At 40.2% G+C, this 71,481-nt stretch overlaps 5 protein-coding genes and 1 long non-coding RNA gene across 6 annotated transcripts in view; 3 read left to right on the forward strand and 3 right to left on the reverse strand.

Moving 5' to 3' along the window:
* Window positions 1-6,425: 6,425 nt before the first annotated feature.
* On the forward strand, window positions 6,426-9,400 carry LOC136665992 (rhamnose-binding lectin-like). Its single transcript, XM_066643917.1, has 9 exons — window positions 6,426-6,473; window positions 7,163-7,225; window positions 7,682-7,717; window positions 7,880-7,924; window positions 8,196-8,331; window positions 8,408-8,517; window positions 8,881-8,925; window positions 9,037-9,172; window positions 9,267-9,400. The coding sequence occupies exons 2-9, from the start codon at window positions 7,198-7,200 to the stop codon at window positions 9,373-9,375; spliced, it is 645 nt and encodes a 214-aa protein (XP_066500014.1). The 5' UTR covers window positions 6,426-6,473; window positions 7,163-7,197; the 3' UTR covers window positions 9,376-9,400.
* LOC136665995 (uncharacterized) lies at window positions 6,449-34,839 on the forward strand. The gene is made up of 4 exons (XR_010795330.1): window positions 6,449-6,490; window positions 34,132-34,260; window positions 34,421-34,465; window positions 34,729-34,839. It is a non-coding gene; the product is annotated as an uncharacterized lncRNA (long non-coding RNA).
* Window positions 26,306-30,801, reverse strand: LOC136665984 (rhamnose-binding lectin-like). The gene is made up of 11 exons (XM_066643904.1): window positions 30,715-30,801; window positions 30,421-30,459; window positions 29,981-30,025; window positions 29,752-29,881; window positions 29,218-29,327; window positions 29,072-29,116; window positions 28,583-28,718; window positions 28,382-28,491; window positions 27,564-27,608; window positions 26,894-27,029; window positions 26,306-26,795 (listed from the first exon to the last, which is right to left on the reverse strand). Exons 1-11 carry the CDS (start codon window positions 30,743-30,745, stop codon window positions 26,687-26,689), a joined length of 936 nt encoding a protein of 311 aa, XP_066500001.1. The 5' UTR covers window positions 30,746-30,801; the 3' UTR covers window positions 26,306-26,686.
* A 5,042-nt stretch (window positions 34,840-39,881) lies between the features above and the next one.
* Window positions 39,882-41,728, reverse strand: LOC136666242 (rhamnose-binding lectin-like). The gene is made up of 6 exons (XM_066644329.1): window positions 41,559-41,728; window positions 41,282-41,317; window positions 40,830-40,874; window positions 40,601-40,730; window positions 40,055-40,164; window positions 39,882-39,955 (listed from the first exon to the last, which is right to left on the reverse strand). Exons 1-6 carry the CDS (start codon window positions 41,587-41,589, stop codon window positions 39,882-39,884), a joined length of 426 nt encoding a protein of 141 aa, XP_066500426.1. The 5' UTR covers window positions 41,590-41,728.
* A 14,032-nt stretch (window positions 41,729-55,760) lies between these two features.
* Window positions 55,761-60,126, forward strand: LOC136665982 (gastricsin-like). The gene is made up of 9 exons (XM_066643902.1): window positions 55,761-55,816; window positions 56,297-56,438; window positions 56,746-56,863; window positions 57,000-57,118; window positions 57,455-57,654; window positions 57,902-58,018; window positions 58,352-58,505; window positions 58,850-58,942; window positions 59,971-60,126. Exons 1-9 carry the CDS (start codon window positions 55,761-55,763, stop codon window positions 60,124-60,126), a joined length of 1,155 nt encoding a protein of 384 aa, XP_066499999.1.
* A 9,553-nt stretch (window positions 60,127-69,679) lies between these two features.
* The window catches only part of LOC136666243 (rhamnose-binding lectin-like), a 6,683-nt gene continuing 4,881 nt past the window's right edge, over window positions 69,680-71,481 (reverse strand). Inside the window, exons 6-10 of the mRNA XM_066644330.1 lie at window positions 71,305-71,440; window positions 71,102-71,208; window positions 70,441-70,485; window positions 69,859-69,915; window positions 69,680-69,696 (exon numbers count right to left, since the gene is read on the reverse strand). Coding sequence (XP_066500427.1) covers window positions 69,680-69,696; window positions 69,859-69,915; window positions 70,441-70,485; window positions 71,102-71,208; window positions 71,305-71,440 — 362 coding nt within the window. The remainder of the gene's footprint in view (window positions 69,697-69,858; window positions 69,916-70,440; window positions 70,486-71,101; window positions 71,209-71,304; window positions 71,441-71,481) is intronic.

The following is a 71,481-nucleotide window of genomic DNA, read 5'->3' on the forward strand; positions in this document are numbered from 1 at the left end:
CATCGCAGGTGCAGTGACGTCATGTCGCGATGGCGTAGGTTGAGCGGGAAAGACCCCATCCTCTGGGGTAGAAGCCGAAAACAGGGAAAAACGGGGTCCTCTTGTTGGCTGAACGAGCGAAGGGGATACCGCGCTCTCGGAGCACTCTCTGGAGGCCCGCCACGGTCCAGTCGGAGATGGACGGAGAAGCGGGAGAAGCCGGATCGGGCCGTACTCGTCCGATGGTGAAGGAGGGCTGCCGAGCGCGATGGTCGCGGCGATGAGGTCGCTGGGGAGGAGGAGAAATCGGAGAGGAGCGGCGTTCTCGCGCAGAACCCGCGAGTGTGGAGCGGGAATGACGAGAGCGTGTGGAGGAGCAGCTGAAGTGGCAGGTGAGGCAGGCACGACGACTGCCGAACGCAGTCTCTTAGTGCTGATGACAGGGGTGGCGTTGGGCGATCGAGTAGGGGAAGGAGAGAAGAGCTCGTGGTCAGAAGCGAGCAGGTCGAGATCCATGGTAGCAGTTGGCAACTCAGTGACGCAAGCAGGAAGCGCAAGACTAGCGACTTGATTGTCACGGAGATTACGTGAGGTTGAAGGGTATAAATAGGCCTGGGGGGAGGAGCGTGGGCGTGGCCCAACTCCCAAAATTCTGTTATAGTATAACTTCATGTATTGAACTAGTGTGGAATTTTTAACAGGACATTGTGGTTCTGCCAAATGTAGTGCAACTTAGTGCCTGGTGATAAATAGTTGGACTATTGTGTAGGCCCTGTGGTAGTCTTGACCGCTGAAACATTTCACCATCAAAAGAAAATGCCAACCATGGTCGACTGTCTGGATGAAGTGGAACAGACCAAAATCCATTAGACATATCAATAACAGAGAAGACTGTGTGTGTTTGGTACTCCATCAAAAATGCTGCTAGGATCTGCAACCATAGGTGTTATACGATCTATGCACGTGTTAGCAATGCGATAATCTACTGTGAGACGCCATGCCCCTGAAGCCTTTTTTACAGGCCAAATTGGAGAGCATGACTCACTCTGTGCCTTAATTAATATACCTTTATCAACCAATTCTTGTATAATTGGTCGAACACCTTCTATTGCTTCCCTGGCTAGCGGATATTGCTTAGTCACAGGTGGAGGTTTTCCTGTGAGCTTTACTGGTTCAATGTCCAACAGTCCACATTCATCCTTGTTTTTGACCAGATAGGATGATCTTTAATTTGAGGATCAAACACTTGAACTGGAAGGACAGATAGCCTAGGATTCCCAGCTCCAAACTCCAATTGCATTTTCAATTGAGAAATGGCATCAATACCCAAAATTGGAGGTGACTTAATTGGAGCTACTATGAGGGAGAGAGAAATAGATTTAGGACCAAACCTTAAACACACAGGCTCTGTTTGATATGTATTGTAGCTTTCACCTGTTACACCTGTAATTACAGTACCAGTATTAACCAAAGACAGTTTGAATTTTTTAGCCATTGCTGTGGGTAGTAAAGTAGCTTGTGCTCCTGTGTCAATCAAAAAATCACATTCATTATCATTCACAGTGGTTCTCACATACAATCTATTGTCATTATTTTGGAGAATTGGCTCCAAATATGCTCTCACAGCTGACATCTCTAGTTTAAATGCTCTGAATCTGTTGAAAGAGCAGAAATCCGAGTGGGGGCAGCCAGCTGAGTAGCCTGTTGTATAAGTTTTAACAGCTGCCCTGCTACCTCTGGGGTGAGAGGACTATCTGACTGAGACTGTAATTCTTCTGGACTAGACTTGTATTTATAATTTTGCAATCTCCTCTTTTTACAGTCTCGTTTCAAATGTCCCTTTTTCCCACAAAAGTGCCACACGTTGTTATGTTTATTCTGGAGGACCTGACTACTTGTCAGCTGGGGAACAGTTTGCAAAACAGAGGCAACATGTAGTTTAACCTGTGCATCTCTCTCGCATGCTGTTAAACACTCAGACAACACGGTCAGTGTACAGTGTACCAGTTGGTCTTCAACAGTGGCAAAACCTTCCTCATTTCTTGAGATAAGCCATCAGCCTGCTGGGACAGGTGATCTATCTGTTCTGGATTTAGTGGGTTGTGTTTAACTGAAATTTTATCCTCCCCCTCTCTAGATTTTACTTGTTTTATTACAACTGGAGCAGCTTCTAACATTGTTAGATCATAACTTTCTTCATCAGTGCTGTTACTAGAATCTGAGCTGGAAGACTTCTCTTTTAGACTTTGAAATTTTGTAAGAGATGGATATAGCTTCTCCACCCTTTTTGCAGCTAATTGCTGAAGGTCCCTTTCCTCTTTTACAAGTTTATCTACTTTAACTTGTAGTGCATTGAGAGTGTGTTGAGTGTGTTCACATGTGTTCTGTGCACTAATGACTGTTACTCCTGTAACAGTTGTGCATTTTGTTCCTTCTGTTCATTCATTAGTAAAGAATGCCACTGTCTGAACACCTGAACACACCCCTCAAGGTCTTTCATTTTCAGACATTTTGCTAAGACTGTAAAACACTGCTCCTGATTCCAGTCTGACTCTACTGGAATATTAAATTTCTTACATATCTTAGCCTTTCTTTTTGGAGCATAATTTGTCTAACATTTTTGTCAGACCAGCCTCAAATGAAGCTCTGTCTACAAATGCTGTTGCCATGTTAATATCCGATGTAGACATTTTAACACAAAACACAAATTAAACAAACAAACACACCCTAGAGATAATTCCGTTTTACCCTTGCGTCTATTTGACCAGGAACTCTAGTGCACCCTTGTATCTTTCAACTAGGGAAAGTTTAAGCACACCTCTATGGGCACGAGAAACACTCTGCCCCACCGTGTCTTCTGTCTTAAGGAAACACACTTAAGAATATCGCAGTGTCACAACAGACCTTAGGCAAATAATTCCTACACCTGTTGTCCTAATGAAACACAATTAGGAAAAATACCGTAGCAAAAGACCGGAAACTGGATTTGATCACATTCAAATCCCACTAAATCCTAATAAACCCAATTAGGAACGACTGTGTGCTAAGGCCAGGAAAACACCCTGCCTCACTTCTTAGACTAGTACTAAGAAGCCAAAAACAATACAAGACAAAACATAGACTCTCTTAATTTAACAGCTCTTTTTCTCCATAAATGGACTCATAAGGTTCTAGTAGGCTCACCGCTTGCATGTAGCACAACTTCAGTTGTCTTCTTGGTGAGCAGTCAAAACCGTCACGAAACCATCAGAACCAGACAGAAACACCAACTGTTGTAAACTTGTCTTCTGGTGGTTTCAAAGTGAAGAGAGGAGACCAGTCTGGATATAATGCTGTTTATTGAGTGCTCTGGTTGATCCTCAGACTGATCTCAGAATGATCTGGTCACAGGCTGAATCTCAGACTGATCTAATGGTTTGTTAGAGGCAGACATCTTTATACCCATTTTACAACTTCACACATGGATTGATCTTTACCTAAAACAGGATCTGGAAGCACCAGGAACTGTCATAACACATCACTGTCGTGAACAAGCCATAAACAACCTAGGCCATATACATCATCTGAGTTCCTGGTGCACTGTCGTAAAGTTAACAGCTGTTCTTATCAAAGGTGTTTAAAACAGGGAATGTGTGATCTCTAAAATAGTCCAAAATGTTATAGGAGAAATGGTACAATTCAGATCCAAAGGAAAAAAAAAACAATACAACAGCAGTATTAAGAAATGTTCACTGTTTTATATGTTTAGACGTATGCTCTGTGTCTGTGCTCCACAGAGAGAAATGTTTAGGATAAGCTGTCAGTGAGCGAAGGAGACTATAAATTTTACCCCCCCCCAGTCCCTTAAACATGCAAATGTTAACCAACCTCTACGTTCACCATATTTGGAGAGGAGAAAAAAACATATAGATTGGGGTCCTAGCCAAGAGGGGGGAGAGAGAATTTGAGTGCTGAATTGAACACCCCTCTCACGGGATCCTTAAGAACCCGTAAGACACTGTTTCTGTAAATAAAGATGTATTTACACATTTAACCGTGTCTGTGGAGATTATTTCCATCACCTGTCTTCACAACACAGCAAAGTTAACAACAAACCATTTTAAAAATTACAATTATAATAGAATAAGGGACATTTATTATAATTATTAAATCCAAAGTCTAAACCAAAGAAGTCACTAGGATAAAGATAGAATAAGGGCTAGAAAAACCAAACATGCAAAGGGCTTGCAGGCCAGAAAAAGGCATAGAATACATGGGAAATGCAAAGAACCCTAACCCTAGGAATAATATGTCATTTCTTACCACCAAACAGTATTCATCAAAGGGAGTTTTATTAATTTTATTCAAGTATTTAAGTCAAATAATTTCCTCCTCCAAAGTTCCATAGTGTAGCTTCTGCAGTACTGAGCCCAGAGTAGCAATGACAGAGGGTCTATTCTCTCTATTACAGGTCAGTGAGGTGGTGTGGCAGTGAGATGTGGCTACACTGTGCTGTTCATGAATTTTATATTAAAACAATTAAGGGTTAAAAATTACCTGAGTAAACCACTGAGAACAGTGAGTAACGGGCATATTATTTTTAATAGTTGAGTTAAAGGGGAAATAAATAAATAAGCAAGCTTATTAGAGAAAGCGGTCAAACGTTTCATTAGCCTTTTCCTGTAGGAAGTATGGGCTGATTTCTCACTTCTCATTCTATTGGGGAATAAAAGTTTTAAGAAGAGTTTTGGTGCAGCTCAGTAATTTTTGGGCTGAAAATATAAGTTCAAATTGTCACCAGAAAACACCTTAATCCAATCATTTCCAAAATCAAGTCATATACTGAGTAGTTTTCTTGCAATTAAACATTGTTTGTGATTTGTTTTCTCTTACTCGTGATTAAGAGCGGGATGAGTGACATTTACGGTAGAATGTAAATTATGAAGTGAGATTACAGATATTGATTTTTAAAATGATCTTTGTTGAATATAATTATATTAAACTGACACTAAAATATATTTGGTGTCTTTTGTGCACTTTCTGCAGGCATGTTAAGTTACATTGTGAAATGTATGCGCTTTCTCATATTTGATTATAATTATGGAATTAAAAAAATATTCTTATATATTTTCTCTTGTGCTCTCTTTTGAGAAGCTTTGATAGAGGGAGATGAGTAAGAGATTCATTCATTCATTCATTCATTATCTGTAAGCGCTTATCCAGTTCAGGGTCGCTGTGGGTCCAAAGCCAACCTGGAATCATTGGGCGAAAGGCGGGAATACACCCTGGAGGGGGCTCCAGTCCTTCACAGGGCAACACACACACACTCACACATTCACACCTACGGACACATTTGAGTCGCCAATCCACCTACCAATGTTTCTTTTTGGACTGTGGGAGGAAACCGGAGCACCCGGAGGAAACCCACCCGGACACAGGGAGAACACACCAACTCCTCATAGACAGTCACCCGGAGGAAACCCGCCCGGACAAGGGGAGAACACACCAACTCCTCACAGTCAGTGGAAGTATATTAAAATGACGTAGAATTTAATGTCTACATAGGCATATATTATTAAGTGGGTGCAATACATAGGATGACCCATTGATCTTAAATTTTTGCCTATATAGGGGTTTTGTCTTTGTGTGAATGGGATGTTGGTGGAGCTTTCCTGGAGGTAGTAAGACAGGATGTCCTTACAAGTTATCTCTTTTTACCAGGACAGGAAATGAAGTAAACAAAAGACATAGTATTCACTATATGTTGACACTGACCAACCTATATAACCTACACCTGCAGTTAACATGTCAGAAGATATTGACTAACTTCTCAGCAAGCTGTCCATTGGGGCTTGTTAAGATGCTGTTCTTTCATTGTAGTAAACCTAATTATTTTGCAACAAACGATTGGTGTCAGCGTAGAGGTCTTTTTCAGTGTCTTCTTTACAATACTGCAATTAACTACACAGTCACCCGTAGTGGGAATTGAACCTACAACCTTTAGGTTCATGAACTGGGTGACTGCGACGCTACCTGCTGCACCACTGTGCCGTAGCTAAAACTGTGCTCTGGGACCAGCAGCCTTTTCCTACGTCCACCAGCGATTTCCATTCTTGCGCTTCACCCCATCTAGCGGTATTTGCAGCCTGCACACGTTCTCGAAAACATCCCCCCTGATCGTCTGTAATGAAAACATGTGGAATCAGTGAATACCAAAGAGATTTTTAATCACTGAACTTTAACAAATGTCAAAGGTGTTGCACGTAAACTCTGCAAGTGTTTTTCATTCATTGTCTGTAAGAACGTATCAAACGTTCCTAAGCGATAAGAAAAAGACTCAGAGGAAGGGCATGAGACTTGGTAAGCCGCCGTTGGCCAGTAGAGGGAGCCACAGGACTCCTTCCACCTCATCAGCAGCAACAGTCTCCACCTGTTCTTCCATCCTATTTAACCACACCGCGCCGTTCTGTGGGTGTGAGGTTTATAGTCGGAGAGTTTTGTGTCAGAGTCTTCAGGTAATTTTGTTCGAAAGGTGTGTCAAACTTCTTCCTGAACTGTTGCTTCTTTTTTGTGGTCCAATCCTTTCTCTCTGAGTGTCTAGATTTCATTTCAGGTTTAAAAAGTACATATTTTGTTTTAGGTGTAGGTTGTCTAAATTACAACTTAATATACTCTATGCTAATATACATGCTGAGTGGAATCAGTGTAGCTATAAAATAGAAATGGGTGATGGTACAACTCTATCCCATAGCTAACTGGGCTTATAACTGGAAGGTTGCAGGTTCAATCTCGAGAGCCATGACTGAAGGGCCCTTTAGCAAGGCGCCTAATGCCCAGCTGCACTGCTCCAGGCATTGTGTGTTCACTGTTCATGAATGTGTGTGAACTTATAATACATGGATGTTCCTGTGTGCAAGCACAGTGGCCAATAGAGGCTCTAGTTCTATTGTGCAGAGCTGATAACTAAGGTTTTGTTTTTTGTTTTTTATGTATTTAGTTGTATATTATATCACTCCTGTTTTGAGTGTGTCAAATGTGGTAATAAACCAGTGGCTGTAACAGTGCTGGGATGTTTCAATAATCAATTTAGTCTCCAAGTTGACACTAACTCAGGAGATGGCCTAAAACCCTTAGGATTTAAGGCTTCCTGTGGAAGGTTGTTTTTTTTACTTAAACCAGTGCCTGTTCTTATTTTTGTGTATAGGTCAGAATCAAGAGTTCCTCTGCTCCAGTTGCACCATGTTCTTGAAGCAGTTTTTACTCAGCTGTGAGTTTCTTAAATGCCATCTGAACACATCTCTTAACTTCTGATTGTGATTGGTAGGAGGTGTTGCTTAGTGAAATGATTTAATTACAGGGGCATAACTTTCCCCCAACAAAACTGGTAGTCATCAGGTTTGTCAACAGTCAATTTCACTTAAACCTTACTACCAAGTCCACAAGATCTAGCTGATGTGAGGATCTAGTGCTTTTTATGAAAGAACTAAGTTCAAGAATATCACCTGATGACTTGTGGAAGTTCAACAGACAGCTGGTTGGGAATAAACAGTTAATCTACATAATTCAACAGTTAAAATTATAAATATTCCCATTTTTCCAGTCCAAATCATCTTATTTAGATTGCAGGAATATTAAAGCACGACGACTAGGTTTAACCAGCTTGGTGTTAATCTTGTTTGGGTTGTTATTGAGATGCTTAAGGAAGTGGATCTCTTTCTTGCAGTGCTGATGGCAGCTCTGAGTGGAATCTCTTCTGCAGGTAAACACTTGAGGTGTTAAAACTTGATGCTAAACCACCAAAAGTTTGTCTAGAGTGTTTAAACTAGCTGTAAAGCTAAACCAGTTCTGGAGTTCCACATGTGTATGAATATTCGTAGGTGTCTTAATATTCGTGTTTGTCACTCATGAATTTTCCCTCTAGTTTACATTGTGATATGTGGGAATCACCGAGGCACACTGGACTGTGGTGAGAAACTAACTTCATGCGCTTATGGCATTATGCTTAAATTCAGATGTAGGATTAGTAGTCTTGCCTAAGGACATTGTGCTGTAGCGTGGCAGTGTTCAGGTTGGGAATAAAACCCCAGTTTTTTTTTTTTTTTTTTTTTGTTTTTGGAGAGCAGTTGTGATATGTACTCATCTTGACAACTGAACTCTAGGGTCTATAGTTTGGGTTGTGTATTACTCCCACACCCTCCCAATATTCTGTTCCTTGACTCCAGTTTTATTCTATTTAGGAAATGATGTGATTCAGGTCATTAGTGCTAAATATGGACGTGCTGATAAGGTCACCTGCTCAGTGCGACAGCCCAGAAAGCTTGTCCAGACCACCAACTGTGATTCTTCAGGCACTTCTGATATTGTGGTTCAAAGGTACTTTTGTAGGGCCCTTTAAATGCATGCTAACTTTTAGCTGGAATGGTTGAACTGATTACTTATTTTTGTAAAGGTGCAATGGCAAGAAGCGTTGTGATTTGGAGGCGACCAATGTTGTCTTCGGTGATCATTGTTTTGGCACTTATAAATACCTGGTAGTGTCCTACAAGTGCCTACATCTTGGTGAGTGATCCTCCTGTGCCATGCCTTGTCTGTCTCCTTTTCCTGCTTCAGATGCATTTTAGTCCAAACTACCTTCCTCAAACATCAATGACCTGGAGTATTTTGACCTTATGACAAGGCTTTTTAATTGAAGTTTTCAACTTTGTCTTGATGCTTTGCTAAGCTCAATCACCTCATGAGGCAAAGGTTTCAGTCTGATTACCCAAGGATTAAAATCTATGGTTGGGGCACAACTAGTTGTCTCCAAGTTGTTCTTTAAATACAAACTGCAGACTGAGGAATGTCTGACAGGATTAAACTGCATTTTCTAATGAGGAATTTCATGAAAATGTGCAAAGGCTAAGCAGTGTTTGTTCCTTGCAGTGACCAGTGTGACTTGTGAAGGAAAAACAGCTAGACTCTCATGTGGTTTGTACAGACTTCATGTGCTTATTTTAATTAGACACTACCGCCAATGCCCTTCAAATATTGTCTTTTTCATGGTGTAAATACTTGGCGGGCTCTGAAAATCTTTCCCAGGTACTGGGGTCCTCAGGATCTGGGACGCTAACTATGGCCGAACAGACACCACCACATGTGCTGCTGGGAAGCCGTCAAGTCAGGTCTCCAATACAAACTGCTTTGCATCCAGCTCCCTGTCTGTGGTTAAGAACAGGTCAATTTCACCAACTAAACTAGAGACAAAATATTCTTGTACATTTACTGTCTGCCTGTTTCTCACTTTGGGTTCCTGCTCCCTCCCCATCTAGGTGTGAAGGTAAAAAGAAATGCACGGTCCCAGCCACAAATGATATGTTCCCTGAACCCTGTGTGGGCACGTACAAATATCTGACTGTTGTGTATGTCTGTAAGTCCTGAGCTTGAAATAAAAAATATTTGGGACCCTTTTCTTTGTTCTTGTGTCCTGTGTAGTGTTGAAGCTGAGCTAAATGACAATGTTAGGCTTTAATCTACAAAACTTGGGTGCAATGTCTTGTTTAACATGGTTGTAATTCAGTTAACCCACTTCTGTGCTCAGGTCATGATCTTGTGAACCCTGCAAGCATTGGTTTCATTCTTTTTCTAAAATTGAGATGACACAGTCAAAGTTTATTAGACACATCCTTATCTTGTGAGAATTTCTGAAACGTCCAGATGTTATCTCTTCTGTGGGCCTACATGAAAATAATTTGTGCTGTTTCCTGCAGTGAGGAACATGTGTGAAGGAAATACAAAATACTGTGCTTGCAAGACTTGTTGTAGGGCTGTGGGCAAAACTGCCTTTGTGGAGTCCATGATTAAGGCTCGGCAAGGCACTGTCCTATAGAATTGGGGGTTTAGAGGAACGTTTTAGTACCTCTAAAACAAATTCTGACATTTGCCCTGGACATGTCAGTCTGGAATGAAGTTTAACATTAACAATGGCTCAATTATAATCATACAGGGGATAAGATGTAAACTACCCTAGAGCTTCCTCATGTAGGGCCCACCACACAATTTTCCTGCACCTCAACACTAAGCTTGCTGTGGCTGTTTATGATCCGATCAGCAACCAGCTACACTTGCCAACTATTGTTACTCATTGAGCCTAGACCACCTGTTGTATCACTAGCTTGTCACAGGGGGCATCAGGTACACACCTCTCATTGATGTTCTAGAAGGCTCAACAGTGAAGTCTGTCATCAAGAACGCACCCCCCCTCCGAGCAAAATTTATGGTCTTACCTCACCCTTTACCATCAACACTGGCCTCCCTGGTGACTAAGGTTGTATCTGGCCCCGCTGCCGCCGTTAATAATGCTCAGTGCCACCAGTTCCATGTGAACTTTACAGGCTACATCACCAGCAATCACAATAGCATCTCTACAGTGCATTTCCCCAAAGTGCTCTCCTCTTCCACAACCACTGACTTAGACCTTTAGACTGTTTCTAATAACCCCTTCACAGTTGGCTTTAGTTTTCAGCCTCTGATGCTGAACTTCAAAAGCAGGCACATGACACATTATTTAGCATGGATGTAATTCAGTTAAGCCACTTCTGTGCTCAGGTCACTATCTTGTGAAACATAGGTTGACAGGACCTGGGTGTGTTCGCCCTGTGTCGGTGTGGGGTTTCTCTGGGTGCTCTTTTTCCTCTCATGGTTCAAAAACACACATTTAGAGGTGGATTGTCTACTCAAGTGTCCATAGGTGTGTATGAACTTGTTGCCCAGTGAAGGACTGGCACCCCCTCCAGGATGTGTTTCCACTTTACACCTAGTGATTCCGGATAGGCTCTGCAACTAATGCTACCCTCAATAAGACAAGTGGTTACAGACAATGAATGATCAAACTATTACAACCTCAATTTGAGAATGAAAGACCCTTACACAGTTTATGTACAGCACATATATCGATTAAAACTGAGTAATTATTGTAGTGGAGTATGGACCAAATATGAATATTGGACAATGAAGGAATAATGAGATGAAAGGTTTTGAATTAAACCTTTCTCACTCTGACCAGGACTTTCGTCTGGTCCCGAAGTCAACATTCCACAGGACTGTTTGAACAACGGGGTGCAAAGCCCCCACACACGCACACACATGAGCTGAAAACATCAAAGGACACTCTCAACACATGGCCCCAACAACCCCGTCTCTCTTTTAACTAACAGGAACTGTCGAGATAACTAACTTTTATGATGCTTTTAAAGAGACAGGAACCTCAAACAAAGAAGAGAGCTTTTACGGCCCGTTTTTATGACAATGGCACCTAAATGTCTAATCCTTATCTTTCACGGAGATCAACAAATGTTCAAACCAAAGTGACCTCGAGTGAACTCCCGTGAATCACCAGCTGAAGCACGGATCAACCGCGACACTAAATGGACACTGGCGGAACTACACCTCGCTCGGAATCGCTGGAAAACAATAGCGGAAAATAATCAAACTCTGATTATTTGTGTATTAAACCTATGTATTGATGTCACTTTCTGTACCCTCAGATGAATGCCTACCTCCTAATGAAATGTGTATATTGTGGACTGTTTTCTATCATGAAGAGAAATCCTACCTCTGAATAGGATTAAACGAACTAATATACTTTCCCAGCATAGCATCATAAATGGGACGTAAAGATGAAACCTTATGTAACTGTCTGATGTTAATAGTCCAATGTACTCATTGTTATATGTTGATAGCGGGTATAAGAATTTTGATATGAGAAATTCATATTCTTTATGTGAGAATCAATGATTCAAACTCCCTTCGACTCTCTCCCCCTAGCGAGAGTCACGTGAGACTGAACTCGCGTCCAATCAGAAAGAGGACGCCTCCCATTAGGGCGTGACCGCGCCAGCCTTGAAAATAGCAGCTCGACTGCTCACATCCAGTTCGAAGTTTTGAAGAGTCGCGAGGACTCTACAGAAGTAACGGACCACTGAAAAAGAGAGGACGCCGACAACAAACAAAGAAAAACCTCTCAGACTTCAGAAAAGCTTACGAGAGACGTCTCGAAATTAGCTAAGAGTATGAAGTTTTACTAATACGTCGAGTAATTTGAATATCTTTCTTTTCTTTTAATCTTGTTTATGTTTATTACCTATCGAAGTGTGATCTCACGAGTGATCAAAGCGGGTGAAACTTATTTGTGGCCAAAGTAAGGTATCAACCGTTTGAGTAATCGATAACAGATATATTAACGTTATAAGCTGATTCCTGAAGACATCAATCCTGGAAAGCTGAACAACGAGACTAGCTAATACTCTGAAAAAGCCTTTCCACTACGGTGGAAAACCAGCCACGCCTGTGAAAAACCGAAGAAGGGAAATCTCGATCTACGCAGCTCAGCTCGGAATCGAGGGTCTTCAAATTGACTGTAAAGAGATCCTCCATAAGCGGGCCTGCTTCTCACCACGTGGGAACGACGAGAACACCCCGGGACACGGAGATTAAACAGCAGGACGCGACGGCTCGGTGAAACGGCGAACGAGTAAGCTAGCGTATTTAACACCTTTTCAGTAGCTGATGTCTAAACAAACCCTCTTTATAATTTACCATTTATTAACCTTAGTTAGCAACAATTTAATCACAAGACAGTAGTGCCTAGCTCACCTTTAAGCTTGAATCAGTTCCCCCCTGCCGGACACCGTGAGATTACAAGGTTGTGTTATGTTAATTAAATACTTCTCTTTATTAATAAAACTCTCATTATTTGAAATCACAGTGTTTGCAATTTGTTCATTAGAATTTCTGAAAATCCGGAAGAACTCATTTAGCATGATTATTATTCATTCTCAAACTAATTATTAATGTTCTAATTGCTTAAACCAATTATAAATCTTAATTAATTTCATTAAGTCGAATATCAGAGGTTGAAGGAGTTTGAATAAAGTCAAGGCTATAAAACAAATTATAAAATTATATGTATATGTATTTGTGGTGTACCTTACTACGCTACATATACAGAACATTATAAATTTTTGGCGCCCAACGTGGGGCCGGAAAAAGGCTTTTTAATGAACAAACAAAACACTGAAACAATATCAGCTTGGGTTTATGAAATACTTTACGCTGTTGTGTTACTGAATAACGATTGAGATTCAAAGCTTGATGTGGGTAATTTCGTGTTGTGTTTGTTACTGCTGAAAAACTGTTCTGTGATATATACCGGTTAGAAAATAAGCTTGGTTGTTTTTGAAAGAGCGCGGCTCTGCGCCATTTTGCATGCACTAAATTGAGGCCTGGGCACGTCTGAACTGCGCGAAATTCCGCTGTAAGACTTTGCCGTCGGATTCGACCTCCCGCCGCGAAACTCCGGCGAAGTGAGACCACCGAACCGAACACCCCCGTTCGTTTTAAACTGGGTCGCTACCAGCGTTAATAACGAGATCGCGCGCTAGGCGATTGGGAGGTTATTAAACAGCCGAAAATACGGCTTGTATGAAGAGCGGTCTGCTCTTGTCAGCTGTTCCTGTTAAACTGAACTCGTATTCAGAAAGGAGCGAACCCCTTTGAAGGGGCGGAGCTGAAACTAAGGAAGGAAATTCAAAACGCCCCCAAAACAGAGGAAGACAAATTCCCTCTTGTGGTATAAGTGCGTAATTGCAGGGAAAAATACTTCAAAACTAGCGTCTATTGAAGCGTGTCCTCCCGTGCTCCTCCTTGTGGTCAAGTGGTGCTACCCTTGACGTTTGATTCCCGTACACCCTCTAGTGGTTGGGAGGTTGTCCGCCGAGACAACATAAGTGTTTAGCAGCCCTCTGGTGTTTAAAAGTTGTCATTACAGATGAAATTCTTTTAAAATACCTTAGTGTAAAATCTCTGTTCCCCTTTTAAATTGTTATTTTTATTTTTGATAGAGTATCTGAGCGTTTAAAATCTTTATCCCATTTTAGATTTTAATCTGATAACGCCCTCTAGTGTTGAAACTTCCCGTTACAGTGGAAATTCCCACTTGTGTTATATTGTGTCTGCCCATACCGTGTCGATTGGGATTCCCACCAGCGCCGACTGGTGTCCATTGCTGCTATTGCATTGTAACTTGCTTGTCGCCCTCTGGTGTCCTAGTCTGGTATTACAATTTAAGTTCAACTTAAATACTGAAGCTCGCTGTTGCCATTCAGACTTACCTTCAGTACCCTCTGGTGGAGAAAACTTGCTATCGCAATTGAAATTGTCGACCAGTTCACACTGATAAGACCTGGTATCACAGCTCTAGTGGCTGTCTCTAAACTCTGCACATCTGAATAATTACAAGTAAAGGCTTGGAAGCATAATAAGTTGATACAACTACAGCAGACAGTGTGCAGTAATTAGAGATTGACACTTTAACTCGATACCAGATCACAAACGCAGTTAAAAGAGAGAGTCTTTTAATCTTGCTATTCTTAATAATTCTTTAATTCGGAAAATTCTTTTACTATCATAATTCCTTAATTGGAAATTATATGTAGAAAAAAATTTCACTTAATTTAAAATTCTTTAATCCAAAATTTTTCGACAATTCTTTAATTCAAAATTTTTAATAATTTTAATTATTGAAAAAAAAAAAAAAAAAAAAAAAAAAATTTTTTTTATTTTTTTTCCTCTCTTCTTGTATTCACTTGCGTATAGCAACTTTCACTCCACCCTCTTCTACTAACAGACTTCCCTTAGAGACTCACAAGTGAACTCTAACACCATACATACTGGCAGTTACTCTTAGAGCACTCGGTACAGGTGAATTTAGTTCAGATTTAGTTAGAAAAGGGATTAACGGAATTAATCCTAACTAAATAGAAGTAAGTTACACCTCGCAGTTAAAAACACAGCTAACATGGCAGAAGGGACTTTTTCTTCGGAAATATATGTAGAAGGTTTGTGGGATGAGGCATTCTCTGTTCTGACCAGCATCACCAGTGATGTGATGCCTGGACTCGCAGAAACTGTGCAGAAAACCTCACAGGCCCATCGTGACCACATGGTGGCTAAGTGGGTAGAGAACCACTTAACCGACATCCTCAAGGGCAAGCCCCTAACTGAGGCATTAGGTCAGATAGCCCTCCTCGCTGTAGTACAGCTCAGAGCCAGCGAACGTGAGCTTGAGGTATCAAGGCGACAGCAGGCAAAGGTAGAGGCAGAGCTAAGTCGACTTCAAAGCGAAATAGCTGAAGGGAACACGCTGCCCCAGGTCACACCCGATGTGCCACCTAGTGCCGCTACAGAAAGACAAGGCCAGCAGGAAGATAGTGAGGATCAGGAACCAGACTCAGGGACCGTAACCTTTAGAGCTGCTGCAGCACCTCCTCTGGTATCAACGGGTATTTCCCCTTCCCCTGTGTCTCCTGTCAGTCGTCCCTTACAACGCCCTGCTAGACCCAGAGCACTGCAACCCAGTGTCTGGTCCCCTCAACCTTTACCCTCTCATGGTCCCTCATACAAGGACCTAGATAAAATCGCGCGTAATATAACCCGCTTTGATCCCAAACCTGACGGTTCTAATGATATCTTTTCCTACCTAAAAGATATTGACTTCTACCTCCAAAGGTTCCCCGGGATCACCATAGATGACAGACTATATGTGATTAAACTGACCTCCAACCGAGACGTCAGCAATTTCATTGAACGTCAGCCAGACTATGTAAAAGCGCGATATGATGTGCTGTGCCAAGCCTTGGAGGAAGAATTCTCCAATCACCTGTCACAGACCGGACTGGCCGCTGCTTTGAATATAAAACAGCAACGCCAGGAATCCCCTCAGCAATATTATAACCGACTCAGACAGGCGTACTTCGGACCTAGAAATGACTCCGGAATGGAGGAAGAGTTAAATTTCAAATCACTATTTATCCAAAACCTCCATCCCCACACCAGTCATCAGTTGGGAGTCTCAGCTTGCCCTCGCACCCTGTCTAGCAGGCAGCTGCGTGATTTAGCACTCAGAGGTTTTCTAAAATCCCAACAAATTCCCAACAGGCGGTCCGAAACACCCCAAGTCTTTAATGTCGACTCCCCAAGGCCGATCCACAAAAATCCACCCTGGACCCTTCCTCCACTCCGTGGACCGGTGAGGGCCCGAAACCTCATCCGCCCTCACACCAATACAAGCGCTACCCTCCTCGCAGGCCAGACAGAAATCACGACAAAGATTTCTGGAACCCTCGGGACAGGGCTGGGTATGGTCGTGACTATTACCCTGTAGAAAACCGCGGTGCGGGCCGTGGAAAACCATCACATCCCCATAAGGGATATGAGCGAACAGCTCCGAACCAGCTTTCTAATTCCTATAGAGAAAAGAAAGAAAAATACTGGTATCAAAATAAAGAAAATCACGCTAAAGACAAGCTTAAAGACAAGGAACTCAGCTCTAAGGAGTTAGAGGACATCCGCCGAATGCTTGTAATGATTTGCAAAGAGAAAAAGAAAAAACCTGACGTTCTTTCTATCACCTCTTCGCGGTCTAACCCAAAGCCATCCTCTAACACCCCAGAAATGTTAGAAAGTTATGTAGGAGAAGTGACAAGCGAAGCTCCGTCTTCTAGCGCACCGTGCAATCTCCTCGTGACCCAAACAAACACTGAAAACCCGATGATACAGGGGGGTGACTCGCAACCACCCTCCAGTGCTGTTTTAGTTGTTCAGTTAGACGGTAAAGAAGGTTTAACGCCAAATGACCCTTCAGTCATTGAAGGCGACACACCCGTCCGACAATTCATGGGACACCTAACGGAAAAAGGGGTTGCACGCAAATTCTACTTGTCCACCATTGTGGAGAGAAGGCTAGTACATGAGGCCCTGTTGGACACTGCATCAGATGTCACGCTCATGTCTTCCGCCTTGTTCCACCAGGTTCGAGCCATTGCGCGGCGTGAAAATCGCGAGATACAGCTCCAAAACTGTTCTCTTAAAATTCAGCCGTATTCACATGCAGGCCTCACTATCCAGTCTATGGCACTAATACACTTAGCCATTGGACCAATGACCTTAGTGCATCCAGTCCATGTGTCTCCTCTCGAAACAATTCCCTTCCTCATCGGCAAAGATCTCCTTAATCGCTTCGAACCACTGATTGACTTCAAAAGGTCAAAGATCTGGGCACAAGTGCGTGAGCCTTTACCCATCTACACCCCACACCACCGGGAAGCTCAGTGTTGCCGCCTCGAAATCCGGCCTGAATCAATAGGAGATCCACCAAGTCAGATCCCTCACTTCGAGGAAGAGGAAACTGAGCCCATGGCGGCCACACCAGAGACAGCAGTCTCTCCCTGGCCCCCTAGTGCCATGTTAGAACAACAGAACACATTCCTATGCACTTTCACACAGCCGTCCACAACAGACGCTCCAGGCCTTCCCATCGTGAATGGTCTCACAATGCAGGACTATCATGTAGACAATGCAGTTCTGGCTCTATGGACCGACCAGTCCGCCATAAGCCAAACCCTCTTTAACACTCTGCGCCTCACTCAACCAAATATTCCTTTGGTGAGCAGTCCTTGTCGCTTTCCTCTTAACCTGACATCAAAAGCAATGTCACCCACTGATGGAATTTGCGCTTTAACCGTCCAGTGGAACAAAAGGGTAATCACCCATTATTTCTTAGTCGTCCCTAACTTGCCGCACGACGTTTACATTGGTAGTGACTTCTTGGTGCGCCTCGACGTCCACGTAGACACCCTCAATAGTGTACTGTGGTCTTTGACTGATGTTTCAACGGAAACCTGGTCCTCCGATCTCAGCAACCTAGGCTCAGGACAAACTATTCCCGAGGTATGTCAGGTCACTAACCAAGGTTCACTTGTGGTACCTGCGAACGCAGCAAATGTACCCATCCGCTTAGTCATGCGACCTGGCCAACACTTAAGCCACGCGCATGCACTTTTCCAACCGTCCCCTCAGTTCTTCGAACTAGGCCTCACCCTCGAAGCCACACCTTTGGTGGAGACGCGAGCAAGATCCACCTATCTATTCGTACGGAACGAAACCACTCAACCCTTGACGATCCCTCACTCATCTCCTCTGGGTTGGTTAGTCAGTACGAAATTCCATGACTTCGAGTTGCGAATTCCGATCATAGGACCAATGCCTGAATCCCTGCTTCTTGATCATGCAGAATCAAAGGTGTTCTACACTCATCCGACACGAGCTGTTGCTCTCTTCTCAGCTCTGGACATGAGTAACGATGCCATTTGCAGGATAGATCTCGCTGACGACAATCAAATGACGATCACGGTTCTTTCCATAGATTCATCCCCGGAATCCTCCCGGGAACCATCTCTTCTTCCCGAAGCGGGAGAAAACACTTCAAATCCACGTACTTCAAAAGAACTATCTGACTCCGAATTTCGTATCCAAGTCGAACAAGTTCTAAAGGAGGCCGACGCCCTCCAAAGCAAAGAAGAACGTGAGAAACTCTGTGAAGTGCTCCTTAAATATCAAAAATCTTTTTCCAAAGATTCAACGGACTGTGGTCTCACTGACATTCATTCAGTACGTATTCCCACTCGTCCAGGAGCACCACCCACGTTTGTCCGCCAATACAAAATTCCGTTGGCATCCTATGAACCGGTACAAGAAATCATTGATGACTTGCTGGAAAAGGGCATAATTCGACCCTGTAACAGCACGTACTCGGCACCATTATGGCCCGTCATAAAACCAAATGGTAAATGGCGCTTAACCATCGACTATCGGAAACTAAATCAACAAGTTCCCTTGTCTCGATGGCCGATGACACAATTGGAGCAAGAACTTCCCTCGGTCCGAAACGCTAAATACTTTTCCACCATCGATGTAGCCTCTGGCTTCTGGACCATCCCGGTGCAAGCAGAAGACCAACACAAGCTCGCTTTCACTTTCGCAAACCGACAGTACACATTCACTCGGTGCCCTTTTGGATATGCCAACTCACCCGCGGAGTTTAATATTTTCTTAAACAAAGCATGCCCCGATGCCCGCGAGCGAGGCACCCTCATATATGTGGACGACATACTCATGCGTAACCACTCCCTACAGGCACACCTTGACGAGATTGATCATGTTCTTGACCAGCTTACAACAGCAGGTGCGAAAATATCACTCTCCAAATGTCAGTGGTGCAGAACAAAAGTGAATTACGTCGGTCTGCTCGTAAGCACTGATGGTGTTGAACCACAAGTGAGTCGAGTGCAAGGGGTAACAAACCTCGCAGCACCCACCAATCTTAAGGAACTCCGCAGTTTCTTAGGAGTATGCAACTACTCACGACAATTCATAGAGAACTATGCGGACCTAGCTCGTCCACTTTATGACCTCCTGAAAAAGGACACTCCGTTCACCTGGGGCGAAGCCCAGGAACACGCCATGCAGGCACTAAAATCGAAACTGTGCACGGCTCCATGCCTTGCCTATCCTGACAGTAGCAAAGAATTCTACCTAGAAGTAGGGTTCTCGGACCACTGTCTCAGCTCCGGTCTGTACCAATTACACGACAGAGACAAACGTGTCATAGCCTACGCTAGTAAAACTATGCTGGCTGCCGAAAACAAATACAGTGACTGCGAAAAAGCACTACTAGCAACAGTGTGGGCAGTCAAACATTTCTCCAACTACCTAGGTGGTCAGAAGGTGATTGTTGAAACTCATCATCAACCAGTCACTTTCCTAAACAGCCAACGAATTCGAGAGGGTGTAGTAACTAACACTCGAGTAGCATCATGGCTAATGGCTCTCCAAAGCTTTGACTTAGAGGTGCGTTACGCGCAAAACTACAAGAGCCCCCTAGGCACAGGCCTTGCTTCCTGCAGGCGATGCGAAGGAGACATGCCTTCCCAAGTGCCACAAACTCTAGAAACCCTCTTACCTACCGTGGCTAACCACCACTATTTTGATCCTAACACATGCAAAGACCTTGTCACTGCATATGTAGATGGTTGTTCGTTCCGCCGAGAACACACCCTGATGGCAGGGGTGGGTATTATCGGAATAAACGGATGGCCTCACGAACCCCTAAGTTTCAAATTGGGTGCTCAGTCCTCCCAATACGCTGAAATAGCAGGAATTCTCATCACAATCCAGTCTGCGGTCCAGAAAAGCGTAAAAACGTTGGTGATCTGCACAGACTCCAACTACGCACGCCTAAGCTTCACATGCCACTTGAGACTGTGGAAAACCAACAACTACACCACGTCAAACAAAAAGCCAGTTAAACACAAAGAGCTTTTCGCGGCATGCGAACACTTGGTAGACACGCATGACCTGCAGATCTACTGGAAGAAAGTGAAAGGTCACTCCCGAGTCCCGGGAAATGACAAAGAATTCAATGATCAAGCAGATAGCTTAGCCAAGCAAGGGGCCCGCGAAGGCACATTGTGGACATTCGATCCCTCCCTTTTTCCAAACCCACCCGACATCAAAGTCCTAGCTGTCACACGGTCTCGAACTGTAACAAAGGCGTCGCCTGACAATGCCAAAACTACCATTGTCTCTATTAACCCCGCTTTTTCGGACGCTGACTTAGTTACTCTCCAAGCTCGAGACCCATCCATTTCGAAAATGCTTAGCCATGTCTCTGACCCATCTACTAATCCCATTACAGCACAAGATCTTGACACCATACCAGGCCTTAAAGACCTATACGGCGCCAGAGCGTCCCTCCAAGTCGTCAAAGGCTTGCTAGTTCATGCCACTGACTCGCACACTTCACCTACGTTCGTGGTTCCTCAGTGCCACAGGGGGGTGATGCTGATGCACGCCCATGACTCCCCATCTGCGGGACACAAAGGGGTCAAAGCAACACACCATGCGCTCAGGCAGGTGGCATATTGGCCCCACATGGTAAAAGATGTGGCTGACTACATTAAAGGCTGTCTGGTATGTTGCCAATTTCAACCCTCGAATCCTCTTCATAGAGCTCCTCTGCAAAAGAAAGGAGTATCCTTCCCTTGGTCAAACCTCCAGATAGACTGGGTTGGACCACTCACTCGAACAGTAAGAGGTAACAAGTACTTCCTCACAGTCACGTGTGCATTCACTAAATGGGTAGAATGCCTCCCCGCACCGAATGACACAGCGCTAACCACTGCATACTTACTGATGAACCATGTCTTCTCACGGTTTGGCCTACCCAGCCGTGTCGACTCTGACAGAGGGACACATTTCACAGCTGAGGTCATGCAGCAGCTCTGGCAACTCTTAGGAGTAAAAGCCAGCCTTCACATTAGCTACCATCCTCAAAGCTCAGGTCAGGTAGAGCGAGCCAACCGAACTGTTGTTAGCATACTGAAAAAGTACGTAGCAGCAAACCAACGAGACTGGGATGTCAAACTCCCCCTCGTACTGATGGCCATACGGGCGACCCCACACGACGCGGTCGGGGTCTCACCCTTTGAGTTGATGACAGGGAGACAAATGACTCTGCCTCTACATCTGTTATATCAGCCAGGTGAAGCTAGCATAGCCGTAGCCTACACCACTCATCAGTATATGGAGGACCTGCAGAAACACCTCAAAGCTACTTTCGCCTTTGCCCAGCAGAAACTGGAAAGAAGTGCAGAAGGTCGCAAAGCGTACTACGCTCACAAAGCATCCCACGATGAACTCCAAATAGGGGACAAAGTATGGTACTACATCTTTGTCCAACCTGTTGGAAGGTCGCGAAAAACAGGGGGGAATTTGGCCCGCAAATTCCTACCCCGATGGTCCGGTCCCTATAAGATAACGGACAAACTGTCCCCCGTTGTTTACAGGATCAAAATAAACAAAGCTCGGGGCAGTACCGAATTCAAATGGGTCCACCGCAACCAAATCCGACCACACACAACCCCCATGGGACTTGTAGGGGATACTAACGCTTGTGTTAGATCATAAACGACAGAACCAAAGGCAGGAAGGGTGTTAGTCAACAAACAACTATAACCTTCTACTCACACCTTAGTTCTCCTATCCCTTTTCCCTTTTTCTCTCACTCTTTAGCAGGCAACGAGCTTCTAACCAGACTGAGGACACTCAGGGTGCAAGACCCTAGTCCCTCATCGTCAATTATTGTAGAGTGCTTACCCTAGAAAATTTTTATCAAAAAGGGGGGTATCGTGAAAATTTCTTATAATTTATCTAAACGACTCGCCGTAAATACCCTAAATCTAACCATGAGCATCTCTTCCGGTAGGATGGCCCCGCTGCTCATTCTCCTGATCGTCGGCTCCCTAGGAACCGCTGTGCTCCCTGAAGTGATTGAACCAGGTCCTGACTCAGGAATAATACTGAAAGACCAGCCGGGACTGCTAATCACTAATTGCCGCCTCCATACCCAGAGAGTATTTGTACGGTTGAATCCCGCCGAAGCGTGTAGCAAAAACCTACCGATAACCACGCTGCAGACTGGCCGGAATGGAGTTAGATGGACTGAGGAAGCTATCAGCCATGCTGAAGCCGACGTAACTCACATGCTCCGCCAGTTACAAAAGTTTACCGTAACGCAATCAGAACTAAATGGTTTTAATAAACGACCTAAACGCTTCATAGGCGGATTACTAATGGCAGCTGCAACTGTGGGATCACTACTGAGTCTCGGAACGTCCGCCGTCAATGCCGTCAATGTAGCCACTGTTAAACGTCAAGTAGGGGAATTGCAAGCGGAAATTCCGAACATTAAAACCCAATTAGACAAACAGCAGCAGCACCTGCAAACCATTGGGCAAACCCTACGTGGCACCGTCGTAGTGCTCAACGCTCACAGTGTCGCTTTGAACAAAACGCTCCAGACGGTTAACTCTATGCTTTCAGTAGTACAACTTGACCTTGCCCACATCCAGCTTGTGAATATGTTATTGTCTGATATGCTACAAGAAATCAGCTCCTCTGTAGATAGCCTAGCCATGGGGAGAATCCCTCCCTACCTGGTGCCCCTATCCTTAGTACAGGAGATTTTATCCACAGCAACTCGAGAAGTAGTTACTGATCTCCAGGCCCACCTAGCCTATACCTTAGGTAGCGCCATCCCAATTTATGTTAATCCTCAAGACCGAGAATTAGCATTCATTATTAACCTTCCCATAATGGCGCCTGAAAACATATACCGTTTGAAAGATGTTGTCAACGTTGGTTTCTGGCAAGATTCTGCCTACGTTCGTGTGAAAACAACATCTCTTGTAGCATACCAAGACGATAACCCTGACCTATACCTGGTACCCAATTTGCTTATGTGCACACTCACTAAAGACATTCACTACTTGTGCCCTAGCAAACCTTTCATTCGTGACAGCGCAAATGGGATCTGTGGCCTTAAGCCTATGATGAGTAATACTCAATGCCCGGTAGTCGTCACGCCCCGACGTTTGGTAACCAGTACTCAAGCTGAAATTGTTGGAAATCGTTGGTTGGTTAACACCCCCTTTAGAGAGGCCCTACTAACCTATGATCAACATGACACCTCAGAAAGGGTACTCCTTCCTAGCCAAACCTTCTGGGTAGACGTCCCCGTAAACGCAATCTTACATGTAGGAGACCTGGCCCTGTATCACCTAAACCCTGACCAATATGAGAGCGACATAGAAATCTCAGAGTTCTTCTCCAAACACACCATCGAGCTAGATACTAAAATCCTAACTCGCCTAGAATATGAGGGAACCCAAGTCATTGACCTAACCCCCATAGATAACACTCTTAGAGAACTATCATCTCAACCCCTATGGCCAGTTCAGCCTGTCACCTATGCATGGTCCACCCCGGACACCTTACTAGTTACCCTGGTAGGATTAGGATATCTTTTGACCTTTGGTATAGCTTGGTTCTATTTCAAACGCACTCGAGCCCTCCAGAGCAGATTAGAAACTTGGTCTAATAAAATGGTCAAATTCGTTAGACATAAGAGAGCCCAGAGAGGTGAACCCCCAAGTTTTAGATATGAAGCCGAAGGCCATGTCGAAGAATCAGCTCTCGAGGTTGCGTTTGAACAAGACCTGCCCCTAAATAATTAGGATCCCTTCAGCACGCAAACATACACATTCCATATACACCCATACACTAATAGGAATACATCAGCTCTGGAAATGTGTTTGAATATGCTTGATGACCTCACCTTCCTCCACAGCAAAAGTTCTTTTCAGCTCCATGATCCCTGACGAACCATAAAACTGAAAAGAAAGGGGGGAATGTAGTGGAGTATGGACCAAATATGAATATTGGACAATGAAGGAATAATGAGATGAAAGGTTTTGAATTAAACCTTTCTCACTCTGACCAGGACTTTCGTCTGGTCCCGAAGTCAACATTCCACAGGACTGTTTGAACAACGGGGTGCAAAGCCCCCACACACGCACACACATGAGCTGAAAACATCAAAGGACACTCTCAACACATGGCCCCAACAACCCCGTCTCTCTTTTAACTAACAGGAACTGTCGAGATAACTAACTTTTATGATGCTTTTAAAGAGACAGGAACCTCAAACAAAGAAGAGAGCTTTTACGGCCCGTTTTTATGACAATGGCACCTAAATGTCTAATCCTTATCTTTCACGGAGATCAACAAATGTTCAAACCAAAGTGACCTCGAGTGAACTCCCGTGAATCACCAGCCGAAGCACGGATCAACCGCGACACTAAATGGACACTGGCGGAACTACACCTCGCTCGGAATCGCTGGAAAACAATAGCGGAAAATAATCAAACTCTGATTATTTGTGTATTAAACCTATGTATTGATGTCACTTTCTGTACCCTCAGATGAATGCCTACCTCCTAATGAAATGTGTATATTGTGGACTGTTTTCTATCATGAAGAGAAATCCTACCTCTGAATAGGATTAAACGAACTAATATACTTTCCCAGCATAGCATCATAAATGGGACGTAAAGATGAAACCTTATGTAACTGTCTGATGTTAATAGTCCAATGTACTCATTGTTATATGTTGATAGCGGGTATAAGAATTTTGATATGAGAAATTCATATTCTTTATGTGAGAATCAATGATTCAAACTCCCTTCGACTCTCTCCCCCTAGCGAGAGTCACGTGAGACTGAACTCGCGTCCAATCAGAAAGAGGACGCCTCCCATTAGGGCGTGACCGCGCCAGCCTTGAAAATAGCAGCTCGACTGCTCACATCCAGTTCGAAGTTTTGAAGAGTCGCGAGGACTCTACAGAAGTAACGGACCACTGAAAAAGAGAGGACGCCGACAACAAACAAAGAAAAACCTCTCAGACTTCAGAAAAGCTTACGAGAGACGTCTCGAAATTAGCTAAGAGTATGAAGTTTTACTAATACGTCGAGTAATTTGAATATCTTTCTTTTCTTTTAATCTTGTTTATGTTTATTACCTATCGAAGTGTGATCTCACGAGTGATCAAAGCGGGTGAAACTTATTTGTGGCCAAAGTAAGGTATCAACCGTTTGAGTAATCGATAACAGATATATTAACGTTATAAGCTGATTCCTGAAGACATCAATCCTGGAAAGCTGAACAACGAGACTAGCTAATACTCTGAAAAAGCCTTTCCACTACGGTGGAAAACCAGCCACGCCTGTGAAAAACCGAAGAAGGGAAATCTCGATCTACGCAGCTCAGCTCGGAATCGAGGGTCTTCAAATTGACTGTAAAGAGATCCTCCATAAGCGGGCCTGCTTCTCACCACGTGGGAACGACGAGAACACCCCGGGACACGGAGATTAAACAGCAGGACGCGACGGCTCGGTGAAACGGCGAACGAGTAAGCTAGCGTATTTAACACCTTTTCAGTAGCTGATGTCTAAACAAACCCTCTTTATAATTTACCATTTATTAACCTTAGTTAGCAACAATTTAATCACAAGACAGTAGTGCCTAGCTCACCTTTAAGCTTGAATCAGTTCCCCCCTGCCGGACACCGTGAGATTACAAGGTTGTGTTATGTTAATTAAATACTTCTCTTTATTAATAAAACTCTCATTATTTGAAATCACAGTGTTTGCAATTTGTTCATTAGAATTTCTGAAAATCCGGAAGAACTCATTTAGCATGATTATTATTCATTCTCAAACTAATTATTAATGTTCTAATTGCTTAAACCAATTATAAATCTTAATTAATTTCATTAAGTCGAATATCAGAGGTTGAAGGAGTTTGAATAAAGTCAAGGCTATAAAACAAATTATAAAATTATATGTATATGTATTTGTGGTGTACCTTACTACGCTACATTATATATTGCAGGAGTATTTTTCCAAATTTGTCCAAGTTTAGTCTCAGAAGCTGCTTACATTTTCTGTTTGTTTTCATATTTATTCTGGTGGCTGGCTGAAAAGGCAAATTATCCAAGTACTTGGTAACAAAAAGGTGAACTGAAGAACTCCTGTGTGAAATGAAAATGCAGCAGCAGTTGTAGATAGATTCCTTTATTATTCCCACAGCAGAGAAATTCAGTGATACAGCATCAAAGGGACAGCAAAAATAAGTGAATAGGCTGCGAGTAAAATATCCCAAGTTGTAAAAATTCTAAGCTTTTATATAGGATAGAATTTGTTTGTTTAATCCAGAATTCCATAGTCATAATCATAGACTTGATTTAAACGATCACAGCAAAGAGTCCTTAAATGTCTTAATATATTTTATTGCAATCTCACTAATTATATGAAGGTCATGTGACTCATATGCCTTTAAGGCAACCAAAGTAATTAGTAATTTCTCCCACCTCAATTCTAACACATAACAGGGAATAGTTTTCTTATTTCAGAAAAAATGTAAAGCCCTGTCACTAACCAGAGAATTCATGGACACCTCAGTAAATACAGGAATAGACAACAGTTAGGTATTTGTAAGTGCCAACACAGGGGTCAGTGAATACGTTATTGGTGGCAGAGACTGCACATTTGCTTTTGCCTCCACAACTGTAAAAGAATAAAGAAATAATAAAGTGTTAAATATACAGGAAATCAGTAAATGTACAAGGATATATTTTTACCTTAATGTAATTGATATGATTTACCTATTTTTAACCACAGATAGTGTGTTGTTTGCAAAGCAATGAGTGTTGGTGACCTCATTGTTCGGACGCCCAGCAGAACAAGTGATGGAATCGGTTCGGCCGTAGTTAGCACTCAGGATATTTAGAACCCCAGAATCTGAAAATGTAAGGTGTCATCACTAGGAAAATTAGCCTGAAGAAACAATTCACATCAGTTCAAGATGGATAACGCATTTAGAAAATACATTTTAATATCAGCTACTATTTGGGACAATAAGGGTCTTTATATGGTTCCTTACACATATGTTTACTAACTATTCATTTATATTGTATTAAAACAACATTATACAACAGACTTTAATTTATCTTATTACAGAAGGTATTGGACATCAAATTATGTAAAATGCACTCCCAACAATGTATGCAATGAAACAAGTTTTACCAAATTTCCTCACACAGTAAACCCTACTCCCAAGGGTCCCGCTTTATTTTTGTGGATTTATTTGCACAAATGTAAATGTTAATACTTATCATACATTAAAATGTATAGAGGTGTGTTCTGTGTAGACATTATATTATCAGTTAACAGAAAATCAACATGAGCAGAAGTACCCAAACATTTACACACAACAGCTGGATGCAGTGTTTTTGATTAAATATCGTATGAAGGTAAAAGGAGGTCTATACAAACCACAGGTGAGCACAGCTGTGTTTCCTTCACAGGTCACACTCGTCTCTGCAGGAAACAATCACTACTTATTATTTAGTACACAGTGAATTCATTACATTGATTTGTCCTTTATACATAGCTGTTAAACTCAGAATGGTCAGAGTCACCCCTACCTTCATATATGTAATTTCTAGTTAAAAGAACAGTTCAGTAAAAATGTGTTAATTTCTCTGTAGAAAATTCAGCATTTAGTGATTCATGCAGCTTTTAATACAGTTTTTTTCAATTACATTTGTTTATGTATTTTCCCCCAAATAAAATCTGCAGAGATATTTTTCAGAATTTTGCCCAAGTTCTGTCTGAGATATTGGTTACATGTTTTTAAATTAAATTTAATTCAGACATATTCATTGACTGTGATGTTTGAACTTTCTATTCACTCAACACTGACTATTCACACAATTCTCATTTTCTATTTGCTGTTTGTTTGTTTATTTATTTATTTTCCCATTCAGATCCGTCTCCTGTTTTGACTGTTTGAAGTTTATGTGACTGATCTCAGACTGTTTGATGCACATTTTGTGGATTTTGTTGAACTCCATACTGTATCCAGTATAATTCAATGTACCATATGCATCTGTGGCATTTGGCTGATGATGTTACATAGAGCAACTTACAATGTTTCAATTATTTTACAGATGTAATTTCTGGAAAAAGGATTTGACTGGCAGAGAGTGAAACTGTTTGCAATGTGAAAGACAGTGGTGTTACTCACTACACTTGCTAACTGCTGTAGGTCACAGTACAACAGAGTATCTGCTAACTATAAGCCAACTTACCTTTAGCCACACATGTATAGGTCATGGACAGGTATTTATAGGTGCCAACACAGGGATCATAGAACACATCATTTGTTGCAGAGAGAGTGCAGGAGCTCTTCCCTTCACATCTGCACAGAATAAAATTTAACTCATGGACCACATGGGAAAAAATATTGTGTAATTATTTCAGGGCCTTATTCTTTGACACAAAACACTCACATCGTTTTAACTGTAGCTAGACTGTTTGTGACATAGCAGTCAGTTTTGGTGATCTCACTGACTGGACGTCCAGTAGAACATGTGGTGGAGTCCGTTCGGCCATACTTAGCAAGCAGGACATTTACAACACTCCCTCCTAAATTTGAATTGTAAGAAAGTAGGACATTTACAGTACTTGCCATTCTATTCCAGATAGATTTAATCTTCTGACACTGAGAATGTATTAATAGTACTGCCTAGGATTCTTGTTATAGCAAGCTACTCCTGCCCAAGCTGAGAAATGAACAATAGTCTGCCAGACATTTTTATCTCCAGCTGTATTACTTCTTCCCAGTTTAATCTGTAGTTACTGTTCATTTGCTGAATTTAATACATTTGAAATAAAATAAACTAGAATTTAAGCTGATTCTCTTAAGAGGACATTTTAATTCAGCAAACTATCCTTGATGTTGGTAAGTTATTATAGAACACCAATTATAAAGCTCTCACCGCAGTCCAGTGAAATGTAACTACCCTCACATGACACAATGGAACCTAGAGAAATATATGAAAGAAAATACATGTGGTTTGTGAACTCAGTATTAGTTTTATCACAGTGTAGTTTAATAGAACACACCTCTCCATAGTTTACTTACGGCCTGTAACGCAGTCGTAGGTTGTGTTGAAGTACTTGTAAGTTCCATAACACGGGTCAGGAAGGCCAAGAGTATCAGTCTTAAACTCACACACACTTCGCCCATTGCACCTGTTTCAGACAAATACAGCAGAAGATATTTACCTGGAGAGTCAGTGTTAGGTGTTTGGTTCTAAGCATTTAGAATAACAGTAAATCTCTGGATCTCACTTTCTTTTCACTGGATGAAAGTGCCCTGCTATTTAAATTAGAATAATTAAAACATTTCTTGTTATTTGTGCTGTGAACAGTAGGAACCTGAAGTCCTGACCAATGAGAGAACTTTTCTGGCTGTATACCCATATAGTAAGGGGAAAATATCCTGAATTAACCAAAATTATTTGCATGAATTTTAGACATTTAGCAAGTTTTGAGGTCTCACCCTAAATAGCTTAGGGCCCCAGGAGGAACAAGGGGCCATACATTTTTACATTTGTAGTTGTTTTGTATTGTGTAGAGTAGTAAAAGATCTTTATTTTGAAAAAGGAATCATTACATGTCAGAGATGAGTGAAACATTCATTGAACACTGTGTGTTCTGAGTTTCTGAAGCAGGGCGACCAACACTACACACAGTGCTGTCTGTACGGCCATAAATTGCAGACTTCACTCGTATCAGTCCGCTCTCTAAAACCATAGAAATATGGAAATAAACAGGGAGTTAATTATTTATATTAGGACATGATTAATGACATGATTTTGGTAAAGTTTAAAGTCTGAACTTACCACAACTGAGGCGCTGGTCTGAGCCATAACATGTGATTACATTCTCTGAAATCATAAATCAGTTTTGAGCAAAATAAGCCTTTGCATTTGTTAAGGGACCCTTACAAAATATCACCACAGTGTTAACAACATTGTTAAATATTTAAAGTAAGTTGTTAGCAGCTTAGCTAGTAAATACAAGAAAATATACAGTATTGTATTAAACAAACCAAAATTTACTATATTTCTATAAGCATCAAAATTACATTAAAGAATGGCACAAATTTAAGATTTACTTTAAATATACAGTAGCTGCATCCACAAAAACAATGTACCGATTATCTGCCTACACCTATTAATAATAATAATAATAATAATAATAATAATAATAATAATAATACAACAATAACTTACATAAAGAAGCAGTGTATTATTTAGGTAGATATCATATTTATTTTTACCTGCATAGGTGAGCATTCCCATCAGCACTGCCATCAGAACTGTGAGACAAAATCAAACATATCTTTAACTACATTTGAAATGCATCAAAATATCAGTTTTAAGGGAAATTGTGCCTAATCCCTAGACTGAATTTCTAGTTTCAAGTTTTACTCTGCTCTCATGCATGAAGATTCATAAACATTGTCCTAAAGACACCTACTATTGTCCCCGTGAAAGTTTTGCATAGTTTAATGTGTTTTTTTCCTGTTCGTGAGGTGCAAATCCAAAAATTATGCTATTCCACGCAAACTTACAGGTGAGTAGAGAGAGCTTCAGGAAGAACATGGTACTGCTGGAGGTGTAAGAAGCTTAAGGTTTGAAGCATTGATAGCCACTGGAGCTTCTGTATTTATAGGGTACAAATCTATTCAAAATTCACACAACCAGAAATTCAGGATTTTACTGCATGAAGAACAACTCATTGTTCTTTTTTATGTACTCACAGCCGGATGTGGCACGTAGGGATTTTAGCAAAATTTGGCTATTAAAACACAACCCTCCCACACACACACACACACACACACAAAGGTAAACAGTGGTGATAAAATTCAGTTGTGTTCCCTACAGGTACATTACATTCTTTTCTCCAAAAGGAGTGGTGAATATTTGTAACCTTTCATTAAAGAATTGTGTAAAAATAAACAGCATAGTACAAGTCCTGGAGATGAAATGAGGTGTATGAAATGAACACCATTTAAAAAATTACAATTATAATAAAATAAGGGAAAATTTTTCATAATTATTAAATCCAAAGTCCAAAATTAAATCCAAAATAATATGTCATTTCTTACCACCAAACAGTATTCATCAAAGGGAGTTTTATTATTTTTATTCAAGTATTTAACTCAAATAATTTCCTCCTCCAAAGTTCCATAGTGTAGCTTCTGCAGTACTGAGCCTAGAGTAGCAATGACAGAGGGTCTATTCTCTCTATTACAGGTCAGTGAGGTGGTGTGGCAGTGAGATGTGGATACACTGTGCTATTTATGAATTTATTATTGAAACCATTAAGGGTTAAAAATTACCTGAGTAAATCGCTGAGAACAGACATATTATTTTTAATGGTTGAGTTAAAGGGAAAATAAATAAATAAATAAACAAGCAAGCTCATTAGAGAAAGCTGTCAAAAGTTTTATTAGCCTTTTCCTGTAAGAAGTATGGGCTGATTTCTCACTTCTCATTCTATTGGGGAATAAAAGTTTTAAGAGTTTTGGTGCAGCTCTGTAATTTTTGGGCTGAAAATATAAGTTCAAATTGTCACCAGAAACACCTTAATCCAATCATTTCCAATATCAAGTCATATACTGAGTAGTTTTCTTGCAATTAAACGTTGTTTGTGATTTGTTTTCTGTTACTCGTGATTAAGAGCGGGGTGAGTGACATTTACGGTAGAATGTAAATTATGAAGGGATATTACTGATACTGATTAAAATGTTCTTTGTTGAATATAATTATATTAAACTGATACTAAAATATATTTGGTGTCTTTTGTGCACTTTGTGCAGCCATGTTAAGTTGCATTGTGAAACGTATGTGCTTTCCCATATTTGATTATAATTATGGAATTAAAAAAAATATTCTTATATATTTTCTTTTGTGCTCTCTTTTGAGAAGCTGTGATAGAGGGAGATGAGTAAGGGATTCATTCATTCATTATCTTTAACAAGCCCCAATGGACAGCTTGCTGAGAAGTTAGCCAATATCTTCTGACATGTTAACTGCAGGTGTAGGTTATATAGGTTGGTCAGTGTCAACATATGTTGAATACTATGTCTTTTGTTTACTTCATTTCCTGTCCTGGTAAAAATTGAGATAACTTGTAAGGACATCCTGTCTTACTACCTCCAGGAAAGCTCCACCAACATCCCATTCACACAAAGACAAAACCCCTATATAGGCAAACACTGAAGAACAATGGTTCATCCTATGTACTGCACACACTTAATATTAAGTTCTACTTAATTTTAATATACTTTAACTGTCTGTGAGGAGTTGGTGTGCTCTCCCTGTGTTCGGGTGGGTTTCCTCGGGGTGCTCTGGTTTTCATCCACAGTCCAAAAACACACGTTGGTAGGTGGATTGGCAACTCAAAAGTGTCCGTAGGTGTGAATGTGTGTGTGTGTTGCCTTGTGAAGGACTGGCGCCACCTCCAGGGTGTATTCCATCCTTGCGCCCAATGATTCCAGGTGGATAAGTGGTTAAGATGCTGTTCTTTTCATTGTAATAAACCTGAATATTTTGCAACGAAAGAACGGTGTCAGAGTAGAGGTCTCTTTCAGCGTCTACGTCAAAATACTGAAATTAACTACACAGTCACCTGTAGTGGGAATCAAACCCACAACCTCCACGTCCCTGGAGCTGTGTGACTGCAACGCTACCTGCTGCGCCATTGTGCTGTAGTTAAAACTGCACTCTGGGACCTTTTCCTATGTCCACCAGCAATTTCCAGTCTTGCGCTTCACCCCATCTTGGCGGTATTTGCAGCCTGCACACGTTCTCGAAAACATTCTCCCGGATAGTCTGAAATGAAAACATGTGGAATCAGTAAATACCAAAGAGATTTTTAATCACTCTGGTTTAACAAATATCAAAGGTGCTGCACATAAACTCTGCAAGCATTTTTCATTCATTGTCTGTAAGAACGTATCAAACGTTACTAAGCGATAAGAAAAAGACTCAGAGGAAGGGCATGAAACTTGGTAAGCCGCCGTTGGTCAGTAGAGGAAGCCACAGGACATCTTCCACCACATCAGCAGCAACAATCTCCACCTGTGCTTCCATCCTATTTAACCACACCGCGCCGTTCTGTGGGTGTGAGATTTATAGTCGGAGAGTTTTTTGTGTCAGAGTCTTCAGGTAATTTTGTTTGGAATTTCTGTTAACTCTGGCTGTTCCCTAATTCCGGCCGCTGCCGTATATGGTGCAATTCCGCTCTTTCTCTCTTCACCAATTGCACTGGGTAAAACAAAGTGTTCTAATTCTTTGTGTAAAACTGCATGTAGAACACATTTCCATTTTGTGACAGATATTTCCCTCTGTATAAAAGTTATCACTATATCACCTGTTTTGAGTGTGTCAAATGTGGTAGTAAACCAGTGGCTGTAACAGTGCTGGGATGTTTCAATGAACAACTTTAGTCTCCTAGTTGACACTAACTCAGGACATGGCCTGAAACCCTAAGAATTGAAGGCTACCTTTGGAAGGTTGTTTTTTACTTAAATCAGTGCCTGTTCTTATTTTTGTGTATAGGTCAGAATCAAGAGGTCCTCTGCTCCAGTTGCACCATGTTCTTGAAGCTGTTTTTACTCTGCTGTGAGTTTCTTAAATGCCATCTGAACACGTCTCTTAACTTCTGATTGTGGTTGGTAGGAGGTGTTGCTTAGTGAAATGATTTAATTACAGGGGTGTAACTTCCCCCAACAAAACTGGTAGAGTCATCAGGTTTGTCAACAGTCAATTTCACTTAAACCTTACTACCAAGTCCACAAGATCTAGCTGATGTGAGGATCTAGTGCTTTTTATGAACTAGGTTCAAAAACATCTCACCTGACGACTTGTGTAAGTTCAACAGACGGCTGGTTGTGAATAAACAGTTAATCTGCGTAATTCAACAGTTAAAATTCTAAATATTCCCCTTTTCCCAGTCCAAATCATCTTTATTTAAATTGCAGGATTATTGAAGCACAACGACTAGGTTTAACCAGCTTAGTGTTAAGCTTGTTTGGGTTGTTGAGATGGTTAAGGAGTGGATCTCTTTCTTGCAGTGCTGATGGCAGCTCTGAGTGGAATCTCTTCTGCAGGTAAGTACCTGAGGTGTTAAAACTCGATGCTAAACCACTAAGTTTGTCTAGAGTGTTTAAACTAGCTGTAAAGCTAAACCAGTTCTGGAGTTCCACATGTGTATGAATATTTGTAGGTGTCTTAATATTTATGTTTGTCACTCATGAATTTTCCCTCTAGTTTACATCGTGATATGTGAGAATCATCGAGGCACACTGGACTGTGGTGAGAAACTAACTTCATGCGCTTATGGCATTATGCTTAAATTCAGATGTAGAATTAGTAGTCTTGCCTAAGGACACTGTGCTGTAGCGTGGCAGTGTTGCTCAGGTTGGGAATAAAACCCCAGTTTTTTTCCTTTTGGAGAGCAGTTGTGATATGTACTCATTTTGACAACTGATCTCTAGGGTCTATAGTTTGGGTTGTGGATTACTCCCACCCCCTCCCAATACTGTTCTGTTCCTTGACTCCAGTTTTATTCTCTTTAGGAAATGATGTGATTCAGGTCATCGGTGCTAAATATGGACGTGCTGATAAGGTCACCTGCTCAGTGCGACAGCCCAGAAAGCTTGTCCTAACCAACTGTGATTCTTCAGGCACTTCTGATATTGTGGTTCAAAGGTACTTTTGTAGGGCCATTTAAATGCATGCTAACCTTTAGCTGGAATGGTTGAACTGATTACTTATTTTTGTAAAGGTGCAATGGCAAGAAGCGTGATTTGGAGGCGACAAATGCTGTCTTCGGTGATCATTGTTTTGGCACTTACAAATACCTGGTAGTGTCCTACAAGTGCTCTTACCTTTTCTGAATTTCTGAAACATCCAGATGTTATCTATTCTGTGGTTCTACATGAAAATAATTTGTGCTGTTTCCTGCAGTGAGGAATCTGTCTGAAGAAAATACAAAATAATGTGCTTGCAAGACTTGTTGTAGGGCTGTGGGCAAAACTGCCTTTGTGGAGTCCATGACTAAGGCTGAGTAAGGCACAGTCCTATAGAACTGGGGGTTTAGAGGAACATTTTAGTACCTCTATAATAAATTCTGACATTTGCCCTGGACGTGTCAGTCTGGAATGAATTTAACGTTAACCATGGCTCAATTATAATCATACAGGGGATACGATGTAAACTACCCTAGAGCTTCCTCATGTAGGGCCCATCACACAATTTTCCTACACCTCAACACTAAGGTTGTTGTGGCTGTTTATGATCCGATCAGCAACCAGCTATACTTGCCAACTATTGTTACTCATTGAGCCTAGCCCATGAATGCCCAGACCACCTGTTGTATCACTAGCTCGTCACAGGGGGCATCAGGTACGCACCTCCTCTCATTGGTGTACTAGAAGGCTAAACACTGAAGTCTGTCATCAAGAATGCACCCCCCTCCAAGCAAGATTTACGGTCCTACCTCACCCTTTACCATCAACAACCGTGAATCCACACTGGCCTCCCTGGTGACTAAGGCTGTACCTAGACCCACTGGCACCGTTAATACATGCTCAGTGCCACCAGTTCCATGTGAACTTTACAGGCTACATTACCAGCAATCACAATAGCATCTCTACAGTGCATTTCCCCAAAGTGCTCTCCTCTTCCACAACCACTGACTAGACCCTTTGGCTGTTTCTGATAACTTCTTCATGGTTGGCTTTAGTTTTCAGCCTCTAATGCTGAACTTCACAAGCAGGCACATGGCACACAATTTAGCATGGATGTTATTCAGTTAAGCCACGTCTGTGCTCAGGTCACTATCTTGTGAAACATAGGTTGAATGTGATTTTTGCAAAGATGTGTTTAATACGACCAATATGGAGCATTGTTTTCATAGCTGTGCTTGAAAGATTTGTTGCAGGGCTATAGACAACATCACCTTTTTCGAGTCTATGACTAAGGCTGGGCAAGGCACAGTCCCATTATTTTACACTCAAACACATTGTAACTAGGTTAGTAATTATATTTTGATTTGTAGTAAATTTAAAATGAGATCTGAGAGCAAGTCAGTAATTGTTTCACACAAACCTGAAGCTACAAGTGTCTTTGCAAACTGAAATTTAGAATGTGTCTCAGATACACTCTTTGACATATTTGTGTTTTTGTGCTTGACTTCAAACTGTGTTATGTATGTTCTGTTGACTTGAAGAACCAGTTGTGTCCTGTAGAATCCATGATGTAGATTGGCATTTACTGCATTTGGTAGATTCAGAATTTTTTTTCTGTCGCATGCATAGCACATGGAAATATCTTACATGGATATGGTTGTAATGGTTTGCTTAATCATCAACCTCATCCAACATGGTGACACGTTAGAATTGAGGTGTCACAGCTCCAGGGCTTGGAGTTGTGGGTTTGAGTTCCTACTCTGGGCGATTGTCTGTGAGGAGCTGGGTGTGTTCGCCCTGTGTCGGTGTGGGGTTCCTCTGGGTGCTCTTTTTCCTCTCATGGTTCAAAAACACACATTTGTAGGTGCATTGTCTACTCAAGTGTCCATAGGTGTGTATGAACTTGTTGCCCAGTGAAGGACTGGCACCCCCTCCAGGATGTGTTTCCACTGTACACCTAGTGATTCTGGATAGGCTCTGCAACTAATGCTACCCTCAATAAGACAAGTGGTTACAGACAATGAATTATCAAACTATTACAACTTCAGTTTGAGAATGAAAGACCCTTACACAGTTTATGTACAGCACATATATCGATTAAAACCGAGTAATTATATATTGTAGGAGTATTTTTCCAAAATTTGTCCAAGTTTAGTCTCAGAAGCTGGTTACATTTTCTGTTTGTTTTCATATTTATTCTGGTGGCTGGCTGAAAAGGCAAATTATCCAAGTACTTGGTAACAAACAGGTGAACTGAAGAACTTCTGTTTGAAATGAAAATGCAGCAGCAGTTGTAGATAGATTCCTTTATTGATCCCACAGCAGAGAAATTCAGTGATACAGCATGAAAGGGACAGCAAAAATAAGTGAACAGGCTGCAGGTAAAATATCCCAAGTTGTGAAACCTCTAGGCTTTTATATAGGATAGAATTTGTTTGTTTAATTCAGAATTCCATAGTCATAATCATAGACTTGATTTAAATGATCACAGCAAAGAGTCCTTAAATGTCTTAATATATTTTATTGCAAGCTCACTAATTATATGAAGGTCATGTGACTCATATGCCTTTAAGGCAACCAAAGTAATTAGTAATTTCTCCCACCTCAATTCTAACACAAAACAGGGAATAGTTTTCTTATTTCAGAAATGATTTAAAGCCCTGTCACTAACCAGAGAATTCATGGACACCTCAGAAAATACAGGAATAGACAACAGTTAGGTATTTGTAAGTGCCAACACAGGGGTCAGTGAATACGTTATTGGTGGCAGAGACTGCACATTTGCTTTTGCCTCCACAACTGTAAAAAAAATAAAGAAATAAAGTGTTAAATATACAGGAAATCAGTAAATGTACAAGGATATATTTTTACCTTAATGTAATTGATATTATTTACCTATTTTTAACCACAGACAGTGTGTTGTTTGCAAAGCAATGAGTGTTGGTGACCTCATTGTTCGGACGCCCAGCAGAACAAGTGATGGAATCGGTTCGGCCGTAGTTAGCACTCAGGATATTTAGAACCCCAGAATCTGAAAATGTAAGGTGTCATCACTAGGACAATTAGGCTGAAGAAACAATTCAGAAGATGGATAACGCATTTAGAAAATACATTTTAATATCAGCTATTATTTGGGACAATAAGGGTCTTTATATGGTTCCTTACACATACATTTACTAACTATTCATTTATATTTTATTAAAACAACATTATACAACAGACTTTAATTGATCTTATTACAGAAGGTATTGGACATTAAATTATGTAAAATGCACTCCCAACAATGTATGCAATGAAACAAGTTTTATCATATTTCCTCACACAGTAAACCCTACTCCCAAGGGTCACGCTTTGTTTTTGTGGATTTATTTGCACAAATGTAAATGTTAATACTTATCATACATTAAAATGTATAGAGGTGTGTTCTGTGAAGACATTATATTATCAGTTAACAGAAAATCAACATGAGCAGAAGTACCCAAACATTTACACACAACAGCTGGATGCAGTGTTTTTGATTAAATATCGTATGAACGGAAAAAGGAGGTCTATACAAACCACAGGTGAGCACAGCTGTGTTTCCTTCACAGGTCACACTCGTCTCTGCAGATAACAATCACTATTTATTATTTAATACACAGTGAATTCATTACATTGATTTGTCCTTTATACATAGCTGTTAAACTCAGAATGGTCAGAGCCACCCCTACCTTCATATATGTAATTTCTAGTTAAAAGAACAGTTCAGTAAAAATGTGTTAATTTCTCTGTAGAAAATTCAGCATTTAGTGATTCCATACTGCTTTTATTACAGTTTTCTTTCTATTACATTTGTTTATATATTTCCCCCAAATAAAATCTGCAGAGATATTTTTCAGAATTTTGCCCAAGTTCTGTCTGAGATATTGGTTACACCTTTTTAAATTAAATTTAATTCAGACATATTCATTGACTGTGATGTTTGAACTTTCTATTCACTCAACACTGACTATTCACATAATTCTCATTTTCTATCTGCTGTTTGTTTGTTTATTTATTTATTTTCTCATTCAGATTTATCTCCTGTTTTAACTGTTTGGAGTTTATGTGACTGATGTCAGACTGTTTGATGCACATTTTGTGGATTTTGTTGAACTCCATACTGTATCCAGTATAATTCAATGTACTATATGCATCTGTGGCATTTGGCTGATGATGTTACATAGAGCAACTTAGTGTTTCAATTATTTTACAGATGTAATTTCTGGAAAAAGGATTTAACTGGCGAAGAGTGAAACTGTTTGCAATGTGAAAGACAGTGGTGTTACTCACTACACTTGCTAACTGCTGTAGGTCACAGTACAACAGAGTATCTGCTAACTATAAGCCTACTTACGTTTAGCCACACATGTATAGGTTATGGACAGGTATTTATAGGTGCCAAAACAGGGACCAGTGAACACATCATTTGTTGCAGAGAGAGTGCAGGAGTTCTTCCCTTCACATCTGCACAGAATAAAATTTCACTCAAATGGACTACATGGAAAAAAAATAGTGTGTAATTATTTCAGGGCCTTATTCTTTGACACAAAACACTCACATCGTTTTAACTGTAGCTAGACTGTTTGTGACATAGCAGTCAGTTTTGGTGATCTCACTGACTGGACGTCCAGCAGAACATGTGGTGGAGTCCCTTCGGCCATAGTTAGCAAGCAGGACATGTAAAACACTCCCTCCTAAATTTGAATTGTAAGAAAGTAGGACATTTACAGTTCTTGCCATTCTTTTCCAGAGAGATTCAATCTTCTGACACTGAGAATGTATTAATAGTACTGCCTAGGATTCTTGATATAGCAAGCTACTCCTGCCCAAGTTGGGAAATAAACAATAGTCTGCCAGACATTTTTATCTCCAGCTGTGTTACTTTTTCCCAGTTTAATCTGTAATTACTGTTCATTTGCTGAATTTAATACATATGAAATAAAATAAACTAGAATTTAAGCTGATTCTCTTAAGAGGACATTTTAATTCAGCAAACTATCCTTGATGTTGGTAAGTTATTATAGAACACCAATTATAAAGCTCTCACCGCAGTCCAGTGAAATGTAACTACCCTCACATGACACAATGGAACCTAGAGAAAAAAATCATGAAATACATCTGGTTTGTGAACTCAGTACTAGTTTTATCACAGTGTAGTTTAATAGAACACACCTCTCCATAGTTTACTTACGGCCTGTAACGCAGTCGTAGGTTGTGTTGAAGTACTTGTAAGTTCCACAACATGGGTCAGGAAGACCAAGAGTATCAGTCCTAAACTCACACACACTTCGCCCATTGCACCTGTTTCAGACAAATACAGCAGAAGATATTTACCTGGAGAGTCAGTGTTAGGTGTTTGGTTCTAAGCATTTAGAATAACAGTAAATCTCTGGATCTCACTTTCTTTTCACTGGATGAAAGTGCCCTGCTATTTAAATTAGAATAATTAAAACATTTCTTGCTATTTGTGCTGTGAACAGTTGCAACCTGAAGTCCTGACCAATGAGAGAACTTTTCTGGCTGTATACCCATATAGTAAAGGGGAAAATATCCTGAATTAACCAAAATTATTTGCATGAATTTTAGACATTTAGCAAGTTTTGAGGTCTCACCCTAAATAGCTTAGAAGTAGCTTAGGGCCCCAGGAGGAACAAGGGGCCATACATTTTTACATTTGTAGGTGTTTTGTATTGTGTAGAACAGTAAAAGATCTTTATTTTGAAAAAGGAATCATTACATGTCAGAGATGAGTGAAACATTCATTGAACACTGTGTGTTCTGAGTTTCTGAAGCAGGGCGACCAACACTACACACAGTGCTGTCTGTACGGCCATAAATTGCAGACTTCACTCGTATCAGTCCGCTCTCTAAAACCATAGAAATATGGAAATAAACGGGGAGTTAATTATTTATATTAGGACATGATTAATGACATGATTTTGGTAAAGTTTAAAGTCTGAACTTACCACAACTGAGGCGCTGGTCTGAGCCATAACATGTGATTACATTCTCTGAAATCATAAATCAGTTTTGAGCAAAATAAGCCTTTGCATTTGTTAAGGGACCCTTACAAAATATCACCACAGTGTTAACAACATTGTTAAATATTTAAAGTAAGTTGTTAGCAGCTTAGCTAGTAAATACAAAAAAATATACAGTATTGTATTGAACAACACAATTTACTCTATTTATATAAGCCTCAAAATTACATTAAGGAATGGCACAAATTTAAGATTCACTTTAAATATACAGTAGCTGTAGCTGCATCCACAAAAGTCTACTAATTATCTGCCTACACCTATTAATAATAATAATAATAATGAAACATATTAAATGAAACAATAACTTAAAACAAAACATAAAACAAAAACATAAAGATACAGTGTTTTATTTAGGTAGATATCATATTTATTTTTACCTGCATAGGTGAGCATTCCCATCACTGCCATCAGAACTGTGAGACAAAATCAAACATATCTTTAACTACATTTGAAATGCATCAAAATGTCAGTTTTAAGGGAAATTGTGCCTAATCTCTAGACTGAATTTCTAGTTTCAAGTTTTACTCTGCTCTCATGTATGAAGATTCATAAATGTTGTCCTAAAGACACCTACTATTGTCTCCGTGAATGTTTTGCATAGTTTAATGTGTTTTTTTCTGTTCGTGAGGTGCAAATCCAATGATTAAAACTTACAGGTGAGTAGAGAGAGCTTCAGGAAAAACATGGTGCTGCTGGAGGTGTAAGAAGCTTAAGGTTTGAAGCATTGATAGCCACTGCAGCTTATCTGTATTTATAGGGTACAAATCTATTAAAATTTCCAGAAATTCAGGATTTTACTGCATGAGGAACAACTAATTGTTCTTTGTTATGTACTCACAGCTGGATGTGGCATGTGGGGATTTTAGCAAAATTTCATCTGACCACATTTAGACTATGTCTGGTTGTGAAAACACACACACACACACACACACACACACACACACGCATACACACACACACACAAACAAAAAACACACACATACACACACACACACTAGTGATCAGTGAATTTTGCTGACACATACCTCTGTAACTAAGAAGCAGTTAGGGGAATGTGTTTGAAAGAGGAGGAAGCATAGTATGGTAAAAGAACATTATTGGTTACTAAACGTACAAACAGTTTAAATGTACATTTAAAGGTAAACAGTGGTGATAAAATCCAGTTGTGTTCCCTAAAGGTACATTACATTCTCTTCCCCAAAATAGGGTTGAATATTTGTAACCTTTCATTAAAGAATTGTGTAAAATAAACAGCATAGTACAAGTCCTGGAGATGAAATGAGGTGTATGAAATTATAATTTTAAAAATTACAATTATAATAGAATATGGGACAATTATTATAATTATTAAATCCAAAGTCTAAACCAAAGAAGTCAGTAGGATAAACGTAGAATAATGGCTAGGAAAACCAAACAAGGGCTTGCAGGCTAGAAAAAGGCATAGAATACATGGGAAATGCAAAGAACTCTAACCCTAGGAATAATATGTCATTTCTTACCACCAAACAGTATTCATCAAAGGGAGTTTTATTATTTTTATTCAAGTATTTAAGTCAAATAATTTCCTCCTCCAAAGTTCCATAGTGTAGCTTCTGCAGTACATTGACTCTTGTGCTCTCTTTTTTAGGAGAAGTTGTTATAGAGGGAGATGAGTCCTGTTGAATTGTCTTGTGTGCATTTGGGCAGACAAGGCAGATAAATGCTCCTTTAAACTGCTCTCATATGTGGGTGTCTTTTATCCAAAGGGCGAGAAAATCTCGAACAGCACAACACAGAAGTCCCTGTTGTTTTTGTGTATTTACAGAATAAACACAGATAATAGAGGTCCATTACATAATCTGGACGTCTCCCTGTTGTTTCATACTTTCAGAGTAAGAAGAAGAGAACTTCATAACTGCATAATCCTTCCTTTAAGGTATGAACAGCACTTTCTGTGTAGTTAATTTATAATTAGTGAATAAAAACGTTCGTATGAAATGCTGCATGTCCTATTATTGAGTTATTTAAAAAACAAATACACAATAATAGAGCCGTCCTGTGAAGGACTGGCGCCCCCTCCAGGGTGTGTTCTTGCCTTGCACCCAATAATTCCGGGGTAGGCTCTGGACACACCGCGACCCTGAACTGCATAAACTCTTCCAGACAATGAATGAATGGATAATTGAGCTAAACCTATACAATCCCTGGAATGTGAGTGAAGCTTGCTCACTGAATAATGCATAAAACAAGGACTGTAATACGCATAAATGTACACTATAAATTCTGTGAAATTTCATGGTTTTAACATGCATGGTTCTGTGTTGTGTTTTGTTTTGTTCTGTTCTATTTGGTTACTGGTTCTTCCCTTGTCATGTGATCTTCTTGCCCTCATGTTCCCGCTAATCATGTGATCACCCTTCCCTTATGTTTCTAATGTCTTGATTAGTTCCCAGGTGCATTTTGTCTGTGGTGTCTTTTTATAGCCTGTGTATGTGGGTCCTGATGGCTGGTCATTTGTCTGTTTCCTGTCTTGTCTATGTACTTCTATGTCCATGTTCCTCTGTGTTTGTTCTGTTTATTGCCTCTCTGACTAGTGGTTAGCCTCTCTGTTAAGTGCTTAGCCTTTCTGTTCAGAGTTTAGCCCCTTTGGTTCACTGTTTAGCCTTCTTGTTTAGTCTCCCTATTCAGTGTTTTGCATCCATGTTCAGTGTGGTCCTCAAGTCATGGGTAGCTCTGCTTTAGTTCCTTTGTTAATCTGTTCATCTCCCTGTTATACTATATGTACTATGATGTCTCCTGCACGTACCTCCATCTCTGTTCCTGCTTCCTTCATTCCCCACACACGTGACAATATTAAATTACCCTCAGTGTCCCCAATTGTTAAAGTACCAGTAGGAACCAGGAAGTATCATTATATATACTGATTCATAAAAGGAAGTTAATCCTTAATTATAGGGAGGCACACAGTAAGTACCAGGTAAATTCCCCTTTAAAATTCTGGTATAAGATCCGGGTGTCATTAGACCCAATGAACATGGACACACATATGTTCATTTTAAAAACTTCTGAAACTTTCAATTTTAAACAATGTCGTATTAAATGAGGTACTGCAGAAATTAAGTAATTACAAACTAATTGTCTTATATTTTCAGCGTACCCAAAATGTTATGTCAGAGGAAGAAATGTGGATGCACTTTTTAAAAATGTTGCAAACCTGAGGATATTTAAACGTTTTTTATATGTTCAAGGTCATGCACATGAACAAAAATGATAATTAAAAACAATTAATACAATTTTTAGTGTTAATTTTTTGTTAATTTCTCATCTATAGCAGAGCAACCCCCACTTCAGTTTTCACTAATCTATTTAGTGTTAAACAAACTAACTGCATATTTGTGATCATGGCTCTCCTTGACAAGAGGCACCAGGAGGAATTTTACATTTAGTCCCACCGTTCAGCTACTGACAGCTCTTTGTGTTTATGCCACTGGTGGATTTCTGCAGACTCTTGATGATGCCTATGGCCTAAGAAAAGCTACTGTATGTAAATGTGTACATGCTGTCACTAAAGCTCTTCTGAGCCATGCACCAACATATATAACATTTCCACATACAACCCAGCTAGCAAAATTTTATCGACCCACACTCAGGCTGAATCAAAAACACTCGGCCTGATGCCGGCATTGTCTCGTCTGTGATGTATGGCCGTAGAGTGGGCCAATAGTTCTGGCCCGAGTCTGGGAAACTTTGTTGTGTTGTGGCTGAGGCGCGGCTCAAATGACTCGGCCCTAGTCCGGCAAGCCATAACTAAATCGCGATAACCGGACCACGGCTGAGTTTGAGACAGATCTGGCTCATTATCGGTTGTAATAGTTTATTTCTATACACAGCCCCCCCCCCAACAAACACACACACACACACACACACACACACACAACCCACCCCCACCACCCTCCCTTCCCACAGAAAAGTGTACAATCAAGTTTGTGGTGAAATTACTGCTTTATTAAATAACTTACATTCTCAGAATAAAAAGAAAAACAGGTACATTATTGGTCACCAAAGGTACAAGTGTTTAAAAGTCCAGTTTTGTTCCATAAAAGGTACATTGCATATGTTTGTAGTATTTCATTATAGAAATGTCATATAACAAAAAACATAATAAAAATCCTGGAGATGAAACAGGGTGTATGAAATCAACACATTTTAAAATCTACAATTATAATATAATCAAGTTCCCTAATTAAATGTACAAATATGTACAATTGAGGGTACCACCTCAATGACAACATATCTGACAATGTTATATTAGTAAGTGTGCTTTTCATACAACCTTGAAACAATGTAAACATACAGCAATTGCAATGTATACAAAGAGTACATCAAAATCAATCAATAGAAAATACATTTGTAACTGGCATTGAAATTTGAAATTGGCAGTGTCATAATTTCCTAAATCCAATTAACATTCAAATACTGTTTTTCAAAAAAAACAATTGGTTTTACACTCTAAGAACTGCCATTTACATTCAGACTTTTCTTTAAAAATATACTATGCTAAGGCCATGTAACAAATCGCTTAAAATACAAAAATAATTCACCAGTAGGTTTGGAAAAGTAAAAAAAAAAAAAAAGCAGAACGGTACTTTAAAACAGTTTGAGTTTCCTCAAATGTGTGGAAGTACACATTTGACACTTATTCATGGCACACATCAGTTCCATCAACAATTTGCAAGCCTCTGCTGTGTTGTCACACTTTGTCAATACCTCACTGCCCTCAACAATGATGGAAATATCAGCCATATCCTCATTTCTGGCAGCCTGGACAACAGGGATCTTCAGGATGTGCAGTGTAATGAAAGAACGCTCAAGTGTAGTCACCTCAGTTATACTCCTTGTTGAATTCCAGCTCTATAATTAAACAAATAGAGATTATGTACATGTTCTGCTCTCTTCAATATATTTTCTTTAAAACATATTTAATGAAAAACTGTAAACTGCTTATGCATGCAAATTCATTAACTACAGAACTTCAAATGTAAAATATTATCAGGTTATAGTACAAACGGTTATACAAACGATAAAGATCTCATCTAGATAACTTAAATTAACCTCCTATCTGCTATTCTCCCTGCCCACCTGCATTTTCCACTGCTCCACTAGTTTTCTTACTGCAGTCCATCTTCACAAAATTACATAAAGAAAATGAATTAGTTCATGTTCATAGTTCATTTTGAAAAATTTAACTAACTTCACAGCTCCAAAAATAAACTACTTCACATGCTTTTGTTTACTTTTTTCTCTCAGTAAAATAGGCTTCTAGCATATCGTTTTCAATATAACCTCCTTCAACCCATTAATCACTGGCACTGCTACTCCCTAAAAAAGAATTAGTGTATGTGGAATTATATATTTAAAACATTACATTACACCAAAAACCAGCACTGAGATTGAAAATGTATTTTAACCTACTTAGCTAGTACCTTAATGTGTTTAAGCAGTTTTATTTCTTATTTTATTTCTTATAATGAGGTATGCAGTTCTGTGTGACATAAAACCCCATAAAAATGCTCACATCGTCTTGTAAAATACTCCATCAAACCACATAATTACTCAAATTAAAATAAGTGAAGTTATGTAATAACATAATTTTGGGAGTAGGGTCACGCCCAAACTCCTCCTCTCAGCCCTATATATACCCTGCAAATTCACGTAATTTCCGTGTCAGACAAACTCGCCTCATTTAGTTCAGGAGACGGATCTCGACTCGACTGCTTCACAACATCAGCTCGCTCCTTCGCGCTGGGTCATTCCTGCAGATCCCCATATTCGGAGCCGTGTTTGGCCTTTATCAAGCCCACTGAGCCTCCTGTTTTAAACTCACTCCGGCTAAACAGCTATGGGACTGCCCGGTATCTGAAGTTACGTACGGCCGTTGTCACGCCTGCAACCGCTTCAACTGTTCTATGCTCTGCTGTCTTACCCGCTCCAGATCAGTGCTCTGTTCTCCTGCTTCTCCTCCCGCTGCATTTGGCCTCCCAAGTGACCCCCCGCATCTGCCTCCGACGCTGGTGCAAGGATTCAAGCCTCCCCTTATCTTCATCTCCGGCTACGCTGCTACAGGGCTGCCTCGTATATATAGCACCTCGAGACTCTCATTTCCTCCTCTCCGGCAGAACAGCCTCGGCGTTCCAGCAACGTGCTCCGAAACAATGGCGTCCACTTTGCTTACTCAGCTAAAGAGAAAAACCCGTCTGCCGGTGTAAGGATCCCCTGCGCAGCAATGCGATGACGTCACAACCTTCTATCTCCGACTCAACGCCCCCTGCTGGAGTATTCTTTGTCTTCCCGTTACCCTTTCTGGTTGTGTCTAAGCTGGAGACATTAGCCTCAATGTCTTATAGTCTTTGCTGTCTCACAGGTCGGTGCCTTAGAGTGCTGTTTTGATCATATAATTATCTGAGCTGAATTAGATAATGGCTTAGAATCTGCAATATTTATGCACATCTCCAGGGCACTAGTTTACTGCTTGCCAAGATGGTCCTATCTGAAAGGTTGCAGGAAAAAAAAAAATGCTGGCAGCATTTTTAAGCCTCCACTCCAAATCGGCTCCTCTTTCCATCTGAACAATGCCTTGATTGACAGCATTGCACCCATTTAGACACAGCCCTCCAAGTTTGTTTCGTTCTCTTATCCTCTCTATGCATCATCCCACCCCTCCCTTTTTCTTCCTCTACATCTGTCTCTACGCACCATCCCACCCCTCCTTCTTTTTCTTCCTCTACATCTGTCTCTACGCATCATTCCACCCCTCCCTTTATCATCCCACCCCTCCCCTTTTTCTTCCTCTACATCTGTCTCTACGCATCATCCCACCCCTCCCTTTATCATCCCACCCCTCACCTTTTTCTTCCTCTAAATCTGTCTCTACGCATCATCCCACCCCTCCCTTTATCATCCCACCCCTCCCCCCTTTTCTTCCTCTAACTTCTGTCCCTACGCATCATCCCACCCATCCCCTTTTCATCCCACCCCTCCCTTCATCATCCCACCTCTTCCCCTGTTGCAGCCGCAGCTGCATGCCTCAGACGTTCTAGCTCGCACCCCTCTATAGGTGCTGCGGCGGGTCTGTCTCCTGTCCAGCGCTCTGACCACTCGACGCGGTCTACTCTTCGTAGGTCTACTCTACGCATCATCCCACCCCTCCCTTCATCTTCCCACTTCTTCCCCCATTGCAGCCGCAGCTGTATGCCTCAGACCTTCTAGCCCACACCCCTCTATAGGTGCCTCGGCAACCTGTCTCCTGTCCAGCGCTCTGGGCACTCGACGCGGTCTATTCTACGATCTACTCTACGCATCATCCCACCCCTCCCTTCATCATCCCACCTCTTCCCCCATTTCAGCCGCAGCTGCATGACTCAGACCTTCTAGCCTGCACCCCTCTATAGGTGCTGCGGTGGGCCTGTCTCCTGTCCAGCGCTCTGGCCACTCAATTCGTTATTCTCACTGCATGGCGTCCTCATTGCTGATTCATTTTCTTTCCACCCACTACCCCTGCTGCTGCTCTATGCCTCATACTTTCCAGCTCGCACCCCCTCTACAGGTTGCTGTTGCGGGCCTGCCTCCTGCCTGGCGCTCTGGGCATTCTATGCAGTTTTCTTGCTGCACAGCTTCCTCACTCTAGATTTGCTCCCATCCGATCGTCTCATTCTCCCAGCCTCTATATCAGCAGCTTGCATACTTCGTGGACGCTCGTCCCAACCTCTTCAATTTGCGGCCGCGCCATACCCTGCCTCTAACATTACAATTCTCATTTTTCTATTTAGGTGCTGCTTCAGACCCTCTACCTGACTCCTCTGCTGATGTGCTTCTCCCACCCTTCGGCTTTGTGGTGGAAAAATCATGACAGAAAATAAGATCTTGAATCTCTGAGTCGGCATCAAGTGAGACAGCATTTATTAATTAATGTGAGAGAGGGACGTGCGCGCAACGCTGTTTTTCACCTCTCTGCTGACCATTTTTGATCAGCGTCTTTTTATACATAGAAAACCCTTTGAAGTACACCATCTGTTCGCTCTTTTACATTTCAGTCATCTTTTACTGTATCCTGTTCCCAAAACTCAGAGTTTTTCCCACCATTTGTTTCCCCCTATCTCCTGTATTTCTAACACCTTTCCAGACGTGGCCTGTGCCTCCCCCTCTATCTCCTTGGTCTGGAGACAGAGGGAGGTGTCGATATGTTATTTGAATCACACACACACACAAGTCTGCGGTCTCACACAGAGAATTAGGAATAAAACAATTTCAGTTTTCACAAACATGCGTGGCCATTGCTGATTAAAATATCTCTATTGATTATGAATCATTCCTATAAACAAATTTCCATCACAGGCTTCCAGTTTATACTCTCTTTTCAGATGCTGCTGTGGACTATCGTACAAGACCCTCCTCTGTGCTGCCTTGCTGCTCACACTCTACAGCTTCTAGCTCCTGCTCTGTTTTCAGGTGCTTCGGTGGACCTTCATCCCCCACTTCTTGCTGCTGCACTACTCCGAGTCTCTGACTTTCCAGCTCATCGTCTTCCCAGGTGCCGTTACAGGCCATGTCCTAATCCTCTCCTTTGCGGCTGTCCCGCACCCCGCCTCTTCCTTTACAGCACACCCTCTCTCCTGATGTGGACCTTCATCCTAATCCCCTTCCCCTCGTGGTTTCGCTGCATCCTGCCTCTTCCTTTACAGCCCTCCTCTCTCATGCCACAGTCCTTCGTCCCAACCCCATAGCTTTGCGGCCGCACTGCCCACCTCCAACTTCTCAGCTTGCACTCTCTCCTCAGAAACTGCTGTGGATGCTCATCCCTATGCCTTCCCCTCCCAAACAAACGTCGCCCTGCGTCCACTGTGCGGCTTGCACTCTCTCCTGCTGGATATTACCTTCTGCTTCTGCTTGCAGCTAAGCTTCTCTTAGCAACTGCACCTCACACTGCCTCTTATGGTACTGTTTGTACTAATTCTTCCATCAGCTGCAGGCTTTCAACCTGACCTCTCCTCTTCGCGATCATGCCGCTCTGAGCCAGCTTCTGCTCTCTTCTCAGGCATGGCCTTGGACCAGCCCCCCTACGCAGCACTCAGGCCCTTGATGCCACCTCAAATTCAATTCACCCTCTCACATGCAGCCTTGTCGCTCTCCGCTTCTAACTTTCCAGCTGGTGCCAGCGAGGACCTTACTCTTTCATTTCTCGCTAGCAACAGCACCTCACCCTGCCTCCTATGGTACTGTTCGCACTGATTCCTTCAGTCGCTGTGGACGTTCAACCTGTCCTCCTATTTTCATAACCACGCTGCTATCTAGCACCTAAGTTCCAGCTTATGCTCTCTCCCCAGGTTACCTTGGACCAGAACTCAGGCACTTCACGCCACCTCTGGCACCTGTTTTTTCAACACCCTCTAGGCATCTTCGTTATCGTGTAATCAACTTTCTACCTTGCCACCTTGCTTGAGCTCCTCAGCACCTTTTGGATTTTTCTCTTTCAGAGTTTTCTCCCGTGTGACAAAATGCCTTCTCTCTATCTCGCCTTTCATAACACGCATTCATAAGCCGCCCTGAACTCTTCCCCAAAAGACTTCTGAGTTCGCCTCCCCGTTCAGCCTCTACGGGTGTGGTCCCTACTAGCAAAGTGAAGTTATGTAATAACATAATTTTAGGAGTAGGACCATGCCCGAACTCCCTATATATATACCCTGCAAATTCATGTCATTTCCGCATCAGACAAACTCGCCTCATTTAGTTCAGGAGACGGATCTCAACTCGACTGCATGATGTCAGCTGGCTCCTCCGCGCTGGGTCATTCCTGCTGATCCCCATTTTCTGAGCCATGTTCGGCCTTTATCAAGCCCACTGAGCCTCCTGTTTTAAACTCCCTCCGGTCTCCACCCTTTTCTCATTCATTTATCCAACCGGGGGGGTGGGGGGGGGTTGGGGTCCGGCTTCATACGCATTCACAAGCCGCCCTGAACTCTTCCCCAAAAGACTTCTGAGTTCGCCTCCCCGTTTCAGCCTCTACGGGCGTGGTCCGTACTAGCAAACTCATGTATGATCGATTGTCATGTCATTTAAATGTTTCTATGTCAGAGGGAAAAAAGGAGCTAGCTAGAGTTAAACAGGTTATCGCTAGCTAAAGTTTGTCATTTGAAAAAAAAACCAGTTCAATATTACGTATGTAACGTATAGCAGTTAATCGAATAATGTACATAACATTAACGATTCATCACATCTTCTTCTTCTGTGTTTTTACAGCGGTTCGCTTCTGCCACCTTCCGTTTTCACATGTAGAGTTCATTCATTTTAAAGCTGTCGTTCCAGTCCAGTCGTCTTCAAAAACTTAAATAACAATTTCCTCCCTTCAGCACGTCTCCTTATTAACCCTATTTATCATAATCATTTCTGTCGTTCGTGTCCCATACATTACATTAATATTCTAAAATATTACAGTACAGAGCTTACCTATAACTGTATGGCATTTAACAAGTTAAAATAATGATTCTATGTATTTAACATTTATTTCATAATTTTCCAGACAGTTACCAGTATTTTTCGTTTATTTTTAGATGTGGGCCACATATGATTAATACGCAGTATTTAATAAAATGCTCTGATCAGTGTAGTGTGCTAACAGCAATGGCAATCACCTCGCCAGCTGACAGTGCCAACGTGCAGCCGGACTTGGGCCAGATACAGGGTGCCACATTCACGCCGAGCCTCAGCTAGCCAACAGTGCCAACGTGCAGCCGGACTTGGGCCAGATACAGGGTGCCGCATTCACGCCGAGCCTCAGCTAGCCGACAGTGCCAACGTACAGCCGGACTTGGGCCAGATACAGGGTGCCGCATTCACGCCGAGCCTCAGCTAGCCGACAGTGCCAACGTGCAGCCGGACTTGGGCCAGATACAGGGTGCCGCATTCACGCCGAGCCTCAGCTAGCCGACAGTGCCAACGTGCAGCCAGACTTGGGCCAGATACAGGGTGCCGCATTCACGCCGAGCCTCAGCTAGCCGACAGTGCCAATGTACAGCCGGACTTGGGCCGGATACAGGGTGCTGCATTCACTCCAAGACGGCAGCCAGCCAACAGTGCCAACGTGCATCCAGAACTGGGCCAGACATGGCGTGCCACATTCACGCAGAGACAGCAGCCAACCGACAGTGCCGAGCCTGAGCCAGAATCGGCCCAGATCTGAAGATACCTTGCTAGCTGGGAAGGGATGCATTGCAAGAAACCAAAATAGGTTTTCATGCATTTGGAAACATTCCTGGAATTGTTGGTGTGGTGGATGGTACATTTATCCCCATACACAATCTCAACCTCTTGATCAATTATCAGTACAGTGCTCAGGGGGTTAAAAATCATCAACCAGACTTAGACTTAGAGCCCTATTCGGACGGGATTAGTTTTACCTGTGGGCGTGAGGTAGTTTTAATCCTGACCGAATAGACCATTTCTGTCATTTTCCTGGAGTGCGTGCTCCTGCTTTAGGAAATATTCCTGAGCGTTTTACCTACTCTAAAAAAGCAGTAAAAATGACCCCAGGTTATATTAAACCTGTCCGAATTGACATGTTCATTTTCAAGGAATATTGTGTCTTATCCTGGGGAAAAGGAGATTTTCGCGGGTTTTCTCCAGAACGGAGGACCTGAAGGAGGTGTTTAGCGATGAAATATGGTTTAAGTTAAAGCTCAGCAACGAAGCACCACGATCAAATCCACAAAACGACCAGAAAAATCAGCGAAGAGACATTTCTGGTAGCTGTAGGTAGGTTTCGTGCACAATAGTAGCCTCCATACGTATAGGCTTATCTCAGAACTGCTGTGACATTATGAACTCCAGTAGCACTGCTGTGTCTGAGCCACACTACTGTGTGATGGCAGAGTGTGAATCGAGTAGCCATCTGTTATAACCATCCATTATTTTCAACGAGATTTCATTTCCAGTGCGAATCAACCATAAACATTACTGACGTCTTGTGAAAAAAATCAAACCCCTCCGAATAGGGCTTTAGACGACACCTTTGGCCCCCATGACCGGCTGAAGTGTCCTTATGCAAGGCGCCAAGCCCCAAAATGCTCCCAGGCGCAGAGCATGGCTGCCCTTTGCCCAGGGTGTGTGTTCACTGCCCCTAATCACTAGTGTTTACTGCCACAGACAGAGGTCAAAACATCAGAGGTTAAAAGCAGAGGTCAAATATTGTTATACAATCATCATATAGCTCAATAGAATCAACTGCTATTCTGGACTTAATAAACATAATAAATAGTGAAAAATAATATACAAAATGAAAATAGTTAAAAATAAAAAAATATATAAGACATATTTCAGAGAATAAACCCTGAATAGTTTAATCCTATGGAAATATCAGTTTGTGGGCATGCAAACTTCCTGTGTCTAACACTACCCTAATACAGTGGTTCTTAAACTGAGGGGCAGGGGTTGCAGGATAGTTTATTTTGTATTTTATTATATTTTTTATTTTTGCCTGAATGAATTAAACAGCTTTTTAAATAATAAGTTTAACATTTAAATATATCACTTTTAAAAGTATTCAGAAGGCTAGGGATGAAGATGCACAGCTGAGTTTTTCCTTAGTGTTCTTGCAAAATTACATGAGGGACTGGACGCTCTGTCTAGGCAAATGCAGATCTGGCCCGCTTTTTTAAAAAAGAAATAAAGAATACTTGTGTTGAAGAAAAAAAGGGACAATGGCTCCAGAAATAGGTAGCAAAACGTTCAGAGGAGCCGTCTACACATGGGCCAGTTTCTCTATAAGTGTCTTGAAGTGACCATGCACAACAGAGTAGAATGAGTAAAAAAAAATTGATACAATAAGAAAGAATATATAAGGTTAGAAATGAAATAGTGCTTTTTAGGAGTTTTGGCAGTAGGTAGCTTGCTTAACCCCAGTGAATGAGTTATTTCTGTTGTGCTCACGAATTTGTGAAAACATGAGCATGAATTACATAATCAGCACCTCAAATTTAAGAAAAGGTGAACACGAATTGTAAATTGAAGGGAACAATGATCCTGTGTCTCTTTCTACCTACTCAGTCTGCTGCCTTTATCATAAAGGAAGGTCCATCTCCAAACACTTGAAACACGACAGCTGATTCAAAGCTATTTCTAGGAGGTATGAGATGTGCATGTACATGGCCCAGAAACTGTGCGTTCTATTACTCACTAACACTAAGAATTACTCACTAACATACCTACTGGATCTTATAAAGCAGCCTGAGATTTACCAACAAATGCTCTTCTCATGGGTTCCTCAAACTAAAAACAGATTTTAACCTTTATGTTCCGTTTTCCTAATTGCAGTCAATAAGTAGGAGCACAGAAGGTATTATATATGACACACTGATTGAATAAATCATGAAAGCACCACTGACAGACATGAAAGAGACACTTAGATAAAAGTTGAAGGGGGGAAAAAGAATAGGCTCTTGTAATTTTACAAGCTTATTGCAGAATTAAGTGGGTTACTGACAGTGCCAGCTGAGTCTAGCATTACTAAATATTTTAAAACGCGTTACAAAGACTTCAAACCCTGTTAAAAAGCTTGATCTTTGACCCATTGGTAAGCATCACAACAAAATTCAGCACAAGTTTAAACACAGGCATGAAAGATGAGAAAATCACAGAATAGAAATGTTCACAAAAAACTTTAATAAGACATAATACCATCATACCTCCATCAAGCTATGACACTTAGGACAAGGAAAAAAAAATCCAATATCACATTAATCTGCTTGCTTAGGGCTTTGCAATATTTTTTTTCAGTTAAATATGCAGAAATTTTCACCAGAGGTCAATGACCTTAAATTATTTCTTACACCAAATAAATACATGTTACGTCAAATAGCAACAAACTCTTGTGTCAATAATGTAGTAAAATAAATGGCATTGGGCAGATATAATCTACCTCTGCTATATACAATTATTTAAATAAAAAAGCAATGCAGTCTTATTCGTTTAGTACTGCAGTACTTCAGTTGGCTAATGTAAAATATTTTATCACTACAACATTAACCTTGGGCTTTAAGTGTTTGGTTGTTTCTGTTTTTTCACTTAGGTTTCCCCTAGATTGATAAGGAAAACTAATATTTATTTTTCCTTTTGCCAAAACATGCAATCACATTCAAGCAAATGTATTAAGATAGCTATAACCTTGACAAATCTCTCATGATAATAACTGTAAGATTAAGCTGCAATGATTTCCAGTGAGATAGAATGAGCACACAGACTGTATATAAAAAAAACCTTGTATCCACTAGCTGCACAAATATTTTCTGTCAGTTCAACCTAAAGTAATGCACTTCATAAAGTGATCAGCAGTGTTAAAGGGCAAAGACATTCAAAGAATAATAACAGTTCTGATTAACAAAAGCCACGTTTTTTCATTAACTGAAATCTCACAGACACTTACAGGCAAATTCTGCCCTCTTTCATTTATACAGTGTATATAAAAGATATTTCAGATTGCCAGCCAAACCCAATATCTACTATAGTTCTGTTAGTATCTGTCACTAGTATCTGTCTCAAACAAGAGCATCAAAATATCAAACCAGTGTAATTTTCTTTCCAGGGACATTCCATCTGTGTCATTAACAAATTCTAAGTTCGTTCGGCCATGTTATCTGTGTTATCATAAGGCAATCCAGTCTCAAGTGTTTTCTGAAGCCATCAGATTGTAGGGTGCTGGCTCAGGTAAATCAAGCTTGTGTGTGTTTAAGGAACTGAGAGATATACATGTGCCCTGGCATGAATATATAAGGGCCATGCTGTGTGAGGGGTCTGTGTGTTCATTCAGTTTGAAAGAGCATAGGAATCACCATGAAGAGTCTGGTTGTCCTTGTGGCGTGCCTCGTCCTGTCTGAGGCCCTCATCAGGTAAGACATTTTGTCTCTTTCACACTTTGGTTTTAATATACACCTTTATATTCTGGAGACAGTACTGTGGTGACCACTGCATTTGGGACACCTTTAAGAACTGTAAAATTTTCACTGATTATTAAGAAATCCTGTGAGTGGGTTAAAGCTCTAATAAAAAATAAGATTCTGTGGAGCAATGTACTTGTGTGAGGAAGTACTTGTTGTTTCCTAATGAATCTGTCAATGAATGGTTTTTAAATAACATTTAAACACTGATGCCATATAGTTACATACACTATTTGACTGGTTGCATTGCTGAGCCAAGATCGAAGTTACCAAAAGTACTTCCTTAGTACCTATGACTATATCACTCTGGTTCATGCTATGTTTTTACCTAGAATTGGCTAAGTTTACTATCTGAGTTTCTGAATCGCAGACATAAGAAACTTACAGCTGGTTTGTGTGATATTTTAGTCAATATTTTGTTCCTTTCTGCAGGGTTCCCCTGACAAAATCTAAGTCCATCAGACAGATCCTGAGAGAAAAGGGAATCCATCTGCCTTACACTGATCCTGCCCTCAAGTATCACCCTGAGATCTTGGCCGCCTCCACCATTGAGCCCATGAGCAACTATGCTGACGTAAAATAAAACCTAAAGGCTTTTTATAAAACAAAAAACCTGTGAAATATTTGAACCCGGAATTACATTCAATATTTTTTAATTATTTAAAGTGGACATGAAACACCTTAATGTGTATGTTTTGTAACTAATTAAATGTGTCTGAATTTATTTTGAGAATAATTTTATATATATATATATATATATATATATATATATATATATATATATATATATATGTGTGTATGTATAATACATATAATACATTAAGATTTTATACTGTTACCATGCATGGGATGAAGCTGAACACAGTTAATGCCCATTTCAGAACACCTATTATGGCGTGATCAGCGTTGGTACTCCTCCTCAATCCTTCCAAGTTCTCTTTGACACAGGCTCTTCTAACCTGTGGGTTGACTCTGTCTACTGCAACACCCAGGCATGCAGTAAGTCATTTTCTATAGCACTGCCTTAAATAAGACTATATATTCTATGCACTGAAATACTTGCCCTCTGGAAAATTGACACCACTGTAAAATTCTGAGTAGTGGAACCCAACTACTGTGGTATTCCTCTCCTCAGCAAGCCACACCCAGTTCAACCCTCAGCAGTCCAGCACCTACCAATCCACGTCCCAAACCTTCTACTTGCCCTATGGAGCTGGATCTCTCAATGGCGTCTTTGGTTATGACACTGTCACTGTGAGTTTGAAATGCTACATTTATAATAGGAAATTCACAATAACTTATATAGCTTTACTGGCAATAGATCTTGGGTACTTGTTTACACAAAACAATATGAACAAAACCCAAACATTTGCATACAGCAGTATATAATTTCATGTACTATGATTTTGTCTTGCTCAGTGAGGTTAAATACATATTGTAGAAGAATGTATAATAAGTTCACAGGAAATATATGTATATCCTAATGAACTCATCTCAATACATATGTTCATAGATTCTGATAGAGATATTAATCAATATTAATTTTCATAATTAATATTAAACTTCATAATGCCTTTTTGTCGCCATTAGCTGTCTGGCATCACCATCACTGGCCAAGAGATTGGTCTGAGCACCAATGAGCCTGGCCAGAACTTCGTTGTGGCTCCGTTTGATGGAATCCTTGGTTTGGCCTACCCATACATTGCGGCTGGCGGTCAGACACCCCTTATGGATACCATGATGCAACAGGGTCTTCTTCAGGAAAACTTGTTTGCTGTTTATCTGAGCGCGTGAGCAAGAAATATTACAAATAAATATGTGAATGAGGGTTTTATAACAAACTGAAAACTGCATATGCTTTTATTGCTAACTGTCTCAATATAAATAACATCCACAAATCAATTCTGATATAGCACTATACAGTACACAGAGCTATATGCCACAGCTTTGTGCTTTGTATAATATGTGTTGTCAAAATTTGAGCTTGTTTTAAATTATGTCTATTCAGAATGATACTTAACTCTGTATTGTGTTCAGGAATGCCGCATCTGGCAGTGAGGTGATGTTCGGTGGAGTGGACCAGAACATGTATCAGGGTCAGATCTACTGGACCCCTGTGACCGCTGAGACATATTGGCAGATTGGCATTCAAGAGTGAGTTACACTCATTTATAGTCTGTCCTATTTACACTGTTTTAAGCAAAGTATTTTCAGAACTGTTACAAAAAGAAAAAACTATGTTAAAGGAGTTTTTAGATATATTTAAAATGATTAGATCATTCACTTTTATACAGAACATGTGCCTATGCAGAAGAAACTTTGTTGGGTGTGAGGGGGTTACAAAAAATAAAAAATAAAAAAATAAATAAATATATATATATATATATATATATATATATATATATATATATATATATATATACATATACATATATATATATATATACATATATAAACACACAAAACAATTCACATTTTCTGCACCAGGTTCTCAATTGGAGGACAGGAGACTGGCTTGTGTTCTCAATATGGTGGTTGCCAGGCTATTGTGGACACTGGTACCTCCACACTCACTGCCCCTCAATCATTCCTGTCCAACCTGATGAATTCTATTGGAGCACAGCAGAACAGTTATGGGCAGGTAACTCAAATACAGCACATTCTAACCAATGACAGACGCTTCACGAATGAGACTAAAAATAACTGATAGGTCCAACTGACAATAAATCTTACAAAGCAGCTTATGTATGATGCAAGAACAGATGATAGCTTCCAATCTTTTGAATGCTGCATTCAAAGCCTGAAACTTCACAGCATGCCTTATAACTTATCACTTATAATCAAACTCAAATGCAGAATTTACAGGGACCTACATATGCTTGTGCTTACTACAGACAACTGACCCAAAAGCCTATACATAATTTCTTTGATCTTCTAACAAATATCTCTCTTCTTGTTTCTGTTTATCTGTTTTTTTTTTCACAGTATGTTGTGAACTGCCAGGGAAACAATTTCCCCACTTTAACCTTCACCATTAGCGGAGTCAACTTCCCTCTGAGTCCATCAGCCTACATTGTGGTAAGATACTTTGGTTAGCTACTGATTGAATGAACCATTTACAAAACATTTTGCACCCTTTATAAGAATCATTTTAGAAATAAAACATTTATGCATTCAAATGCATATGATTGCTCATGGTTCCATATAGAGTATATATCTTTACTAAAGATCCATTGAAGAAGCATTTTGTAATTTGTAAAAAGGCAGTAAAACTCATGTAGCCACCCACCAATTATGATATTGATGGCATTTCTACCTTATCTTTGCTCTACTGAGAATCAGCAAAGAATTTTATATCACACAGGTCAACCAGCAGCACTGGCCACCCAAGAACAATATCCAGTTTTTCTTCTTGTCTCCTATTAGCCTCTCTTTTGAAAGAGTATACCCTAGACCTACCAGTGGTTTATTAGCCACTACCAATTGGCAATTATATTTAATTATATTTTTTATTCTGATTGAAATACATCAAATATGATTTAAGTTTGTATATTAGCAACAATAATTAAGTAAATAATTTGAATTAGGTTCAGTCCCTAAATTTTATGGACATACACTGCCTTATATTATTTTTAAGTACACAAAAATGAGTCTCACTTTATTTTGCCAGCTTCTGATTTTTTTTTTAATGTTTCAACATTAAATGGTGATGCACTGACAGGCTGCCAACATGTATCTTAAAATGTCTTTTAACGTGGAATGGACCATTTAAAAGTAATACATTTTTGTCTTGAGGACTCGAGGTTGAGGTTTCTTCTCCGTCCTAGTTTTGCCTTTACTTAAGTATAGATAACATTGATGATAGAAGAACACTGATGTTCTTGACTCACAACTGACATGTAAAAACTGAAGCACTGCGCTACCATGGCAGCTTCACTGTTGGTCTACACTTACTGAAATGTACACTATATTCAGAAAAGCACATAATGACATTTTTACACAATAACACTAATACATCCTCATACTGTCCATGCATACCTGCAATATGTCTTTTAGACTACAGTTTCATGAAAACTAAACAGCAAATTCTAAATGGTTTATTACAGGAGGAGAATGGCTACTGCGTTGTGAACATTGGCCCCACCTACCTGCCTGCTCAGAACAACCAGCCTCTCTGGATCTTTGGAGATGTGTTCCTCAGGGAGTACTACTCTGTGTACGACCGTGCCAACAACCAATTGGGTTTTGCTTCTGTTGCCTGAACACCATCTGCAATACAACATACCTAACAACTCAAATGCACTGGAGAATTCATCCGCATCTCTAATGGAAGTCACAATCTCCCTGGAAACATCATTGATACATGTCAATAAATGCATTGACCTTGGAAGATTTCTATTAGTAGACGTGTATAGCCAAGAAAAAAAGACCATTGAAAGACCATTAGAAAATAATAATGTCAGTTACAGAAAAACAGAATAATGTGTTCTAATCAAAATGTATATTTTCGAAAAACCCCTATTCAGTGCATTGAAACAATCGTTCATTTGAGTATTTAGATGAAAAATAAAAGCAAACTGCACACTTCTTCTCTTTCTGGGTAATTATTAACTCAAAAACAAGAATTTATTTACACATACACAGGATCATGTATGAGTATAACTGGGTGATCACAGTCTACCACAGGATAATATAAAGTTTGGAGACTGGAGTTTCAGAGGTTCTCTCACGTGCATGCAGAAAAGCACAGGCACAGCTTGGTCATCCGTTTGTCACCAGTTCCGCCTATAACCAGTTCATTCTGTTCCCAATCCAGTCTGTGGCTGTTACCAGTCCAGTCTGTTCCCAATCCAGTCTTACACCAAATATTTAGGAGGACCTTATATACATTGGAAAAATGGGAGTAGGGAATTGGAGGAAAAGAGGAGTTTGAGGAGGGGTAAGGGGGATGATGGAGATGATCAAACAAAAAAGGAGATAAGATAGAGGAAAGAAGGTGAGGAAGAGGTGTGAGAGGAGGGGCATGATGTAAGGGAGGAATGATTGGTGGAAATGGGGAATGGATTATGAGGAGGATAACAAAAGGTCACAAAAAGGGGCAAAAAAAAACCCATACATTTTCTCTCAGTGTTTCCTTGACTGTGTATTCCTTAGAACCAGGCAAATTAGCTGAGGGGTCCAAGGTGTGTGACCACAGATTAAGGAAACAGTCAAAGCTAAAAGACTGCTGCCTCTCATAGCATTGCTAAAGCAGTATATTCTCTTTGAGAATTGCCCAGTCCGGTGCTGAGCTCCTGTGATCCCGCCCTCCGAGGTCCTGCCTGTGATCCTACCCTCTGTCCAATCATTTTACAGTCCACCATGTGACCAGGTCCACAAACAGTGTCTTACAGCCATGAGCAAGTGAGCATAGTAAATGTTATATTTTACCAGACCCAAAAAGCCCCATTGCCTTTCTAAAAATCTCCATGACAAGAGTAAAATAAGAGGAAATATTGGCCTTAAGTTTGAAAAGTGGAGACAATTTTCAAGTAGCAACCCTACAGAACAGAGCCAGAACTGGCTAATTTTCACCTGAACAACATATGATTTCTGAAAACAATATAAAAATATGTATAGAATTATGTATAGAATAAAAGGAGTAAAGGTCATGGGTTGTGTGTTTTATATATATATATATATGAAAAAGCCACGTTTGAAAGGTGTAAGGACTGTTTTTTGTGTTTTATATGAAAAAGGTGAATAACAACATGGTGTAACAAAGGTGTAAATAATATTGTTTGGTTGTTTTAAAGAAATGGAGGCAGATTCATGCTGTTTCTTCGTTGTGTGTGTTTTAAACAAATTAAGGAGTAAAAATGGTGTTTGAAAAGCCTTGCATATTCACCTATTTAAGGTGGGACGGAGAAATCAATCTTGGAAGTAGCGAATATAAGCATTTCTCTAGAAGGTAGATGTTTTAGCGACATGATGTTCACTTGATCATGTGTTTTAAATGGATTAAATGGGAAATATGAAGTGTTTAAAAACAAGTTTTGTTTAGAAATCCTACTGCTAGCTTTAGTGTCGCATAGCTGTTTAAGGTGGAAATAAGTACTCAAGATGCTAGAGAATAACGCAAAAAAGATTACTAAACAGACCAACTAACTGCTTTAGTTGGAACTAAATGCTTGAATACTAAAATTATGAATAATTGGTTGAATAATACAATTGGTTTGTGGGTTTTAAATGGATAGTGTGGAAAACAGTTGCTTCAAAAAGTTTCAAAAGCTGTAGCACTAGCTTCGGCTCAAGAACCTGGCAAATAAAACCATTAAGACATGTAAACGGACATATGTAAGGTGGAACGAAATGTTTTCCAACAAAATTTTGGATAAGAAGATTTGTCTTCTAAATGACACCAGCCTTATCTAGTCTAAATATTTCAGGTGGATTTGGACTGGAAAGGCTTGTAAATGCAGGGAAATGGTGGCTGCATGTTCACTTTTTTGCGAAGGTATGTTTTAGTGAAATGATGAATGCTTTTCTGTGTAAATATGTTGATTATGGCACATTCTTCTTAGCTATTAAATTCTTAAACTCGTCTTTTGCTTTTTCGTTCAGTTTCCCTCAAACCGGCAACCTGCTCAAGCTTCACGTCTGGGGGGAGGGGTAGGAGGCAGACAGCTCTCTCCACTGTTTTGAAACTTTATTATAGTTACAATTTAAAACGCTTGGTGTCAGTATTACAGATTGCTCCTTTAAGTAATTACAAAATAATTATCTTACATTTTCAACATACCCCATGCGTATGTCAGAAGAAGAAATGTGGACGCAGTTGCAAATGTTGCAAACCTGAGGAAATTTAAAAGGTTTATTTTTATTTGTTCAAGGACATGCACATGAACAAAATAATAATTAAACAATTAATACAATTGTTTCGTGTTAACTTGTTCATTTCTAATCTAAGGCAGACTAACACCCACTTCAGTGTTCACTTAATCCATGGGTCACTAATCTTATCCATAAAGGGCTGGTGTGGCTGCAGGTTTACAGTCCAATTAAGCAGGAGCACACCTGATTCTATTTTTCTGATCAACTAGTCTCCTTCTCTAAACAGTTATACATGGTGTGCTGCTGGAATGAAAACCTGCAGCCTCATCAGCCCTTTGTGGAGAAAATTGGTGACCCCTGACTTAATCTAATTACAGTTGAACAGACTAGCTGCACATGTGTCCCTACAATGTATTGGCGAGCATAGAGACACAGCTGTGCCCCTCTAACGTCCCAAAAATGCCCGAGTAAAACAAGAAGTCTAGACAGTTGAGTGGTTAAGACCATATTAAATAGTGATGTGTCTGTCGCGAACGAACCGGTTCAAAGAGCCGGCTCTTGTAAGTGAACGATGAGAGCCGGTTCCCGTCTAAGACCGAGCCATTTTTTTCTAAGGCTTGTCATTCAACCAATCAGAGAACAACAATCAAAGCTGAGACACTTGGTTTTCCTGAATGCCAATCTGCCTTCTAGGGCTGCAACAACTAATCGATTAAAATCGAGTGTTAAAATAGTTTGCGACTAATTTAATAATCGATTAGTTGTTGATAAGTTATTATACACATAGGTCCCGTTGCTACACGTGACGAACTCTGGAAGAAGGGTTTGAAAGATGGCGGAGGCGGTCACAGCAGAGGATAATGTTAACACAAGCAGAGAGAAAAATGTACGACTCAAAAGTATGGGCACACTTTACAGTAACGCCTTCAAGGAACAGCGTTAGGTGCAAAATGTGCACAGCTGATCTCGCATGGCACAGCAGCACAACATCACTGCATGAGGCATCTGAAAATGAAGCCTGTTGGAGCTGTGTGTGAAAGAGATGAAGTATAGTAAATCAATTCTACTTTTTCTCTCACTAAAATGTTACTAGAGCCTGCTAGAGTAGTTAAACAACTTTTGTTTTTCTTAGGAAATTGATATTACACTCGTGTTTAGCGAACAAGCCTTAGCTTCCCCCCGAGTTTTCTCTTCCACCTTAAATGTGTCAGTTTGACCAGCAGTTCCAAAACAAGCCGTAGTTTTAGTCGAGCTAACGTTAGTGACAAGTCTTTTTTCTCTCACTCAGTGTCACTAGAGCCCGCTAGAGTAGTTAAACAAGATGTCTCATTTTTAGTAAATTTATATCACTCTTGTATTTAGCGAGTTTTCCGTTCCACCTTAAATGTGGCGGCAGTTACATTCAGAGTTTAAAAAAATCAATCCAAGGATTTTTAAAAACAATATATTTAAAGCCTTTTTCAAGGTCTTTTCTGACTGGCGTTGCGTGTTAGTGTTTGAGTATCACAGCCAAGTGTATATTACATTACATACACTGTGTTAAATATTGATAAATATAAAAGTAATGTAACGGTTGGGTTAATTCTTCATGTATTTTTTAATAATGGTAGGTTGTACAATTACAACATTAGTTCTCTAAAATCTTAAATATCTTAACACCATCTGATCATATGTGTTAGATGAAATTTCCTTTTATTCTCAGCCCATGGCATCACCCAATATCCATTTATGTAATTTCAATTTACCTGCATTGTTGTCTGTACTTTAGATCAGTAGTTATTAACTTAAAAAAGGTGTATGTTCATATCTACACTTTCTCTCACCTCAGATAAAAACAGTCCATCATTGCAGACTATGTTTTAAAGAAGATCTGCACACCACAGCAAGCAGCTGTTCTCACTGATGGTATCCCGAATATGCTCATAACAGACAGGAAACCAAATTTGGCTTGTCTTCCGTTTTATCCGATTAATAATCGATTAATCGAAAAAATAATTGACAGATTAATCGATTATCAAAATAATCATTAGTTGCAGCCCTACTGCCTTCCAAAAATATTTGAAGAAAATGTTAAATCAGTTAAATGTTTGTTGACAGTTGCGGTTGTTTTAATCACTACCGCTGAATGCTGCAGAGTATTTGTTTATTTTCTTACCCAGACATGGATGATAATTTAATTTAATGAGCTATTTTGTAATACCTACCTTTTGGGTTCCATTGGCTGTATTTCAGAGTTTACAAGTGATTTTTTATTAAGGTGTTTAAATAAAAATCCAGTTATTTATACAATTGAATGTGTGAGTGCAATCAGTGAGTTATTACAAGACAGCCATAAAACAATTGGCCATTGCAACACTATGTATTATTTTTAATATTGAACAATAATATTTTGTCCATATAGTCATGTACGTAGTATTGTTCTGTACCAGTGGAAATAAGTGGTAAAACAAAGAGCCATTTAGGAGCCGAAAGAGCCGGCTCTTTATGAAGAGCCGAGCCAAAAGAGCCGGCTCCCCAAAAAGAGCCGAAATTCCCATCACTAATATTAAACGTTACTAAACCAGAAGAAGAGACTCAGGAAGTGCTTTGTCTGAGACCTGCTAGGCCGCCTCTGGCCAGTAGAGGGCTCCTCCCACCTCATCAGCAGATGGATCAGATTCTTTAAGGAGTAAGATATTGAGAGAGATTAGTCTGAAAATACTTTACAAATACATAATTTGTAATCCACAAATTAAACACAAGTCACATATGTTTCACTATTCACAAATGAATACATCCCAATCTGTCTCACAGTCTGCAATTTGTACAAATACTGTTACATTCATAAACACATGTTTTTGGTTTTCATAGATATATCATAATTTTTATGCGAAAATAAATAATTTTTTTAAAATTTACATTGCAAATATTTGTAAAGTCGAAGTCTCGAATTTAAAATTTATTTGTAAAACGTAGAATTTCACCCGATCCAGATACAGATGCAGCCTGATCCACAAATGTGGCCATCAGGCGAACAAGCCACCGCTAGGTGACACTGTTGTGTTAGAAATAAAATGCCGCTCAAACCGCTGAATTCAGCTTCATATCACAGAGAGTTAGGAGGGGGATCACTGTGAATCACTTTTTAAGGTGCCCTAAATTTAACAACGCTAAAGTCCAGTGGAAATTCCCTAATTTCGCTGCAGACCAGTTGTCAAATAAAATACGTGAAAAACTAAAAGCCGTGTTGCTTATTGGACTGATATGGATAGGACTAGGACTGATATGTTTCGTAATTTTGAGATTGGACTGGTAAGGCAGGTGATTTGTTTCAGACAGACAGATGCTCTCCCTCAGCTGGAGGGAGGGGCAGATACCCCAGGGCTCCTAAATAGAATTTGCACTTCTTGTTGGCCAGCTCTTTTAATTAGCCAATCAACAGCCAGACTTAGCTATCTATCATTTACTGTGGCAGCCAATGGAGTCATAGTACCGCCTACAGGAGGTTGTTTTGCTGCGGCCCTGACAGCAACAGATCATTCCTAAAATACTGGGGGAAACAACAGTGACACCTGGCGGTGGCTTGTTCGCCTGCTGGCCACATTTGTAGATCAGACTGCATTTGTATTTGGATCGGGTGAAATTCTAATTCTAATTTTAAATTCGCATATTTTCGCATAAACTTAAGATATATCTATGAAAACCAAAAACATGTATTTATGAATGTATTTGTACAAATTGCAGACTGTGAGACACAGATTGGGATGTATTCATTTGTATCACATTTGTCATGACTGGACACAGGTAAGATGCATAGAGCAGAAGGCCAATCGATTCGATATATTGCGCTTGCGTGGTCTGCTGCGTCTTGTTTTGAACTAGTGGGAGAGGTGTCAAATGAAAGCTTATGGTGTCCCCTTGTGCCCAATATATGTTATTTTACGATTATATGGTATTTACATGGATTGAAGTGTATTTACATATTAGAGCCTCATTTCTATGTTATATTTGGTTTTCATGAGGTAACTGATGAATGTAGTGGAACAAGGCGAGTTGTAGACAGACAGATGAGAGCTTGTTAGTTTCGGGATAATCTCAATAATTCAGTAATGCCAGATTTATACATACAAGTTGTATAACCACAGATATATTTTAGTAGAGGTGATATGTTTTTTGCCCAAATCAAGGGTTATATATATATTTTAAATCTGAACACTTCACTGAATAATACTTTGTCAGTTCAAAATCCCAAGAACCAGCCCATTGATTTGATGAATGATTTATAACCTTTGGATGACATTTATTGAGAAATGATTAATACATTCTCCATTTTAGGCACTGTGTGCAGTGCTAGGCTCCCTCCTTCGGAGACCACCAACACCCAGTGTTCCAGCAGTGTTTCCCTTGTCTCTCAGAGGTAGAAACGAATCTTATTCCCTGTTCATCTTTATCAGACATGCCAGAATGTAATGTCTGTTCAACTTCTTCCTGCAAACATGGAAATGAATGGATACATTTTATGAGCATCGCAGTCATTTAGATGTGCATTTTTCCTCTAGTGGCTGAAGTCTGCACACAAACTAAACCCAAACGCTTCCTGGCTGATGTGGTTGGCTGAACTGGTTTTGCACTTAGAGGAGCAAAACTTGATCGACATTATCAGGTAAATCTTGTTGTTTATCCTGGACAGTTGTAATGGCATGGCTGCGTGTGACTTGCAAACTGATCAGCTTGGTCTTGTGTGGGAACATACTAGTACTTCAACACCACAATTGCTTGTGAAAATTCATGAGTATTGGGTGACTGTTGTGTATATGAAGGGGACATCATTGCAATGGCTAGGACTTCATTTCCCCAAACAATTTGTCTAGAAATATTATGCTGAGTTTTCTGTGAAGCTAAACCAGATGTAGAGTTCAACCTGTGTGAATAGGTTTTTAGGGTTTTTTTTAATTATATAAATACTTATTTTTACCACTGCTTTGTATTAACTTGTGCAAATTTTAAACTATGAAAGTTCCAAGTTGAAATGTAGTATTGCCTGAAGCCAATGTGAATTTCATAACCTTTCCCTCCAGGTCTCAGCGTGACATGTGAGAATCATCAAGGCACACTGAACTGCATTGAGAGATGTATTTTATGTGCTTATGGACTTTGGCTTAAATGCAGATGTAGGTTTAGTATTCTTGCTCAAGTACATTGTGCTAGAGTGTGGCAGAGTTGCTCAGGTTGGGAATAAAACCCCAGATTTCCTTTGGAGAGCAGTGATGTTATGTATTCATCTTGATATCTTTTTTATCTCGTGAGAATTTCTGAAACATCAACATATCATGCCATCTATTCTGTGATTAAATATTTGGCTGTGATGCTTCCAGGCAAAACTGCTTTTGTGAAGTCTGACTAAGGCTGGGCAAGTTCCATAGACTTGTTGTTCAGAGCTACATTTAACTAGGTTAGTACATTTTGGTCTTTAACAAATTTGAATGTTTGCTCTAAGAGCAAGTCAGTTTTTTGGGGGGTGTCACAAAGCTGAAGTTACTAGTATGTTTACAAACAGGTATAATGAAGTTTAGAATTTGTCTCAAACATGATTAGTAAAAAAAAAACAATGTTGGGTGAGTGGGGTTTGTTCTGTGGTTCTCTGCTTATTACTATTTGGCACTTTCGCTAAAGAAAATGGAATATAACTTGAAAGAGAAATTTTGTTGATTAACTAGAGAAACTATAAATCAGTTTCCTCAAACTATTCTTTAAAAATATTGTTGAGGAAACTGAATTTCTCTAGTTTCAGTGAAATGTTTCTTTCATTAAAGAAAGTGGGGTGTAAATTAAGTTTCATGTATCAGTTTTCTCATAGCACTTTTTAAAGTTTAATAAGGAAACTAGAAAAATTGTGTATCAGTTTCCTAATAAAATAATCTTTCTCCCATCCCTTTAACTGCCTTGTTTTTTGGACTATGCGTTTTGTTTGGCACAATTCAGGTTCACCGCCGTGGTTTAATGTGTTTGACTGATGGACATATTGTAGGCAAATTATGTTCGGTAGAATCCAGCATGATTAAGACTTTCTTTGATTGCATTTGTTAGAAACTTTTTAAATTTTTAATCTTAATACCTGTAAACATGGCACATGGAAAAGAACCCTGCTTAGATAATGTTCTAATGGGTTAAGCGATTTTAAACTTTCAAACCTCAATCAAATGAAACAATCCTTGCAGAGTTTAGTCAGAGAATATAATTAAAACTGAACATATTCCACACTCGAGATTCATTCATTTTTCAAAGAAAACCTGCATATGTTTCCAATGGTTTGTCCAAGTTCAAGCTCAAACTGGTTACATTTTCTTCATTTCTTCATTAAATTTACGCTAGTGGCCAGACAGAGCCCAAAATGCAAATAATAAACATTGAGAATAATGTTTATTATAATGTGAATAATGTGTTGATCTAAACACTTGATGATAAGCAGGTGAACTGAAAAACCCGTGTGAAATGAAAGTTAAACACCCAGGAACTGCAGCAGCAGAGTTACAGATTCCTTTATTAATCCCACAGCACAGAAATGCACAATGATACAGGAGTACAGGGACCACAAATATATAATCAGCTAAGCTTAAACATCCCAAGTTCTAAGAACTGAGTAGTCACTTGCAAGTAGCAGTTACATTACGGGCAAAGCTCAAAATATCCAAAGTTCTAAAACCTGTTGGCTTTTATATTAGGCCAGTGTTTGCTCATTTAATCAGGAATTCCACAAGACTAAGGATTTAAATGATGTCATTTATACATTTTATTGCAAGCTATATATTTGCTTTTATGAAAGTTTTGTCTTCCTCCTATCTTCAAGAAAACAAACCAAATAAAACCTCAGTTTTAACAGGGAACAGTGCTCTTTAAAGCCCTGTCACAGGCCAGAAAACTTGGACACCTTTTAGTAAATACAGGTATAGACAACATTCAGATATTTGGAAGTGCCAGAACAGGGGTTAGAGAACACGTTGTTTGTGACAGGGACAGCGCAGTTCATTTTGCCTTCACAGCTGTGGGGGAAAAAAAGAGAAAAAATGAAACAGGAGTACAAGAAAACAGTAAACGTACAAGGATATTTTACCTTAGATTACTTTATTTTCTTTACCGATTTTTAACCACAGATAGTGTGTCTGTTGCAAAACACGTATTATGGACTGGAGCCCCATCTGTACATGTGGTGGAGTCGGTTCGTCCATAGTTAGCGCTCAGGATTTTCAGAATCCCAGACTCTGAAAATGTAAGATTTCATCATAATGAACATTATGGTAAAGAAACAGATTGGTTATAAAGGGAAAATATTCTTGGAAAATAAATTTCAGCTACTATTTGGAAAAGTAAGAGCTTTTACTGCTTTTGGTTATTTACACATGCATTTGCTAACTTTTCATATACTGTAAAAAAAATTTAAAAATCTGACATTCTAAAAATTATATTTTACTTAATAAAGATGGTATTGAATATCACACAGCAATGAACATTTCTTTATGAGACTATGTAAAGTTCACTCCCAACAATATCCATTGAGATTAGGTCATATTTCCTCACACAGTAATCCCCTACCCCATGGGACACGCTGTTTTGTGTAACTTTTTTTTCTTCTCTTTTTTGCACTTTTTTGAACACTTAAAATGCCTTAAAATGTATAGAGGTGTGTTTGTGTAGACATTGTTATCAGTTAACAGAAAATCAACAGGAGGCAGTGTTTTTGATTAAATATTATCTGAATGTACATTTAAAAAGAGGTCTATACAAACCACATGTGAGCATAGCTGTACCTCCTTCACAGGTCACACTCGTGTCTGCAGGAAACAATCACTACTTATTATTTAATACACAGAGGATCCATTACCAGATTTTTTTGTCCTTTATACCAAGCCATTAATCTCAGAATGATCAGAGCCACCTCTACCTTCATGTATGTAAATTCCAGTTAAAATCCAGTAAAAATGATTAGTTTCTTTACAGAGAATTAAAAACAGCCACCTCAACAACTAAAAGGTTTCCTTTAGTTTGTCATGCATAACTCTCTACACATTTGTTTTACCTCTCTTCCAAACAAAAAGGAATATTAGCATCTAACAGTTAAAGCTATTAAAGTTATTAAATCAGTTGAAACTAGTTTTAATGTTCACTGGCTGCTCTCATTTTTTATTTCTGCTGTTTTGTTGAATTATTGTTTATTCTGTGACATTCTTTATTTTTTGTGCTGTTTCATTAGCACTTTGGGTTCTTGAAACACACATATAAAAACATTTTATGATTTATTATTAATATATGTACATATATATTATTACCATTATTATTAAGGCAGTGGGGTTACTCACTACACTTGCTAACTTTTGTAGTTTTGTACAAAAAATACTAATTGTATCCTCTATCACCAACAGGAATTGCACCAACTACAGGCAAACTCACGTTCAGCCACACAGGTGTAGGCAACGGTCAGGTATTTATAAGTGCCAACACAGGGATCAGAGAACACATTGATTGTTGTGACAATGCAAGAGGTCTTCCCTTGACATCTGCACAGAATAAAATTACAATAAAAGGGACCACATGGGGAAAAGCAGGGTGTGTGTAATAGCTTAGTGCTTCATGCTTTGACAAAAAATGCTCACCTTTTTTTAACTTCAGCTAGAGTGTTGGTGTTATAGCAGTTAGTGTTGGTGATCTCACTGGCGGGGCGTCCAGCAGAACACGTGGTGGAGTCAGTTCGGCCATAGCCGGCACTCAGGATATTTAAAATGGCACCTCCTAAATTTGAATAGAAAGAAAGTAGATAATTTACAGTGTTT

Source organism: Hoplias malabaricus, chromosome 14 (assembly GCF_029633855.1).
Source record: "Hoplias malabaricus isolate fHopMal1 chromosome 14, fHopMal1.hap1, whole genome shotgun sequence".
NCBI lineage: Eukaryota > Metazoa > Chordata > Actinopteri > Characiformes > Erythrinidae > Hoplias > Hoplias malabaricus.

What these genes read in the sequence shown, in the direction of transcription:
- LOC136665992 (XM_066643917.1), top strand. Translation starts at nt 7,198, where the DNA reads ATGTTCTTGAAGCAGTTTTTACTCAGCT. An exon ending in CTACAAGTGCCTACATCTTG is followed by an intron (nt 8,518 to 8,880) that starts GTGAGTGATCCT and finishes TGTTCCTTGCAG; the next exon opens with TGACCAGTGTGACTTGTGAA. An exon ending in AACAGCTAGACTCTCATGTG is followed by an intron (nt 8,926 to 9,036) that starts GTTTGTACAGAC and finishes AATCTTTCCCAG; the next exon opens with GTACTGGGGTCCTCAGGATC.
- LOC136665984 (XM_066643904.1), bottom strand. Translation starts at nt 30,745, where the DNA reads ATGTTCTTCCTGAAGCTCTCTCTACTCACCT. An exon ending in GAAGCTCTCTCTACTCACCT is followed by an intron (nt 30,460 to 30,714) that starts GTAAGTTTGCGT and finishes TTTGTCTCACAG; the next exon opens with TTCTGATGGCAGTGCTGATG. An exon ending in CTACGACTGCGTTACAGGCC is followed by an intron (nt 29,117 to 29,217) that starts GTAAGTAAACTA and finishes ATATTTCTCTAG; the next exon opens with GTTCCATTGTGTCATGTGAG.
- LOC136666242 (XM_066644329.1), bottom strand. Translation starts at nt 41,589, where the DNA reads ATGTTTTTCCTGAAGCTCTCTCTACTCACCT. An exon ending in GGGAATGCTCACCTATGCAG is followed by an intron (nt 40,875 to 41,281) that starts GTAAAAATAAAT and finishes TTATGATTTCAG; the next exon opens with AGAATGTAATCACATGTTAT. An exon ending in GTTTCACTCATCTCTGACAT is followed by an intron (nt 40,165 to 40,600) that starts GTAATGATTCCT and finishes TGTCTGAAACAG; the next exon opens with GTGCAATGGGCGAAGTGTGT.
- LOC136665982 (XM_066643902.1), top strand. Translation starts at nt 55,761, where the DNA reads ATGAAGAGTCTGGTTGTCCTTGTGGCGTGCCTCGTCCTGTCTGAGGCC. An exon ending in CTGCAACACCCAGGCATGCA is followed by an intron (nt 56,864 to 56,999) that starts GTAAGTCATTTT and finishes TCCTCTCCTCAG; the next exon opens with CAAGCCACACCCAGTTCAAC. An exon ending in TTGGTTATGACACTGTCACT is followed by an intron (nt 57,119 to 57,454) that starts GTGAGTTTGAAA and finishes TGTCGCCATTAG; the next exon opens with CTGTCTGGCATCACCATCAC.